At 41.1% G+C, this 72,089-nt stretch overlaps 2 protein-coding genes and 3 long non-coding RNA genes across 6 annotated transcripts; 2 read left to right on the top strand and 3 right to left on the bottom strand.

Moving 5' to 3' along the window:
* Positions 1-3,884: 3,884 nt before the first annotated feature.
* Positions 3,885-5,650, bottom strand: LOC136941553 (uncharacterized). 2 transcript variants are annotated; one of them, XR_010876540.1, is made up of 6 exons: positions 5,601-5,650; positions 5,351-5,413; positions 4,917-4,974; positions 4,669-4,786; positions 4,446-4,547; positions 3,885-4,220 (listed from the first exon to the last, which is right to left on the bottom strand). It is a non-coding gene; the product is annotated as an uncharacterized lncRNA (long non-coding RNA). The 2 variants fall into 2 exon arrangements; XR_010876539.1 differs by having other exon boundaries at positions 4,669-4,974.
* A 10,767-nt stretch (positions 5,651-16,417) lies between these two features.
* Positions 16,418-17,982, bottom strand: LOC136941554 (uncharacterized). Its single transcript, XR_010876541.1, has 3 exons — positions 17,789-17,982; positions 17,378-17,658; positions 16,418-17,241 (listed from the first exon to the last, which is right to left on the bottom strand). It is a non-coding gene; the product is annotated as an uncharacterized lncRNA (long non-coding RNA).
* A 593-nt stretch (positions 17,983-18,575) lies between these two features.
* LOC136941555 (uncharacterized) lies at positions 18,576-20,776 on the bottom strand. The gene is made up of 3 exons (XR_010876542.1): positions 20,711-20,776; positions 20,036-20,090; positions 18,576-19,259 (listed from the first exon to the last, which is right to left on the bottom strand). It is a non-coding gene; the product is annotated as an uncharacterized lncRNA (long non-coding RNA).
* A 1,498-nt stretch (positions 20,777-22,274) lies between these two features.
* Positions 22,275-37,104, top strand: klf13 (Kruppel like factor 13). Its single transcript, XM_067234083.1, has 2 exons — positions 22,275-22,984; positions 35,822-37,104. Exons 1-2 carry the CDS (start codon positions 22,537-22,539, stop codon positions 36,136-36,138), a joined length of 765 nt encoding a protein of 254 aa, XP_067090184.1. The 5' UTR covers positions 22,275-22,536; the 3' UTR covers positions 36,139-37,104.
* A 14,948-nt stretch (positions 37,105-52,052) lies between these two features.
* On the top strand, positions 52,053-55,912 carry LOC136942396 (uncharacterized). The gene is made up of 11 exons (XM_067235285.1): positions 52,053-52,210; positions 52,366-52,459; positions 53,180-53,306; positions 53,407-53,618; positions 53,861-53,978; positions 54,063-54,154; positions 54,335-54,452; positions 54,554-54,658; positions 54,767-54,952; positions 55,046-55,225; positions 55,356-55,912. The coding sequence occupies exons 1-11, from the start codon at positions 52,152-52,154 to the stop codon at positions 55,592-55,594; spliced, it is 1,530 nt and encodes a 509-aa protein (XP_067091386.1). The 5' UTR covers positions 52,053-52,151; the 3' UTR covers positions 55,595-55,912.
* Positions 55,913-72,089: the final 16,177 nt, after the last annotated feature.

Raw genomic sequence — 72,089 nt, 5'->3', positions numbered from 1 at the left:
ACACGTAAGAGGTGCCAGTGATGGACCTACTGTTGGCCCAAACACAGGCTGAACTCCAAGACCTTGAGGAGCGCCTTAAGGTGCTGGAGTTGCGAAAGAGAGTGGTAAGTGTTTGGAGATGCCATGAACTATGGCTTACACTCAGCGTTCAACGTTCACATTGGTGCTGACAATAAGTTCATGACTTCTAATTCCAGACGCTGTGTTGAAGTGGAAGACGGGACTGGGAGAGAAAGCTGTGGAGCTCCTCATAGAATAGACACTCAAACACACCCCGGCAGCCCATTCAAAACAAGCCAGGTGAATGAATCATGATTGCAGTTTCCATATCCAACCTTTCACATGGCTATGTGACAAAAATCTAGAATCACATATTTTTTTCATGATGTATATTATTTTAGATGTGATTTTTTATGACTTGTATAGCCCCTTTTTACACATGCAATTATGTTGATAGAACACTAACTTATTTTGTGCTCCATTGTCAGGGCCAACAGATAGGACCTGTAGCGGGGACTGGCTGAAGATTTTAATTCACTGTTTGGCACTTTGTTTGAAATAAAATGACAATGTTACATGGAAATGCTGCCTTGTTTATGATTAGCTTGAGTCCGGCTACACATCACACAAACATAGTCCTCCTAAAGTTGGCTACCATGTAGCCTATTATACAAGAACAAGTAGCATTTTGGGCAAATGAGGTCTGCATATGAACCGTCCCAATATAAGCAGTAGAATTGAGAAATATAGGTTACTTAGTTAACGTTGCAGTTACGGACTGGCAGTGTGATTTTGTGACGTTGCCGTTACCTCATGGCGTCTTTCACTAGCCACGTACGCAACGTATGTTTGGTCATCGAATGACGTTGGGCAACATAAGGGCAACGTAACTGTGTTAGCTGGGAAACACTTTATTTAAATGCATTTTAAAAGCCTGAAACCTCCTCCCCCTACTCCTATTCCTCCCCCTCATCCTCTCCCTCCTCCTCGTCCTCCTCGTCCTCCACCAGTTTGTCCGGAATCAACACCTGCAACATTAGCTACAGTTAGACAGCCGATCAAATGCAAAGAACATTAAGTGGAAGTGTATTTTATCCATATAATGATCCTGGAGTTATTTTTAGCACCGTAACAAGCGAAACGGAAAGCTTCCCTGACCTTCAGTATCCAGATATTTACAACCATCATCTACTCATCGTGAACATTTGTCCGACGTAGCAACAGTAACTAGAGATCATGCGCGTCTGAGTCCGTAACCAGGACAACAATGACGCTAAGTAGCAATGACAGCCAACTGTCATTATGATACTTTTCTTGCAAAACGTCTTGGTTCATTGTAGCTCTAGTCTAACTGTCCAAAAGTAGCTTGCTACTCTAGAGCAGGGGTAGGGAACGTCCGGCCCGCGTCCGTATGCAGCCTGCGAAATCATTTGGTCCGGCCCGCCATGGCACTGCATGAACCATATTATTAGGTGCATTATTTGTTGGCAGCAGCACTATTTTAATATATGGAAGAGGACCGTGGAGGCGCGCAGCGTTGCGTACCAATGTACCAAAAAATGACGCTCGCGCGCTCTGCGCACTCGCATTAAGTGTGGAATTCCTTTCTAGCAAATCAAACCCAGAATACGTTGTTGGTTTGGGCTAAGCCCCGAATGTTTACAACGAATGGCTCCGCGCCTGATTAACACTCGGATCGATAAGCAGTCTAAAAAATTGTAGCAATATAAAAAATAAACCTCACCAAAGACAAGCAGTTCCAGCCATCACGTTAGGGGTGAGTTAATTAAATGTTTGACCAAATATAGCAGGCACATTTTTAAGTTGATAATTCTGTACGGCCCCCGAATGATTTTATAAATATCCAAATGGCCCTTGGCAGTAAAAAGGTTCCCCACCCCTGCTCTAGAGCTACTTGACTAAAGCTGTAGCCTTCATCTGTCCAAAAGTAGCTTCAGCTGTTTTGTATTTTCTGCTGATCAGAGTTATACGAACTCAAACATGTTCTGAGGGCAGAAAGCAAAATGATTGGTTTACAGATTCAACCAATGAGATTGAAGGTGAAAGCGGGCTCAGAAGACGTTTGTGTTGGGGATCGGAATTGTCAGGACTTTATAGAGGAAATCTCTGGAATTGTGAAAGGTAAGTGAATATTTAGTTAAAATTCAACAAACTTCGACGTTTGCAAAGATAATTGGCAAACATTGATCCACAGAACTAATAATCATCTTAGCTTAGCTGCAACGTTAGATGTGGTAAAACGCGCTTTAAAAAAAATGTTAGCCCGCTTTGTATAAAGCCATTAAGCAACAATATAATTGCTACAGACATTTAAACAATTTATTAATCTCCTGCTCTAGCGCTGCAAAGGGTTAAAAAATCCCTCACCTTTCGGTGAAATTCGCATTTTTGAAACCAAAATAGGTGACCTTTTGACTAAGTTCAGTTAAGTTCTGGATTTTAAGACGTATTTATCAATCTGCAGATTGGGAGAGAAAACCAGTCTTCTGACCATAAATGACAACACAACACCAAGCTTAGGTCTCAACCAGGGCCCCGTTCGTCGTAAGGGTTGAAGCTAAGTTAATCAATTGTCCCTTTAGCCCGCTAACATTAGCGAGATGAGTGAGAACAGCAAATATCGGTTCGTCAACGGCTGATCCGCATCCAAATCATGTGGTTAATTTCAATCAGGCTAAACTTATCAGGGAAATTGCACGTGCACGTCCTACTTCAAAAGGCAGGAAAGGTCGATCACCAAAACCGTGATTTTCTAACGGTATGATGGCGGAAAAGACGAAAGAGAGAGCGGTGATAGGCTATTCTCGCCATCCGAGCAAACTATTATAATGAGTCTCTAAGAAGACAATAAGCATATTATCATGGCTAAGTCAAACACCGCCACCGCTGCCAGAGCAAGACAAGCAGCTTGGCAAAAAATTGCCGATAAGCTAAATGCGAAAGTTTTGGGGAAATGTATAGGCTCATCTTAAGTGCCTCATTACCCCAATCAATCAGATCACATTTCTTTAAATGTGCCTGCTGGTATAGACTTAATGGAAATTAATAATCGAATGAGATCTTGCTAGCGAAAATAATGATCTCAACTCTTTCAGAATAAGTAGGCTAGATAAAAACAAGGCCAACGAGTATCTAAGTGATACGAATTCATAGACAATTATGAGGATATATGTAGGCTACTGCGCTTATATCATGTACTATATATGTGTATATGCATGTAGGCCTATGTGTAAATCACTCTTTGATTTCATTGACTGGGACATGGCCAGGGAATATGATGAATTGATTCATCAGCTGGTTAAGCGCCAAGTACACTTTTCTTACAGCAACGCATGCTGCGGCTTTGCCAATGTTTTCTGCATCGCCTATACTGTATAAAAATGTAGCCTATAGCCTACCTGACGCAAAAAACCTCAAGGCTATGCAGTCTGAAGCACAGTTAAAGTGTCAAGTAGCTTTATTGTCAATTTCTTCACATGTCAAGGCATAAAAAGGAATCGATATGACGTTTCCCACTCTCCCACAGTGAAACATATAAAAAGCACAGGCACAACAGATAAGACAAGACATTTCGTAAAACATAGCGTTACATATTCACATACAGCAGCATAAGCTCATAATAAAGCATAAAGCTTGCTGCGGCGTGTGATATATTTGCAATGTACGGCCCGAGAAGGTCTTGCAAATAAATGAGTCCTTGTCGGCTGAATCGATATCGCTCAAACAAGAACTCATCCGTGTGAAATAAAGGATCTTGGCAATCGCGAAGAACTCTATTGGTATGGAAAGCTAATCGAACTAAAATATAGCTCCTTGGTCAACTGGGTCTCTCAAAAAGGGAGCTGCCATGTTATTTTCCGGGGGTGTGGCAAGCTTATCCAGCTACACTTACGTTAGCCTGCTCTGGAGCAGGTTAGTGCTAATTGATATGTTACTATGGTGATTTATCGAAAGTTGCTTCCACGAACCAAAAAGAGGGGCGTTTTTTATCTTAGCCTGAAAATTAGCTCGCTAAACCGCTTAGCGAGCTACGACGAATACCCCCAGGTCAACTCTGTGAGATTGTGTGCTTGTATTGGGTGGAACCAAACACACTCCATTTTCATGCATCTCCACTTTTGAGTCCAGGCCTTTTGCAACCATAGACTGGGCGGCATTAGTCGTCTCTTCACTGTTTGCTCCCTTGATTCGTCCAGTTTCTTTAAGGTCATCCAGGTAACAGGAAAAGCAACCGTATAGAACAAAGGGGGGGAAAACTCTTTGTATACTGTTTTATATTGGATTAGTTTTACAACAATCAACAACAGAGCTTCCTGTATCCAAACAAGTTGATAATGGCAACAGGTAGTGGCCAGAGGTAATATCTATGCAATATGTAATCAGGGTACCACAAAAAAATTGTAATATAATTAACTTATATTTACCTGTAATATTTTTGGACATCACCACACAGTAGGCGAAGAAGCTGATCAATCCTGCTATTCATCCTCCCCTTAAGAAACTGATACTTCATTGTGAGGAAAAATCTGTACAAAAGTTAATAAACTTGGAACATCCTTAATGAATATTTGTCATGAATATCATGTTATTTACACTATATTTTCAAGTGTAAGTTGAGGGTATTGTGCTATAATTTTAAAAGTTGACCTTTCTGCCTTGTTGTTGGTTTCGCTGTTATGGTGATAGAATGACCTGCCAAAGTTGGACCACAAATCTCCCAAACAAATCCACTGATTCTTGAGGTAGGTCGATACATGTGAAGTACCTTCACATGTATCCTTCCTTGAGGGTTTAGGTTGGTTGAGGGGCAGTTCTATGGGCATATGTGAAGCCCTCTGTGACTTGCTTGCGTGTAAAAAGGGCTATACAAATAAATTTGATTTGATTTGAAGTACCTAGACAGGTATCGAGCTCTTCGCACTTTCTAGCTGACATGCTGTTAAACTCTTCTTCCTGTGAAGAAATAAGACACAACATTGTAAAGTTATGCCACTTTATTTTACACACATCTAAAGGGGTAGTTCACCCAAAACTGAAAATTGTCATTGTGTGTCTTATATTATACTTTACTCAACCTCATGTCACTCCAAACCTATATGAGTTTATTTCTTCAATAGAACACAATAGATATTTTGAAGATATTAATAGATATTTTGAATAATGGTTCAGAGGGTTTTTTTCTTCCATGTAATGAAACATAATGGGGTCCAAAACAACATAAATATAAACTTGACCAATCCCTTTAAAATCCATAGTATACAACTCAAGATTTATTTCCATGTACTGAAATTTCTAAAGAATAAAGTGATTTATTATATAAAAATATTACCGTTAAACAGGATTTCAGTGACACCATCCCTCCATCTCTTCTAACCATCCACCTATGCACAGCCTACAAAAACATTCAAAAGCTAGTCATGATGTTATAATGTTTACATGACCTTTTAAATCAAATTTTATTTTTAAAATGAATATGTCTGTGACTAGTGATAAATTCCTTAATTGTAACTCAATAAGGATAATTAAAGGCCCAATATATATATATATTTTTTCCAGTACAAAAGATATATTAAACCTACCTGGAGTACATGAAATCAGCAAAGAAGAACCTTGGCTGTTGGAAAAACTCTTCTTATGACATTGAGTTCCTTAAGGTCACGGTCAATCATTATTGACCTACACAATGAGGAATTGAGAAAGAATTAAGATATGTCAACATCTGTAGAGTTTGTCAAAATGAACAGCTTGTGTAAAAATAAAGTTTTGCTGCCAAAACTTTATTTTTGCTACCCTAAGTTTTTAGCTTCTGACCTGGGAAGAAATCCTGGGTTGTCGCCTTATCCCTTCAAGCCAAATATTCTCCATTAACCTGGAAAAGTAAAGAATACAATTAAAAACAACGTACAAGCATACATGTACTTATTACTTTGTACAAAACAATAACACTCACGAAAAATGAACCTATGGCGCACTCCTGCCCTGAGCAGCGCACAGTCCTTCCCTGAGAGCAGCGTACAGTCCTGCCCTGAGAGCAGCGCACAGTCCTGCCCTGAGAGCAGCGCACAGTTGACTAAATATTGAAGGATTCTAAATCTTTGTGTCTATTCCAATATGTAATGATGGTATTCTATGACACAAATCTGTGTTCTAGAAAGAGTGGTCTGGAGTCGCAGAGGTCCGATAATATCAGCTTTAATGCAGCAGTTGGAAATCAACAAGTACAGAGCTCTGGGGTTGTCTACGTTTCCCTACCCGCAACAGAGTTTGGGCTGGTTCACGAAGTCCAACTGGCTATCTTTCCCTGCCCCAGCATATAATATACAGTGCAATTAAAACAGAAAGATGAAAAGAGGGTTGAGCTTGTTCTCTCGTGCATCAGGGAGTTGTTCTTGCCTCCGCGTCCCACCTGCTCGGGTGCCATCTCCACCCAGATTCAAGGTTGTTTCTGAAAATGAAAAGATAGAGACACAAAGAACAGCCTGCTTCCCACACTCAGTGTGAGACCCAATGTTTAAGCCTGAGCACACTTCTAAGTTTCATAAGTTTAATAAGCACAATGCATAACTTTAATAAGCACAATACATAACTTTAAGACATGCCTCCTTCATAAATCCTGTTGTTATATTCACTCGTGCACAGTGCCCGTGATGCATTCAGTGATTAAAATGCCACACATATTAATAACTGGGATCATAGTTAGTGCCGTGCCTGATATGCAGCTGGTGATTACAGTTCTAGAATATGTGTTGTAATGTATTATACATTCTTTAATCCCTCTTTTGATCTCTGAAAACACCAGAGATCAATCAACATAGCCCGGACCAACCACTGCCTCCTCGTCCTGGTCAGCCAGCCCCAGCAACGGCATTTGGAACCCCTTCGTCGGGTTATCCTCAGCCGAGACAATGATCCTGTTACACAGGGACCTGATACATGGGATACAGCAACAGTCATGTTGATATTGATATAGCACACTCTTAAGTAAAATAGCGGAAACCTTCTTAGTCCAGTACAATTCTAGTGTGGTCAAGCAGTATCACTCTTGGCCTTGTCGTAACCCTCTTTTCCGGACTCTCACATTCGTAGCAATAGCAAAAGGTTCACTGGCCCTTCTCCACCAACTCCTGCAACGTACAACTGGATTCTGGAGCAGCACAACACATGCTCCAGTGGTACCACGTACTTCCTTTCCCCAGCACCCTTAGGGCGTGCAAGGTTCTCTCGATGACCTTGAATGGTCCTGTCCATAAATGTACAACAGGCTTCTCCGAACATCGGATGATGTATTGGGGCAAGTGGGGCAGGGTCTTCAAGGGGAAGGGGGGGGGCAGACCACTCATAGGTCTGATGAGGCATAGGGGCAGATGGGGCAGGGTCTCCAGGGGAATGGGGCCTTAGAACAGGGGTTAGGTAGTCAGACCCGCCGGTCTGACTCGTCCTGAAGCAGAAAAGAGTTACAGTCCCAGCATCACCTTATCTCCCATGATCCATGATCAAGCAGTAACTGAGTCAAATGAGATGCGAACAGTCGAACACCAATGATTAAACACAGATATTGAAATCAAGAACCCATTTAAGGATTTAAAGTGGATATTTTTAAAGTTCAAATAAATCCCTCCTTTCACACCCTTTTAGGGTGTGACAACAAACACAAATAAAAAAATATCCCATTACTGATTACACAATGTTGGCATACAAATCAACAATAATGATGAGACTATGCAGCGTTATGGCCAAGTGGTGAGGACACACTGGACACAGTGGGAAAACCCTAATGATGTTATAGGGGAAAACCCACCGTCACTCCACAGAGTGGACATTCGACATCCATGTATCCACGGCAGACCTGGACATGCTCACAGGCCCCCTTCACCACATACATACAACTTCAGCCAAGCTTTTAGAATTGTAATAAAATAAAATAAATTCGAAACAAATAGAAAAACCAGGAATTAGACAGGATATTTTAAAGATTTCATAAGATCCCTCCTTTCATTGATAACTTTAATCAATACCCAATCTCCTCGTTTGACTCCTCCACTCTTTGGTTTACTGCTTCACCTGGAACAGAATTTAGCAGAAGACATCTCTTTTCTAGTTAGCATTTTTTATAAAATTGGTTAACCATTTGATTCGCCTCTTCATCATGCTATGTGAAAAGTTTAAGTTGTGGTATTACATATGATCTCCAATAAATCAATTCAAATGGTGTTATGCATCTGGTATAGGACTGGGAAAGACTTCAATTCACATAGTAAACATACTGTATCTATAATTACCAGGCAGTATTGACCCTTCAGTTTTCTTATTGTTGAGCAAACACATGTAACAGCATCTAATAAGACCATACATCATCATTTGATATTCAACTCCTATTAGTCATGCCTAGAAATGACAATCTGTTTCTTTGTTCCCTTCTTTAGAAAATCAACTGTTAGTCTAATTTCTTTCACTCCAAAAAACCTTTTCTGTCTTTTAAAACAGTTAAGTTTAAGACCAATATTGTTTTAGATTCTCTATTTTACCAAATCACAGCTCTTTTTATCAAAGATATGATCAAAGCAATTTTCATTATGCCAAACCAGAATCCGTATGCTTCTTAAATGAAATATAAACCAAATCATGTTCTTAATGTAGCTATTAACCAAACATTTTTCCCAACTATATTTTCTATAAAGGTCAGATAGGTAGAACTTCATAACTCGTTTTGCTGCAGTTCAAAACGAGCCAATTAGCTCAAACCATCATAACCACAATTTATCAGACTTGATGAGTCTTCCCAAATTATTTCAGAACTTAATGTTATAATAACCCTCTTCATAATACAACATTATCACAGCCTAACTGTTTATCCCAAACAGTATGCCAGGCTCTGATAAAACTCTCAAATAAAACTTAAAACCAAATTATAATTAAACTCCAAATGAAAGTACATTTATTTATTTTCTCTTTCTCATTTTTAACCAAATTACATCTAATACCTTTATCAAAACTCTTAAAAACCCTATATTTTACTATTTTGACTTAAAATGTTATCCCATATACCTTCAAAGTATATTCGTAGTTTCCTCTTCAAAACATCAGTTTTTAAACCAATCATCTCTTCACATCCACAAAACGTTCTTGTTTTATTTCATAACCTTCCATGATCCTCTCTAAACCAATCCTTTATGTAACTTTCCAATTGCTTCCTCATAATTTTTCACATACATTTCCTCAAACCATTCTTTGACCAACACAGCTGTTTAGCGTTTACCGTCTATTCACTTAATTTTGCTCTAGTATAACTCTTCCAATTGTATTAGAACCAATTTATAAACCAGGGGTATACCCTCTGGGATCAACTTTGTAAGATCTCGACGTAACTGACTCTTTTAGCCCCCACCTTTCTCCAACTCTCCTCGGGATTTCTTTAACTTCTTGGTCAAAGGAAAAAACACACCACACTCCTCTCTATTTTTATTAAACTCAATCTGACTCCACACAAATAGACAGTGTTCAGGGATTCTAACCCTTGGAGAGGACTCTAACCTCCCTCTGGACAAAGACAACGAGTTTAGGGACTCTAACCCCTGGAGAGGACTCTAACCTCCCCTTGGACAAGGACAACGAGTTTAGGGACTCTAACCCCTGGAGAGGACTCTAACCTCCCCTTGGACAAGACAACGAATTTAGGGACTCTAACCCCTGGAGAGGACTCTAACCTCCCCTTGGACAAGACAACGAATTTAGGGACTCTAACCCCTGGAGAGGACTCTAACCTCCCCTTGGACAAGACAACGAATTTAGGGACTCTAACCCCTGGAGAGGACTCTAACCTCCCCTTGGACAAGACAACGAATTTAGGGACTCTAACCCCTGGAGAGGACTCTAACCTCCCCTTGGACAAGGACAACGAATTTAGGGACTCTAACCCCTGGAGAGGACTCTAACCTCCCCTTGGACAAGGACAACGAGTTTAGGGACTCTAACCCCTGGAGAGGACTCTAACCTCCCCTTGGACAAGGACAACGAATTTAGGGACTCTAACCCCTGGAGAGGACTCTAACCTCCCCTTGGACAAGACAAAACACAAAAACGGTTGATTTCCCACCACTGTTGGTTTGACTAGGTACGATGAAACATAGTAATCGTCTAAATTTGGTTCTCAGTTCCGAATAGCAGTACTTTGAATTAACAGGTGTCTGCTTACCTTTTTTTTATGTTGAGGCCTCTGACGATTACGTCTGTCTCCTCGCACCGGTGTATGGGTCTCTCCCCCGATCCGTCGGTCGGGCCGGAACCCTCTGGACTCCCTCTTTTCAGCGTCGGGGTCACCAGTTGAAGGATTCTAAATCTTTGTGTCTATTCCAATATGTAATGATGGTATTCTATGACACAAATCTGTGTTCTAGAAAGAGTGGTCTGGAGTCGCAGAGGTCCGATAATATCAGCTTTAATGCAGCAGTTGGAAATCAACAAGTACAGAGCTCTGGGGTTGTCTACGTTTCCCTACCCGCAACAGAGTTTGGGCTGGTTCACGAAGTCCAACTGGCTATCTTTCCCTGCCCCAGCATATAATATACAGTGCAATTAAAACAGAAAGATGAAAAGAGGGTTGAGCTTGTTCTCTCGTGCATCAGGGAGTTGTTCTTGCCTCCGCGTCCCACCTGCTCGGGTGCCATCTCCACCCAGATTCAAGGTTGTTTCTGAAAATGAAAAGATAGAGACACAAAGAACAGCCTGCTTCCCACACTCAGTGTGAGACCCAATGTTTAAGCCTGAGCACACTTCTAAGTTTCATAAGTTTAATAAGCACAATGCATAACTTTAATAAGCACAATACATAACTTTAAGACATGCCTCCTTCATAAATCCTGTTGTTATATTCACTCGTGCACAGTGCCCGTGATGCATTCAGTGATTAAAATGCCACACATATTAATAACTGGGATCATAGTTAGTGCCGTGCCTGATATGCAGCTGGTGATTACAGTTCTAGAATATGTGTTGTAATGTATTATACATTCTTTAATATAGAAGCAGGAAACAAACCTATGGCGCACAGTCCTGCCCTGAGAGTAGCACACAGTTGACTAAATATAGAAACAGGAAACGAACCTATGGCGCACTCCTGCCCTGAGATTAGCGCACAGTCCTGCCCTGAGAGCAGCACACAGTTGACTAAATATAGAAACAGGAAACAAACCTATGGCGCACTCCTGCCCTGAGAGCAGCACACAGTTGACTAAATATAGAAACAGGAAACAAACCTATGGCGCACTCCTGCCCTGAGAGCAGCACACAGTTGACTAAATATAGAAACAGGAAACAAACCTATGGCGCACTCCTGCCCTGAGAGCAGCGCACAGTCCTGCCCTGAGAGCAGCGCATAGTCCTGCCCTGAGAGCAGCGCATAGTTAACTATAGCACAACGCTATCTTTGTAGCGCTAGAGCGGGAGATTAATAAATTGTTTAAATGTCTGTAGCAATTATATCGTCACTTAATGGCTTTATAGAAAGCGGGCTAACATTTTTTTTAAAGCGCGTTTTACCACATCTAACGTTGCAGCTAAGCTAAGCTTAGCTAAACTGCTCATGGTGTAGCTAGCTAGCGAGCTAGAGTGGGAGATTACTGTTAAGGAGTCAAATCAATTGTAATGCATACGGTAAGATGATTATTAGTTCTGTGGATCAATGTTTGCCAATTATCTTTGCAAACGTCGAAGTTTGTTGAATTTTAACTAAATATTCACTTACATTTCACAATTCCCGAGATTTCCTCCACAACGTCCTGACAATTCCGATCCCCAACACAAACGTCTTCTGAGCCCGCTTTCAGCTTCAATCTCATTGGTTGAATCTGTAAACCTATCATTTTGGTTTCTGCCCTCAGAACATGTTTGAGTTTGTATAACTCCGATCTGCGTATTTTCTGTATCCTTAAAGAGACGACACCACTAGTGTGTAGGCATCCGATTTAGAGCTAGCTAGTGCTATCGATAACATTGTTAGCTACTGTACAAATTAAGACATTTACATTTAGTCATTTAGCAGACGCTCTTATCCAGAGCGACTTACAGTAAGTACAGGGACATTCTCCCCGAGGCAAGTAGGGTGAAGTCCCTTGCCCAAGGACACAACGTCATTTTTGCACAGCCAGGAATTGAACCAGCAACCTTCGGTTAACTAGCCCAATTCCCTAACCACTCAGCCACCTGACTCCTTGAGACGTTACGACGTCTCAATTTAGCCGACTTAGAAAACCAGTGCCAACACAAATTGGCTAGAAATTAATATACAATCATTTTCGATATGGCTATTTCACATTGGATAAACATACAAATACATAGATAGTAGAGCTAAAGTTTGTATTAAAACATATTTACCTCTAATACTGTCCTTTGGGTGGCCTACCCAATTACTCTAAACTGGCCAACTACACAAAAAACACTATTAAAAACACAATAACAAAGAATTATACTATCAACACTAAAACTTAAGTTGAAGATATATTTAAAGGAATTGATTATCAAACGGTGTTATAGCTATAAATCAAGGATGCGGGATCAAAAAGTTTTGCTGTCTGTCAACGACTTCTTCACTCAACAACAGGGTTCACGTCACGAGCGGTGACGTCCGCGAGAGATGTGCTGTAATAGGCTAGTATGGAACGTTTCTAGAGACGTTCCATACTAGCCTATGGCTGTGGCTTGGATAGGCTGGATCCAGCTTAGATGTTTTGTTTCAGTGATGGTACATCCCCAAATTATTTATTACTATAATGTATTACTTCGCTCAAATGCAAATTATTGGTACCATACATAAATAATTGATTTAATACTGTACAGTTTCCACAGTGACAGTAGGCTATAGCTCGAGCAAGTCACATCACAGAATGACACACAAACGAAAATATCCGTTCGGACTTTAGATGGTTACGTTATGACCAACGAATGACGTTCTGGAACCCCCCAAAAGTTTTAAACATAATGTATGTCATATCATAACCAAGCAGGGACGTTCCTAAAACGTCCCGAATGTCCCCCAATTTTTTTTAACATAATGTCATATCATAACCAACCAGGGACGTTGCTTGAACGTCCCTAATGTCCCCCAATTTTTTTTAACATAATGTCATATCATAACCAATCAGGGACGTTCCTGGAACGTCCCCTGAAAGTTAAAAAATAAATGTCTATAACTGACTAAATTGTGACCTTTTAGGAACTTTAATAACATCCACACAACGTCCTAAGGACGTCCTAAGGATAACGTCACGGTATAACCTATAGGGGACCAAATAGGAACGTCCCCAGGACGTCCCTTGTTAGCTGGATTAAATGTTTGAGCCATCTAATTCAAAATCACCTTAAATTAATTGAGTGAGTTACGAAATGCTTTGCTATCTATATTACTCCTAAGTATTATAGCTAGCACAGAGGTGCAATTAGAATTCCCATTGGAGAAAAACTTTTTGTTAAATTTTTTGAGGAATACTGTTTACACCGATGCAATAACAATTTACTGTAAAAGCGCTTGACTTCTCTTCTCTTGATAACAGGATGTATAATGTCGTGGAGAAGGACTGGTTGGGATTGTAGCCCAATGCTGGACCTTTAAAGAAAATGGGGTAAGTATACTTTAAATCTATAAGAGTATCATGTCACTAATTCTTCCAAGTTGTACATGACATCTGTTTTTGGATTAAGTTTATTCGTTTTAATATCAATATGCTCATACTATGAACATAAACTACATTCCACTTTCATTTCTGTACAGATTATCCTAACACCGTCACACGGCCTAGCACTGTGTCCCTGGGAAATTATGATAAATTGATGAATGACCGTTTATAACAGTTACAATAATTGTATGAGCCAGGGCAACCCTAAAGGCTATGTTTTGAAGCAAAAGCATGACTTTTGCATCACCAAATGCCATACTCCTAGGTGTCAACTCTGGTCTGGTGGAGGAGAACCCATTGGGGTCCCAGGAAAACAGCTGGCAGCCAGGCAAGTGCAAATATAAGACACTCAAAAAAATACTCAAACCATTGCCAACTCATTGTAAGGCATACCTAAGTTGTTCTGATCGTGGGGGAAACATATTTGTCAAAACAACAAATGTTGTCATACTAATGCTTTGTATACCCACAGATGCACAGATGTTTGGTCATAGAGTGACATTGCGGCAACGTAAGGGCAACGTAACTGTGTTAGCTGGGAATACAACTGGATGGAACATTATGACCTGAAGTTGTAGCAGTTTGCTGTGAGTAAGCATCGATCTGCTGACGTTGAGTGCGAAAAGGTTGTTGTAACATTTCACATTGTAACATTTCTGAGGCCTGTTCCATAAAGGCCGCTCAAAAAAGTTAGACTTAAAGTCCCAAACCTGACTTATGATAGTCAAGCGGGGCTAAAGCGGTTCCATAAAGGCCAATTCCAGCTCACGCACTCTTACTAATTCAAGTCAGATTTAAGTAGTCAAGCTATAATTGTGCGTGCACCCTATTCTTAAGCAGCCTGAGAGGTAAAACATGGATCATACAATCCACCACGGCAAAAGCAATGCACACGACCACGTGACTTCTTCCAGAAAGAACGTTCCCTTTAAATCGTGTACAACGACAGCTCCCTCATCCACCGCTTCATCAAAATAAAATGACACGCCATGATTGACGTGAACGATAGGCTACGTAGGTCGAGGACCTTTTTAGACCTTTACTTCGTTGATTAAAAAACAGACACCCTCTAAACACATATAAATTGACTTTTTTGACATTGTTTAAAATAAATAGCGTACTACTAATCAATTCATTATCCAGTAGCCTAACTTTTCAACATGGTTTTTGTGTCGGGGAAATGAAGGGTATGGATTTAGGTTTGTTTTGCAATTGTAGGCTACTGTTAACAATTATATAGCTATGATAATTATACTCAGATAATTTAGATTGAGATATAGACCTATGCCTAATGCCTAAACATTTGAAATCACAAACTAGCCTACCATAGCCATAGTCTACATTAACGGCTATGGTGTGTAGTGTATATCAAAGCATTGTTCATCATTGTTTAATGCATTAGGCTAAATGTTGTTAAAAACAACAAAAAACAAGAACCTGTTCAAATCTATCAAAAGCTTATGAAATAGGGAAAGTTGTAAGCCTGCAGTACTGTTCAAGGGCACTATTATTGCATCTTAAACACTGACAGCTGTCTCGAGGGCGTGAGTTACATTCTAACACAGTAAGCTATGTCTTTTCTAGTCACGCATAGGCCTACTAGTTGGTTTTATTGAAAACTGCTTATAGTTTTTCACAATTGTTAACACACAAAAAGCAAAAATTTGTCAATTTTCACTCCATGTACCAATTGCTCGACCCAATTTGGCACTACTTCACACTCCCTTATCTGCATTAGACTCTGACTTTCCTTGTTTACACACTGATGTCAATTACACATCACCTTGTTGTCAAAACACTACACACAATGTTCAGTTGTTGCACACACTTCTCAAGTAAAATCTCGAAGCATCAACCTACAACACACAACTATTCAAATCTCTAAACACTCAGGTCTGGTGAGCAATTTGCAATCAGGACTGCAGCATAAAAAGGGACTTGGGCCTCTGTTTTGTTTGGTGGACAATGGAGAACTTCTATTCAATGGAGAACTTCGCCAAAATCTATTTGCCTTGTGTCCTGTAATACTGCATATCAATAGAATACAGTGTGCTCACAGTATTTGTATTTTGCAGGACAAAGAGAACCACACCTTGGAGGAAGAACACACACTTTCACAGCCGAACAGGAGACTGAAATTGTAAATATGGTTCGTGAGAACCACGCTATCACACTACGACAAATACAAACTAGGATCCTGGCTGACCAATGCTACATTCAGGAACGTCCAGACCGTCAGCATGTTCTCTGTGTGTACCGAAATAAAACTTTTTTGGCTGCATATTTGTTTGCTATTTTATGTTTGACTATGAAAAAAGTAGGCCTACACTGAGACATTTTACAGAAGGAGAAATGGCTCATTCTCCAGAGCCATTGTCATTACAGTTTTTCTCAAATGCTAAAACACATTTCACAAACGTTTCCTCCATGTTCCCCAATGTCTAAACACAACACCCTTTTCTAAAGCTACATAAACACAACCACACCTTCTCACTTCAAAACTCAAACTTTCACACCAAAAGAGCAGCTCGAAGCTTTCAAAAATGTAAACACTATACACATCATTACACACTACAGCAAAACAATTGAAAACACAATGCTCAATTTGTGAGAAGGTTCTTTGTTTCATAACTGCCAATGCATATTTTTTGAAACTTTACAGTAATGGATCTTCTTAGATCTCTGCAGAGGATTAGGCATTTAGATTTGTGAGTTTCAAATTTATTTGTGAGTTTCATATGAAGAGTATAAATCTATAGTAAATTCTGCATGTACACTACTGTAACACAACTCAATGCAAAAACAGAATCTATTGCACACAACAGTACTCTTGAAAACATGATCAGGGTGTGAAGTTTTTTTATTTACTTTATTCACACCACACAATCACTGTGCGGCATCATGTCGCTGAGCTGCATCGGGCCACATCACCTCATCCACATCGCAGGCTATATTGTCTCTTGCCAGGCACCGCGGGAAAAACGTCCTGGAATGGCGCATCCATCCTTGGAAGGCCTCCACTGGGATGTCAACACAGGCCAGTTCCATTGCCCTTAGGAAGTTATCTCTAGTGTATGGTTGTCTGTCATAAACCTTCCATCTCCACGATGAGAAGAACTCTTCTATAGGGTTCAGGAAAGGGGAGTAGGGTGGCAGACAGACGTTTAAAAAGTGGTTACTGTTGGTGGTGAACCACTCTCTGATTTGGTTTGTTCTGTGGAAGCGTACATTGTCCCAAATTATCACAGAAATGTGATGTGCGGGCCCAGGATGGTGTTGTTGGCGGTCCAGGAGGATGTATTTTAGCTCCTCTAGGAAGGTGAGGAGACGTTGGGTGTTGAAAGACCAAAGGACAGCATGCCGGTGGACAAGCCCCTCCAAACCCATGGCCGCACAAAGAGTAATATCACCCCCCCGTTGGCCAGGAACCTCAGTGATGGCTCTTTGGCCAATGATATTACGGCCTCTTTGCTTTAGTTTCTGCATGTTGAACAGCCTCATCCAGGAAGAGGTACTCATGAGGTCTGGCCATTGCGTCCAACTGTAATATCCTCTGTGAAAATGTGAAAGTGCACAGGTGTTCAGAACAACAGTCAATCAGGTAGCACAGTATTGTCCAGAAGTAATGTAGGCCACTGAGCAACACAGTATGTCCTCTAACTGTACTGTGAACATGGATGTATACTTACTTGCACATACTCTTAACGTAGGTCTTTGTGTCGCGCAGAGTTGCGCTCAAAGGGAACCCTATAGACCTGTTTCATCCGCATCTTTTGGCGCCGGAGAACTTGGTCTATTGTGGCCAAGCTGACATCATCAATGCTCTCAAAGTTGACATTATCGGCCATGACTGTCTCTGATCTCCCGGAGTCTGAGGAGGTTGTTCTCACGAACCATATCCACAATGAGGGTTTCTTGTGCCGCTGTAAATATGGCAACCCTCCCACCTCTATGTGGCATTGTTTCAACTCTAAAGAAAGAAACATGTGTTGTCAATTGACATGTTTTACAATACAGTAACAACTGATTTGAAACCAATAGACTACTTTCACAGGCTTGTAAAATGGTATTGTGACAAAGAAAGCAATAGAATACAATACCTGTTGTGTTGTCTGAATGCCCTGATAATGGTGGCCACGGTGAACCTACTCAGGTTTGGACAGACTCTTAGTCCTGCTTCAGCCATTGTCATGCCATGGACAATGACATGGTCAATGACTGTTGCTCGCATCTCGTCCGTAATGATGGTGCGCGGTTGTCTTGCTCTCCCTCCTGGACCTTCTCCTCTCCCTTGTTGGCCTCCTCCTCTCCCTCCTGGACCTTCTCCTCTCCCTTGTTGGCCTCCTCCTCTCCCTTGTTGGCCTCCTCCTCTCCCTTGTTGGCCGCCTCCTCTCCCTTGTTGGCCTCCTCCTCTTCCTCGTTGGCCTCCTCCTCTTCTTCCATGGCCAGCTCTTCTCCCTCCTCTGACTCGAATTCCTCTTCACCTAACTCTGCCTTCATCCATTGTGTTTGTTTGGAATCTTCAGCAAACTATACACTCTGAACTTGCTTTTATACATGTGGTCACAGCATTAGCAAGAGGTGTCTTCAATTTTGAGTCGTTGTGTGTAATGAATGACGCCAGGTGTGTTCATTGTGTTCAAATATTGCTGACTGTGGCAAGCATTTGGCATCACATGAGCTTTCATTTGAGAATATGCGCATAGTTCTTTTGCAACTTGTGTTTTAACAAGGAAAAATGTGTTAAGTGTGTTAAGATTTATGAGAACGGAGGATTGTGTTTTGTGAATTGTGTCTTCATGTGAAATGTGTTTATGATATTGGAAAATAATGGCTAGATTTAGTAAATGTGTTTAGACAACTGGTCATTTGGTTTAGAGGATTGGCTTTTGTGTTTTAGCATTTGAGAAAAACTGTAATATGCTGTGTTCCATTTCTATAATTGTGTTTTCAATGCTTGTTAGTGTGCAGCAAATGCTTAGTCGTGTGTACTCTTATGAATGGTATGTGTGTGTGAAAATATGGCTGTGTGTACCAAATGAGAACACAAGTTCCATTTTGCGAACCGGTAAGAGATTTGATGGCAAAGAGTCATCTTGCAAAGGGAGGTCAGGAAAGTCAGGTTTAGCATTTTGTGTGTGACGTTTTCAGTTTTGTGTGTGCAGTTTTGAGAAAAGCCGTTATTGTTTTGAGAAACGTGTTTTAACAATTGTGAAAAACTGTAACTATAGTATTACTGCATTCAGAAGCATCTACCTGATTCTGAATTACAATGACAGTCACAGACAACACTTGCCGATATCAGATAGATAAAGATAGCCTTCCCAGATTGCCAGTGTTTATGTAGTGCTCATGCCTAAGTAGTCTAGGTGAGTACCTCAGGGATGTTGTTGAGTGCTTCAGATGTTGAATAGCTTGTGAAAAGAGGTCCTCGTTCTGTAGCATCAGCATGGTAGGTTAATGCAGGGCCTTGGGGCTGAGCGTCCAGTTGAATGGAGCCTGTCAGAGTAATCTCTCCTCACCAGTGCCTGCAAGGCACCTCACACTCCAGCCATCGCATTGATCCATACTCTGTGAATAGGGGAACTGATGGTCACAGGCAAATGGGTGAAACAACAGAACCGTGACCTGTGTCCATTTTGCTCTTTTGAGTGGCATTGTATAGAACAGACAAAGGCTCTAAGCATAGTCATGGCTCAGCTTCCTATGTGACCTGAAGAGGAATGTCAAATGAAGCTGCATCCATCCTTGCCACTTAAGTAGGTTCTAAACCATCTGGTATAAATACCCCCCCGCCTTTATAACTGATTTGGATAAATATGTAGAAAGTAAATACATGCATGGCCTTGGGTTCAGACCAATTCTCTCATATTGCTGAAATACAAATGGTATATTGACATTTCGTTCTGTTCAACATTTTATTTTAAAACACAAAATCCCCAAATGTATTATTGTAAGGTGACATTGGTTTTATATTTTTTAACAAAACAATGGTCTATTTTGAATATTCAAACCTCCAACCCCCCCACATATTTAGTTGAGTCACCTTTCACTACAATAATAGCTTTAACCCTTGTGTTATCTTCGGGTCATTCTGACCCATCAGTCATTGTGACCCACCGTCGTATTGCGACAAATTTACCTCATACAAAAACAAAGTGAAGCATTTTCTTTTAACTGTCGGGCTGTCTCAGACCCCCCACATTGGAATGGTTAAAAGAAAATTATTTTTATTTGTTTTTGTATAGGGTAAAATTGGGTAAACACAACAATGGTTCGTTATGAACCTTTGGGTCATGTGACCCGAAGGCAGCACGAGGGTTAAGTCTGTTGGGGTAAGTATGTACCTTTCTTCTGGGATTTTCTCCAAGTGGTTCAGGTTGGTTGGTCATGGCTTGTGGACTGCAATTTTCAAATTGTGCCACAGAGTTTAAATGGGATTAAGTTCCAGACTTTGACTGAGCCACTGTAAAACGTTCATTTTTTTGCTGTTGAGCCACTCCAATGTTGCTTCTCTTTGTGCTTGGAATCTTTGTTCTGCAAAAGTTCCTTAGATTTCCTAAAATTCTTTCAAACTTCAAAGTTCCTTTTGCAGTTTACTTCAAAGTCTATAGATCTCTGTTGTTAGATTCTGATGGTGTTTTTACACACAGGAGGCTTGGAGGCCAGTAATACTGTAACATGTGTAACCTGTATATCCTTCTGGGTAGAAGCCATGCCACACTCTATTCCAATGAGAGATGACTTGGTTACGTCCTTCTGTTATACCTCACTGACTTGACATTGGATGACCTCACGAGATTACCTGGCTTGAACACAGTGTGACCCACCAACAGCAATTCCTACCATGGCAATACGGGTATGACTCAGTGTGTTATACTGAAAAACCCTAAAAAAGTATTACTGTTCCATGTCTATCTTGGACTGTGGACTGAAACTGTGTTTATTGTTCCATTTGAATAACGCCTAGTTTCTCTCTGACAAATCTGGTATGCAGGTAGAATTCTGTCTGGGCTGCTCACCTCTGTTTATAAGGTTGGTGAATATTAGTCATCATGGGAAGGCCATTCTGAGACTTGTTAACATCCAGGACTCTCAAATGTCATTTCATCATAATGGTTGGTTATGACAGAAACAAAGAGAAAACTCCTAGTCCATTATGTTTTGATGATTCAATTAGCAAAGGCAAATATATTGTTGTATGGTTTACAAAGGGTATGGTTATGCCTGCAGATCCCTAATCTTAATAAATGAGAGGATGTTGTATCTCAGTGTTTCCCAACCGGGGTGCCGCGGCACCATGGGGTGCCGTCTGATGAAAGCAGGGGTGCCGTGTAAAAGTCCTTCAACCAATAGCGGACTGGCCATCGGGAGCACCGGGAGAATTCCCGGTGGGCCGAGACACGTCTGGGCCGGAGGGCCGCTTGCCTTATAATTTTTTCAACTACTAAGAAAATGTAGGCAGAAGACAGAGCGACACAGTTGGCCGTCCTCCATTTCCCCAAGGCCGGTTGGCCAAATGAACGTCTGTGCAGCCATTACCCCGCCCCCTTTGTCTCGCTTACACTCGACAGTGACACTGAGGCTGTGTCTACTACCGCACACTTTACTAAGTACACTGCAAGACAGTGCACTGCAATACAGTGCACTTACATCTCTAGTGCACTCTGTCGCTGAGTAATGCTGTCTCAAATGGAACACTTAAGTTAACCACTTGGCGGGAAGTGACGGACGCAAATCTGATTGTCACACCCGCGAATCTAAGGCGAATCTGCTCGCGAGTCATTTCGTCCGCCATTATTTTACAAATGAAAAGCTGCCGAAAGGGCTCCTCCTCTTCCGCTAGGTAGCCAATATGGCGCCCGTTTAGGGCGAGTAGTGTCCATCGTTGTACACTGCATTTTTTGACCGTTTGCAGTGCGTCATCCGGGTACTCTCCGACTCCATTACGGACAGACGGACGGACGGAGTCGGACGGATTGATTGAATTTATAGTACTCCGAAGGCTGTGGGTGCTGAAAACAATTCACCGCCAGAAGAGTAGGTGGCGCAACGTTTTTTTGTAATGCGTGTGTCTCACGGTCAATGCGTGAGGGGGGGGGGGGGGGGGGGCTTGACGACCCTGTAAATAAATAAATAATAAAATTCATAGTTTACCCACCTCTATTTTTACCACTACACCACTGCTCGCTGTGGATAAGAGCGTCTGCTAATTGACCAAATGTAAAAATGTAAATGTGCTAATGTAAATCATGGCTGTACGGTTTTCTTATCAAAATTCAGTCATAAAGCCTAAATGTTCTCAGTGTAGTTTGGACAAATTTGACATCATGAATAATTGTAACTATGTAAAATACTGACGTTTCACATTTCGAGTAATCTAAACTTTCAAGTTATTGTCTGAAGTTGGGAGAGGGTAGGCAGGTTCATTTAGGGCCAAGCGATATCCAATGAAAAGTCAGCTTCCCTGACGACGCTGCCAAATGCTACCGGTCGACACGCCCCCAGCATGGATACAGTCGGCAAGAACTGGTCCTCAGTAGACAGTCACTATACTGTAGAGAATATAGCAGCCGCAATGGGAGTTACAAGCAAGTTTTCCGGTTTATTATTACCTGCAGAATTTCGTTAAAGAGAGATCCTCTTGTTTTGTCTGTTTAAATTTTTGTTTTTAACGTTTCCCAGTGAGATGTTGATATTGTTAGAAAGCCGGTAAGATCTCATAGTCCTCTTATGAGAGCGACCTAATCAGCATCACACAAAGGGAACCACGGAACAAGTTCTTATAACAGGCCGACAATTTTTTCTTTGAATGTCTTAGAAACATAGGGACTGTTTCTATTACGGAATGGATCACTTTGCAGCAGAATGCCTTGTTTCCATGTCCAGTCGTGCAATTGTCCATGGCCCTAAAGGGAATAGAGAGATAAAACCAGAAACTGCGACTGCTCCCAGGAACGGAGAGGAGATTAAAGAACCTTTGGTAAAAGACAATTCCTCTCTCTTTGTGGTGGCTAGAATTTTGGCGGATTTCAACCAGCAAACCCCCAACAATTTCGCCGATCAGGCAAAAATAAAGGAGGAAAGCCTAGCGCCACCGAATATAACGAAAGATGATGGAAACTCTGCCACACCTACCACCATCTCCGACCCTACGCTCAAACAAAGAGGCAAACGATTGAGAGGTCGAATTGAGCACGAATCACCCCAGAAAAAGCACAAATGCCATTATTCAGGGTGTGAAAAAGTTTATGGGAAATCATCCCACCTCAAAGCTCACCTAAGGACACATACAGGTCAGTGTCACTGGAACGAAATGTACAAAATACTTTAAGGAACCATTTTCTTTTTTTCTCAATTCTACTGCAGAATTTCCTTTATTTTATATATATATATCAAGTTATAGCACATTGATGTCGATGTGTCAGATATATATATATATATATATATATATATATATATATATATAAAATAAAGGAAATTCTGCAGTAGAATTACATGGATTCTTGTGATCATTTTCACACGCATAGATTGGACAATTTGACAAATTAAGATGTTTCTTAAAGTTGAACAAAACTTGTTCTAGCAAAATACTCTTAATTTGATATGGGGGAGGGTGTCACAAATACTACCACGCCCACTCAAAGCACCCAGCCTTTGTCGGAAACTAGTTCTCCCCTTCCCCCTTTGGCTTGATATTCATCTCCTCTTTCAGGGCGTATTACCCCGACTGCAGTGCAGAAACAAACTTGTTTTGTTTGCACACATAAGCTAAATACAAGAAACCTGCGAAGCACTGGCAACCTTTGGTCTGTATGACCATGGACAAACTTAACTGACCCAATGATTGGTCACTTTTTGTTGTTCAAAAGGGCATACCGGACATACATCAGCATGCAGTATTGTTAAATCTGACAAGTTGTTGTACCGTCACGATGCATCAACTGAAAGCAGGGATATCCACATACCAACATGAGGTATTCGCTCTCTCGAAACGTTCCCGATACATTGTTGATGCACAAATTGAAACATTAACACCTAAAAGTACAAGTTTGTTGGTAACAGTTTTCCTGTCTGCTTGAAAGTCTTTGTTGTGAAGTGCCACACCCCCACTAGACAGTCTGCCAACTGATCTGGCCAGTAACAGACTCAGCTAGTTGAGCGCAGACGTGAGGAAGAGAAAGATCCAATGCATAGTTCACCTCAGTACACATTTAAGTATAAACTCAACTGCGTTTTCTCTATTTACCGTAATAGCCTACATTCCAGTGCGGTGACATTGTTCAGGTCCACACATATTCTTATACCCAATCAAATACTTTGTCTTCAAGCTTGTTAAGGGTATTTGTAAATACATTTAAAAATTTGAATATGTTTTGTAACGTTTCATATATTTGCTGTCATACTACACTTTAAAAAGTACATACACTACATAGGATCATTTGTAAAGATGAAAGAAAATAAAAAATAAACAAAAGGTTCCATGAAAAGCAAATAGTTCCAGATTAAACCATAGTACACAGTATGTAAATGTGTGCTATGGCTACTGCAAAGACACACCTACTGAAATTGAGGGAATAATACAGACACACACGTAGAAAGGCACTGTGTGATGCTATATCAGTGTTTGGGAGTATAAGAAGTCTCTTCGTATTATCGGAAGGACAATTGATCTATTACATGAACTATATACATGTTTTTATGTTACAGAAAACTGCAATGACAGTGTCAGTGTAAGACACTCACAGCCTTTGTGTCTGAGGGTCACAATTTTTTTTTATAAATCCCTTTTAAATGACTGCATACTGAATTATCACGCTCAGATTGAAGACATTTAATCAATATCAAAACAAGGTAAAATCTGTCAGGGATCATCACATTTAAAGGTCCCCCATTATTATATGAATGTATTTTCCTTTTGGAATGTGAAGAATGCCTTGATTAATTGCTTGTCTCTGAGTCTTGCCAATATGTCTTTCTATTGGGGCGTTCTACAGTCTCTTGCTCACGATTGGTTTGTTTCATGAGTGTTCCTGCTCTTTTGTTTGGGTAATCAGAGAATGTGGGTCATCTGAGTTCAGCTGCCCTTCTTCAGCCAACCTGCAGTGTCCCAGAGTGCCTTTCCCCCGCACTCAGCACGCTTCCTTTCAGCCCCAACTAGCTGAGCAGAGAGTGAACCGATCATTTTAGCCAACACCACCTTTGTACAGAAATTGATGGGGGAATGCAGTCTTTGAGAACAGAGGGCCAGAAAGCAGGAGTCCTTATTTGACTTTTGAAATCCCCAAACTCCACCCTCTTTAAAGATCTGTGGTATATAATTTGTCAGGGTACATTTCTGCATGTTAGTTTAATAAAGCTGTCAGAGGTTCGAGCTAACCAGTCTATGCTCAAAATCTAATCTGTTAACTGTACAACTTCATAATGGGATCCTTACAGTTACAACAGGCAATGAGATGCCTTCCATGTACCTAACCTATAACTATGTTTGGGGAAAGGGGTCATACAGTTGGTTGTTTAGGATGAAACATGAAACAAAGCATGTCTCCTGTGGTATTATAGAAAGAGAATTATGTATTTTTCTTTTGTTTTAGATAAGTAGGGTAAATGAGGTGGAGCATAGAGGATATGTGAAAACACATGAAGATGTACTGTTGCTCATTCTGTAGTTAAATGGGTGGGGAACTGCAGCAGGTTGAGGTTATGGGTCAGCTGACAGCTTTGTCTGATCTCCTTGAATGGAGAGGTGGGGTTTCCCTACAATGGCATATGCCAGGGAAAATGAAACCACAATAATGTACAGGATTCTTAACTTTCTTAACTAGTGGTTAGTAGTGTTACCTGGAACCAAGAAGTATTCTAAGAAGAAGCAGTGATTCCACAATGTCATGCAAAGGCCTTTAAACAACTTATTCTAATGAGAAGAGAATTTAAGGCATAACATATTTGCTTGGTATTAGTGGATTTGACTTATTTGACCTTGATTCTAATGTAACATACCACATCATCACCACATCACATCACCCTACTGGTGATGTGATGTGGTGATGATGTCCTATTCTAGTGTGAGGTGTCTTACTGCACTTCTCAGTTGATCTTCATTACTCTGCTTGGCTCTCTCTTTTTTTAAGGAACAACATGAACCTTCTGTGCCCCCCATGGCTGGGCCTCACAAAAGGCCTTCTTGTCAGTGCACAAGGCACAAAACACCACAAATCACCGGGAGGAATGGGGACAATATTCCTCTCATATAAAAGCCTGAGTGACATATTTTACAGTTGGCTTCATTTTTTGTCTAGGTCCTATCCTTTGTGCTTCACTGGGGTACCTCTGGTATTGTGTTGTGGTCATAGAGGGCCCCTAAATCCTTAAACCGACTACCACCTGGCAACAGACTGTTATTTCATAGCTTCATTGGCATTTCAAATGTACTCAATTACACACACATACTTGTAATTCTTTGGAAGAATAATAATTCTTTATTGAGACATTTTACCACATGAAAGTATCCCAAATGCAGCACGCATACCTTCCAGTAGTTACGTTTTGGGCTTATTACACAGCAAGTGCAGGATAAGTGGAATGTGCCTGGCCAGGCAGGAATGAGGTGGCGGGAGGGTGAAGGGAGGAGGATCTGTTACATTTACATTTACATTTAGTCATTTAGCAGACGCTCTTATCCAGAGCGACTTACAGTAAGTACAGGGACATTCCCCCGAGGCAAGTAGGGTGAAGTGCCTTGCCCAAGGACACAACGTCAGTTGGCATGTCCGGGAATCGAACTGGCAACCTTCGGATTACTAGCCCGACTCCCTCACCGCTCAGCCACCTGACTCCCTGTTGCTGTCCCTCCTCCACCCTGACCATGGCTCTGAGACTGACTGGTTCCCTGTCTATTTTTGTTTCATATGATCATTATTCTGAACCATCTGTTGTCATAATTTTTTCAGATCTTAATACTGACACATCTAGGGTGTAGACTGTACTAGGTCTTTAGGTTTCATAAGGCTATGAGTGTAATGATCCATTATGTTGTAAACTAAGACAGACATTTGGTCATTTCAAACATTTACATTTAGTCATTTAGCAGACACTCTTATCCAGAGCGACTTACAGTAAGTACAGGGACATTCTCCCAGAGGCAAGTAGGGTGATGTGCCTTGCCCAAGGACACAACGTCATTTGCCACGGCCAGGAATCGAACTGGCAACCTTCTGATTAATAGCCCAACTCCCTAATGTAGCTCAGCCATCTGACAGTTTAGTTGGCTGAGTCTTTGGAGAATTATTTGGAATTGTGTGGTTCATCTCAAGGTAACTTTTGGTAATGTTAAGTCCATAAAGTTCATGTGTCACTCCTGGTTTGCCATAAAGAAATGAGGTATTAGCACAATCTACTTGATCTACTTGGGATGTAAATAAAACCAAACAGGTACTGGTAACTTGACTGCTCTAATCCTATGGGTCAGAACTGCCAGTGTTTTTCCTTTGAGCTCCTGACCCATGGACTGATGAGCCTCCAGCACAGGGTCACCCCCTTCCAGCTCCACTCTTTCTACTATATTTACTACACTATTACTCAGTAGATGTACCTGCACTTCTGCTGTATGTGGCTGTGATTAAGAAACCAATCATAGATAGGCATTTGTGCAGCCTGCACTGAAAGACCTTTGTAAGGCTTTGGGTTTGCTAAGAACATTTCAATGGACCACAGAGCTCATGTATTCTTTAGTTATCTTTGGAGAAGTCTTATAAAAGCCACTCTTGTAAATTTTTCCCTCAGCCCCGCCCTCTGTTCTCAAGCCTGCTAAAATGCAGGGAATAACAACCGGGCTGAGGGTTTGCGTGTTCTGAGGTCTATCCCCAGCCACTGTCAGCAGTCCGGTGTCGATTACCCCACGCAGGAAGAGAAGGATCTAGAACTGCCATGGCTTGGCATACTTCACCTCTCCACCACAAAAGCCACCACCCGCATCTCTCACGCAATGCCGGAGGTCTACTGCTCAGGGAGGATGGGGCCAGGAGTGGTAACGTACTGTACAGCAGCATAGTGGGGGTGGGGGCAGATGTAGGGATATTCTTGCCGCTGTCAATGCCCTGCATGGATGTAGGTCATTCATTTAGCTGCATCTGTAGGCCATCTGATAAGTGTGTTCAGAGTGGTGACAGTCCTACAGAAAGAGAGAAAGCGTCACCCTGATAACGCCTGAACCCGAACTGCATCCAGCCATGGGTTGAAATAGTGAGAACTGGCTAACAGATATGTGTAACTCTAGGCAGATATGGCCTCCTGTCTTTAGCAGGTCTATTCACCGTGGTGTGTTAGGTGTGTTAATCTCTGCCTTGTGATCAATCAGACTGGGGCAGATCTTGGCAGCATGTGTGCTGTAGGGTGTGGTCAAGGGAGAGAGATGAACAGCAGCAGTCAACGCCCTGGGGGAGATTCCAGTCTATGAGGATGACGCAAGATGTTTTTAAGATAGCTTGCCGCCTTCAATGGTTGCTATCTTACCCAAATGTAGCTATGGCCTTGCGATTCCACTGTGTGTCGGGGTGAGGGATTTTGGCTTGATACTGAGCCGAGGGGAGATCTCTTCATGTGTACAGCCTCTGTGTCTTGAGTCATGGATGATAGGGTATCTCTGCCCCCACCTACCAGTGCCAATCCTTCTGTAGACGTAAACATCCTCTATTGGCTGCAGTTGTTTCTTTACCCTTAAGGCCGATATATGCTTCTCCGTTTTCCCAAAAACGGACACATGGGAACGCCCTCCTCTACGGGGAACGCCCTCTCGGAGCTCTCCGCCCGGAAAGCTCGACGTGCACCTCCTGAATTTTCTAACTATCCGTCGTAATTTCGGATACTTACGGATACCCCCTTGGCTGTGATTGGTCAGTATTAAGAACCGCTTGCGTCAAGGCCGGGGTTGCCGTGATAAACAGGACGAACAGAATCCTTTTACCGCCATTGCTGTAAGTTTTTACAATTCATATTTCAGCTAAACAGTACATGTAAATCAGCATCTGAATGTAGTTGCTGAAAATGTGCGTATTTTATTGATGAAACGGCTAATTTGTAAATTTGCTCCGACTTCTCGATAACCTAGGTAAATAAACACTCGACGACGACTTACAAACAACCGTTGCACCACCTACTCTTCTGGCGGTGAATTGTTTTCAGCACCCACAGCCTACGTAGAACCATAAACGCAGTCTATCCGTCCGTATCAGTGGCGAAAATCTGCTATCAATTTTGGGGGGGACAATTATATCACATTTTCTCAAGAGCAATTCCTGAGGGGGACACCAAAATTACTGCTGTAACACATTGTAATATGTTAAATGTATATAATTAATATTATTTACATTTCTTTATGTTTACGGTGATTTATTGGGGGGGACAAATCATATTTTTCCCAGAATGGAGGTGTCGTGTCCCCCTGTCCCCCCAGGGATTTCCGCCTATGGTCTGTATCCGTCCGTATCCGTAAGCCCGCCCATCCGTAAACGGAGTCGGAGAAGCATATTGCAGCCTTTAGTTAACCGAGGTTAAAAAGATTTGTCTGGGCTAACACACGACTGCTGGCCATTTTACCTAACCCCCAAAGTTGTGAAAGGTTGGGCCACTATCTAATTGAGGCAACAGTGGTGAGATGGTCAATGTATTTCAACCCCCCCCCCCCACACACACACACACCCAGAGACAAGGGGATGTAATAATGTATGTCGGAGTATGTGCGGATCCCGTGGTAGCTCTATGTCAATTGCCCTGCAGAGCGGGTGGGGGTGAGCTACGGTTAGCTTGCATGGTTCTTATTTGAAAGGCATTACAATGTGAAGGTTCTCCTGATAACTAGTGTTGCTGCTACCATTGTGCACAGCCTGACGACTATTGGCCCACAAGGTGTAACATGTCATTCAGGGTCTAGAAAGGTTCTCTATGTAAAGACAATAAGTGAGAATGCTTTGTACTGCCCCTTGTTTGAGAACTTTCACTCCACAAGCCCCAACCAGTCTTGATGAAAAACGTCTGACTCACATATGAATCTGAAATTCTGAAACCATTTGTATCTAGCACCAAATGATAATAAGTCAGACTCCGAAAGGGGCTGTGTGATGAAAGCCTTTTCAAACAGAGTGGTTTTCTCAGTGTTGCTGCACTTCCTCCATCTCTTATGCTAAGATGTGCATCTGCACGCACAGTTATTTTCAACTCCATGATATATTTCAAAGCAAACAAGTAATTTTTCTTAGATCACACACACTCTTAATTCTTTGGTGTTATTTCTGCTCAAAAGGGGGTTGTACTATATATTTGTTTGTGATTACAGTTGAGTATTCTGAACACTGCTGAAAAGAATAACTACAATTCTAATTGTATGTTTATTTCTTGCCACACACGTGTTCAAGTTTATATCAGAATCAGAATCAGAATGGGATTTATTCGCCATGAAAGTTTGCACAGACAAGGAATTTGCTTTGGCAGGAAGGTGCATACAATAAACATATAGGGACCTAAAATTTAAATATGTGGACTATCTATACTAAGGGTACATAAACTAGCAGTACTAAGTGGGATTAGAATATAATTAAATATACAATAAAATAAAATATAAGTTGCCGTAAATTACAATATAAAAATACAAAAATACAAATATTACAAAAAATACAAATGTACAAGATACAATTTTGTAATGCAGTGCAAAAAGCAGTGTGTTTTAAGCAGGAAGTCATTAGAGTCAGTGTGGTCCCTTGGCCTTGTTGAAGAGGCCAACAGCGGAAGGGAAGAAACTGTTTTTGTGGCCTGAGGTATTGGTCCTGATGGACCGCAGCCTTCTGCCGGAGGGGAGTGACTGAAACAGGGAGTGTCCAGGGTGGGAGAAGTCGGACACAATCTTCCTCACTCGCCTCAGGGTCCTCGAGGTGTGCAGGTCCTCGAGGGTAGGCAGATTGCAGCCAATCACCTTCTCAGCAGTGCGGATGATAGCTGCAGTCTGCTCTTGTCCGTGGCAGTGGCAGCAGCGTACCAGACGGTGATGGAGGAGGTGAGGATGGACTCAATGATGGCTGAGTAGAAGTGCACCATCATTGTCTTTGGCAGGTTGAACTTCTTCAGCTGCCGAAGGAAGTACATCCCCTGTTGTGCTTTCTTGATGAGGGAGCTGATGTTCAGTTCCCACTTGAGGTCCTGGGAGAGGATAGTGCCCAGGAAGTGGAAGGACTCCACAGTGTTGACTGGGGAGTCACACAGGGTGATGGGGGTGAGTGGGGCTGTGTTCCTCCTGAAGTCCACAACCATCTCCACTGTCTTAAGAGCATTGAGCTCTAAGTTGTTCTGGCTGCACCAGGTTACCAGGTTGGCCGCTTCCCACCTATAATCAGACTCGTCTCCACCAGAGATGGGCCCAATGTCGTCCGCAAACTTCAGGAGTTTGACGGACGGATGACTGGAGGTGCAACTGTTGGTGTACAGGGAGAAGAGCAGAGGTCCTAACGACCGAGGCAGCCATCATCGGCGCCATCTTGGATCCTGATATCCCTTAGAAGGCAATATATTCTAAGCAGGGTGGAGCCTGCACTGTTAGGTGAGAGCTTAACCCTATCCAAACCCATAATGCCAAGCATGAGTAGGCCAGCGGTGATGTCATGGAGGAAACCCTGCTCTAGGGGGCAGGGTGATGAGGGTCTTGACTGCAGTCATTTTATTATAGCCCTGTGTGGAGGCCCGCGGTTGACTGGCTGGCCTCAGGCCACAGTCTGCCGTTAACAGACAGTGAATTTCAGCCCTCTGGTGAGTTATACCATTGCAGTTTGTGGAGCCCCTCTGGTCTAATGTTTCCCAGGTCTGTCCCTGAGTCAGTCCTGAGCCAGAGGTACTCTAGCTCTGATGAGCTCTGATAAATGTCTCAGAACATTCAACCTGACCCACCCTCTTACATCTTATGATGTCTCAAGTTCCTCCATATAGTGAGAAAAGACATACGGCTTTTAACCCTTGTGCTGCCTTCGGGTCACAACGAACGAACCATCGTTGTGCAGCGACAACTTTACCCAATACAAAAACAAATAAAAAGGTTTTTTTTTTAATCTTCGCTGTGGGGGGTGTGAGACAGCCCCACGGTTAAAAGAAAATGCTTCACTTTATTTTTATATGAGGTAAAGTTGTCGCAACACGTCGGGGGGTCACAATGACCCGAGTATAAGACAAGTGTTAAATGTTTGGAGTTTGCAGTTAGTCTCTAACAATGTTACATTAGTCAGTTGCTTCTGATACTTTCAGAGCAAATTTCTGTGAAAGACCTCTGAATAAGGATACAATTCAAGTGACTTGAATGTGAACTTGAGTAGTAGTATCATCAGGACCATCTTTAGCTTGCATTTTCACATGTCAAGAATAAAGAAAGAGAGAGAAAGAACAAATAAGAAAGAAAGGAGATAATAAATAGTTTGCTAGTGGCCTATGGCTGAGAAAACAGAAGGAATGTTATCTGCCTTGCCTTGAGATGCTGGTATCTGTTCATGGAACAGGTGATTGTTGTAGATTCTTGGATCTACTGCTGCTCACGTCAAACAGTAATATCATCTCCCAAATTCACCAGATTCTTTCAGATTCCCAACCCCTTTTCATCTCTGGGCAAACTCAGATTCATAGGACAAACATTCACAAGAAGGATTGAGAGAGGGAGAAAGAGAGAACCAAGGATAAGCATTATATTTACTGACCCACCCAGTGGCCCCAAAGAGAACAGTTGTATAACATGAGCACCTGTGACATAATCTCATCGCCCCAGAGGGGAGACACGAGTGCTAGTGCTTAGGGAAGGTACAGTGAGCAGGCATGATGTAACTCACTCTCCGGCTAACTGGGTCACTGTGTTCGTTAGAGGAAAGTGTCCTAATTACTCCCCACCACACTCCATCCCCGCTCTCACCCGTTCTGAGAAAGGTCAAGCGCCACCCTGCAGCTAGATATACCGACCATCCAATCAGAGTCTCCGGCGTTACAGATGCCACGTTGCTGTGGCGGGATGGCTTTGGAACTGAAATCAGAGGGGTGCAGGGAGTGGCTGACAAGATTCACTCTTTCATGGAGATGTGGAGGGATGACTGAATGATGCTGAATGCTAGAGTGTGTGATACCATCCCACTGTTGAGGGGCAGCCTCTACCTTTGTCTACCCTCGAGAACAAAGTGTTCGTTTTCCAAGCCTCCCTGTTGCTTCCTCTGATTGGATGGATGGCACTAACCAGAGACCCCTTGCCTGGTGTTATTGAAAGCGTTGTCTTCATGCTCTGCAATTGAATGTTAGTGCTTTCATTACATTTCTTAAGAAAACAACACATGCTATTATGTGATGGGGGTGGGGCAGGGTTCTTCTCCTACTTCAGATCAGTGCAATTCTAAGTGTAGTCAGTCCTCAGTGGACTGCTGTTGGTTTCCTGACGCTTCTACTATGTCTGCATAACTGTTGTGGAGTAGCAGAGCCTGAGTTTCTCAGCTCTCTAGTGCACAGTGAAATATTGATGTTGTTGGATCTTTTACACTGCAGCTTGCAGAGCACAGCTCTACATTTCAGTCCATAACTCACTTTGTAGTGTCCTGTCCAGCCACTCCAAGCTGTTTCTCTTCTTAATAAGACACCAAATCAGACACTGCTGAGAGAAGGCCTACATAGTAAAACCAATCTTCCCTCTGTAGCTTTAGGAACTCCAAGCTAATCTTAGATTTAGTCTATTTTTGTATATGCTCAGAAGAGGTTCAATCCAGGATGTTTTAAAAAAGGTTTAAAAAGCATGCCCTTTTTGTTTTTATATGTGCATTGTATCTGTGTATGAGAAAGATGGCTTGAGAATGTTTTTTTCTTTGTGTATTTGTTCTACTGTGAGAAAGGGAACAGGGCATGGGAGGGGGTGTGTTTCATGTGAAACTGCTATATAGGGTGAGAGAGTTTTTTTTTTTTTTATGAGTTTGCAGGCATGTGTGAGATGTGTGTACGTGTGTGTCAATGCCCATGTGTGCACGTAGCGTGTATGCACCCCGTCCTGGGAGGAAGGGAGGAGAGGTGGGCTGGGTGCTGTTGGGCTCAGTGAGCCCAGTGAGTCTGTCTGGAGATGAGGTGAGATGCCTGAGCCTGAGCCCAGGATGCAGACTGGAGCTGTCTAGACTTGCCATGTCTGGAGTCTGTCTGCTTTGGTAACCAGGAGGGGAAAGGGAACCCCCCCCCCCCCCCCTACTGATCGCAGAGTTGCTGTTTTGTTTATATAGTACTGGCATCAAGTACTAAGAGTCTTTTGAAGTTACCCACAGGTAAACCACCAAGAAAAGATAGCAGTTTGGCAGACTTTGCCCACATGTGCAACAGTACTCTGTCATCCCAGTTACTGTATAAGCTTCTAGCTCTCCTTTCCGTTTATTTTAATTTTATTTCTCCGACATTCTCTGTTAGGCAGATCCAGAGATCCTATCCCAAAAGGAACATTATAAAAGCCATACTTCCTGCAGCATCAGTAAACAGTACTGCTGTAGAGTCAAAGTGCAGCAAATACTGCCTTAACGTTGGTAAAATTAGAATGCTGGGTTAGCTATTGTCAGGCAGAAAATCACTGAGACGGAACTAAAGGGAATACTGTATTAGCTGTATTGGCCATTGAATGCAGTATACTGGATTTAGACTCAAACCACATGAAAATCTTAGGAAACCACACCAAGATATATAGGACCATCTGGTTTTGGATGCATTTGTGTCAAAGCCTACTTTTATTTCCCATGGAGGGGGAAGGGTATAATTTCCTAAGCGTACAGTCACAGATCTATGTTGGAACATGGGCAGGGGAACTATTAGCATCTGGAGTGTAGCTAATTAAACTGTGTATGGTTCCTAAAGCGCAAAATCAGTATTCTGGGAAAAAAAAACAAACCCAAGATTCAGTTGAGGCCCTTTGTGTCACTTTCCCAAAACATAATTTGTGTTTGTGTGGTGTTGATGACAGATTCCTCTTACAACATGTCTTCCATTTAATAACATCTGAAAGAAAGGCACATTGTTCAAGCCATCATTTTGATAGCACGGTTGCTTAGTTTGATGATGGTGAGCCAAGATAAGGAAGACAGATGGTTTTGAGCTAAAATGGCAACTTTCTCCCCCAATGTGAATTGAAGTGTTCATGTAACAGATTAAGTGATTGGACTTTATGTGTAAATATGCACCCTTATTATAATTCCCCAAGGTCTGCAGGTAAACTCAGAGAACAGTAGGATTTGTTTATAACTTGGCTATCTGTTGGCAAGAGATAGAGAAGGTCAAAAAACTGCACAGTCTTGTTCAGCTGGCTTGGGCTTGTCTCTGATAATTACTGTTAGCAATGCCTGGCAGTGTTCATGACTTGTCAGCTCTTAAACACCCTCCATGGAAAACTTATTTCTGCTGTAAGCAGTCATTAAAGCTAGACTGTGTAGCATTTTGTCTTCCGGTTTCATGATCCATTGAAGGAAAAACATATCTAACTTTTCTTGTTTGGCATGTAGCAGAGAAGTGAGGTTTCTTTCAGCTCCTTTTAGGCCAATTAGTCTTTCACAGTTATAAGTAAATGGTCGACCCTCTAATCTGTTCACGAGTTCAGTAATCACACCATAGATTGAATAGATAGCTTTTATTGAAGCAGAGCTGGTAGCTGAGCCAAGCCCGATGGTGGAGGAGGCCAGTAGCAGAGCCGGGCCTGGTGTCCGGGCATGGACTCGGGGTGTGGCGGAGAGTCCTAATGGGTCACGGCCGAGCAGCAGCTCAAGCAGATCCCCTGGGAAGCCTGGATAGATGACAGGGAGAAGCAGAGAAGAAAGGGAAGGGTGGGAGGGTGACAACAACATGCTAGCACAGGGACCAGAGGAATGGAAGATACTTTATACAGAACTCTTAATTGACCAAAGGGAGTTTGGTCGCATTCTTCCGTGCTTTACTGGGCTGATGCGTATTAGTTTGATTGGACAAGGAGGAGTCTTGGTGTGCCACCTTCCTCCCGAACTTTAGTTAACCCTTTCATGCCTAACTCCATTTCACGTTTAAACAATATTAATATATTTCTTTATTAGTGATGAGTAAATACTGACAGCTGATTCTCCTTTCCTCCTGTATTGTAGGTGAGCGTCCTTTCCCCTGCACCTGGCCAGACTGCAGCAAGAAGTTTGCCCGTTCGGATGAACTGGCACGCCACTACCGCACGCATACGGGGGAAAAAAAATTTGGATGCCCACTCTGCGACAAGCGCTTCATGCGCAGTGACCATCTGATGAAACATGCTCGCCGTCACTCGAATTTCCAGCCTGGCATGCTGAAAAGGTCTCATGGAGGGGCCGGTAGCAGCGCCACGTGTCCTGGATCGCTTAGCGACTACAGCCGCTCCGATGCCTCCAGCCCCACCCTCAGTCCCACCCTCAGCCCAGCCAACTCGCCTTAAACCCAGACGCACTTTCCGCCTCTTGCTCCCGAGGCCTGTCTTCTCCTCATAGCACCCGTGTTGCACAGTCGTTAGCAACGCCCCTTTGCTAATCCCGCTCTTGCTGTGGTGTACTATAATGTACATAACTGCTTGTTGTAGTGCAATTCCTTGTTTTATCCTAAGGTAATGCCTTTCCCAGATGGCAATATTCACATCCTGTACAATATGTCTGTATTTTTCTAGCTACTGGCCATGGCAAGTTGTCCCTTGTGTTGTATTTCTCTTTTTCATCTAAGGTTTAGAAGAACAAAAATCTAAAAAACCAGACTGACAGGCCGATTGAATCATTTTAGTAGAAACGGGTGATGGGAAGAGGTATACACATACACCTCAGGACTCAAGATAGTTGCTTCTTCTAAGTACTCACCTTGACTGCACAATACAAGCATCACTTTACTCTGAAATTCAACAGAGGTTGAATTTTGCGCCCTGCTCAGGGATGGCCTCGTTAGCTTGCAAGAATGAACACAATGAAGAGAAACGTACATTAAGCAGCCTTACACTCAACAAGATTTGCACTCTTTCCTTTAGTTATTCACCTTTAGGAGAAATAGGTCCAGTCTCAAAGTCATTATAACTCAATGTGTTTCCTGCCTTTCTGTAGAAAGATATAGTTAAAATGGTGAGGATGGAACTCAGATGAAATGGCATTGTGTTGTGACAATGGAAAAGATGTGTGCTTAATATCTCCTGCAAACAAGAATATCCCCAGGTTCTTTAGCTCTGTGTTCTGCCATTTGAACTGATTTGATTTCTAAAGGTTCAAATCAAATCGACAAATGATGTCATGCATAATTGAAGTCAACCAGCAATGAGAAGATAACAGTGAGTGCTGGAACACTCACATAAAAATAAAAAATCCCCCCAACACACACACAAATGGAGAAAATCTAGTTTCAAAGCAACTGTTTCTTTTTCACAATAATACAGAGAAAGGGACTCATACTGCACATGAAAGGAATTGCAACCCTTACACAAGCGCATGGAGAAATCACCAGAGACAGGAGTGAAAGAGGGTTATATTCTCAGCCTGTCTTTACTAGGCCTGAGCCTGGCTGTTGTCAATCTCTCAGGTAGAACCAGACGCCCTGCCCACTTCCCCCCTTACCGCTGCCTGGCGTGGCCCTCCACAGAGGAAACGTCTGCATCCCACAGGCAGCTATTCATAGCCCACAGGAGGAGTGGCAAAATGCCATTCCTTTGGAATATTCCTTGCCTGGCTGGCTCTACTTGCCTATCAGTTGAGGCAGAGAAAGCGAGAACAGCGCAGAGCCCACAGCACTCAAACCCCAATGAGGCCCCTAACCTGACCACCAGTGGATAAATGTAGGCCAGGGTGTTACAGAGCATGCCGGGCCAGGTCAAAGCAGGGATGGGTTTTGGCCAGTGGGGAACACCAGATCAGTATAAACAAAACAGCTGTCTGTAAGAGGCAAAAGGCTGGCCAGGTTCAGAGGTCCCTTGATAAAGAGGTTTGTCACAGGCTTATCAGTCCAAGAGATGAGACCATCAGAATGCCCATCTCCACCCTTCCTCCCCTCCCAACAAACGTAGATGGGTATCTGTAGAAGGAGAAAAAGAGCTGACAAAATAATATGACCTAAACATTATCCAGCTTTATCCTGAGCATAGAGAGTACTTCCCAAAACACTGCGAGGAGACATATTTAAGGTGCACACAGACCAGACTACAACGCTTCTTCAACTGTAGAGCTTTGTAACAGTTGCTTTCAAACTTCACTCTGAACCAATGCAACCAAAATGACAGCATATCAGACAAGATTAAGTGCTCTGATATCCCTTGACAAAGCTGACTTGTGTTCACAGGCACAGACATGCATCCCTAATTCAGGCTAAAGACACTGTTGATCTTCCTGAAAAAGGTCACCACTGTCCAAACTCTGTCAGTCCATGTTATACACGTGTACTTTTGATGCTGAATCACTAGGGTATAGAATGATCTCATCCTACTCCCTTTAACGTGCCTAGAATTCTACCCATCTCTCATGTGACCATTCAAAATGCAGTACCCTTGTCCTATATCCCCCATCCCTCTGTCATATATGCTCCCTAAGCCCTTTTTTCTCTGTAAATTAGACCTAGCAGACTGGTAGCCAGACTGGTAGATGGGTATATGGGTATAGAGTTTTTCAGCCAAAGAAGCAGGTGTAGGACTCTGAATAGCAGGCCTTGTCCCTGGGTCTCCCTACTGGGCTGGTCTCTCCAGTCTCTGAAAAAAGGAACACATAATATCCCGCTCTATCACATCCTTCAGAAAGAAAACATCCCTTATTTAGATCCAATTAATGGGTATGTTCAATGGGCCACTCACTTGAAGATGAATTTAAATAGTTTCCAAGCTGCAAGATGACACTTTGAATGCCATTGTTCAACTGCCAGCTCCCAGTGAAAGACTATGTGAGCAGGAATGTCTCATTCTAGTTAGCTGTCTCTGTTCCAAATCCATTGTGCAAGTTTCTGCATATTTTTCCCATCACACTATTTTGTTATTTTTACCTGCTATTTAGTTACCTTGGTTTGTAGCACAATTATTTCAACATATTGAATTCCTGTGATGCATTTTAAAGTGAACATTTTACTGTTGTCTAGAAGGTCTTAAATTCTATTGTACAGCACATACATATAAAGAAACACATCCTATTGTTGTGAGACTGTCACTTCCTTGTCAAACAGGGTACATTAATAATTGTATTAATCCTAATCTGCACATTTACCTCAGGGTCAAAGTCAGCAGGGCAAATTTGGACTGTTTGCCTATTTTAATCAGTTATTAGTCAGTGCACGGATACAGCATCTACCAGCCTTTCTGGTGCTCTTGAGTGCTTAATCGTCACTGCTGGTCAGTGGTTAACAAACACTGGTGACACAAAGACCTCAGAACAGACCAAGCCCTTTCCTGTTTGCTTGTACCTTCAGTACCTCCAACCCAGTCTGTCTAGAAGACACCGGTGCAATGGAGATGTTCCCTGTGGAACGCCCCTTTGAAATACCTTCCGTCCTGTAGTGTCAATGGATTTATACAGAGCTCCTACTATTATACTGAGATCAAATACAAGATGGTGGTAAATCTAGTCTATCCATCTTTGCGCATTATCATTGACATGCACAGGCAACTGTAGATCTCTGGACGTTGTGTTTTAGACAAGTTTCTTTTGTTTTCACTGTACCAAAACTACTTGAAATGAAATATGAGAGGCCATTGAACACATACATGTCCAGTTTTACTGTACTTGCAGAACAACATTCATATTAATTCTACAGAATGAGGTTTATAGACTCCAAGTTTCGATCATTAAATGTACATATTATTCCTCTATTTTGTTGTATTTTCCTTTTTCTTTGTTCAGGTTTCATTTAAATATTATTTTAACCATTGATTTGAGAGTGTCACGGCATTATGTTATTGTAGCTTTTTTGCTATTCTGTGTCAGTTTTTTTAACAAATTTTTCATACAAGGCACCCTTTTTTTCAAATACACTGAATGCTCCATGATGGTATCTGGACGAAGTGTTGTACTTGTCCTAGTATACATAGAAAAGAGGAGTAAGAGGAGGGTTTGGCAAAGCAGGGCCTGAAGATAAAAAAAGGGAAATCTTCTGACCTCTAAATCATGTTAGAGATGTGTGGAAGTAATGTACTCATATTTACTATAAACACTTAAGTGTTTCATAACCATAGAGACCACAACATTGTGAGTTAGTCATGTAGTTGTTTGTCATTTTAATTTCAATATCTGTGATGCTTGATGTTTTATTTAGTTTCTCCAACATGCATACCTGTCTTTAAAAGATGAGTTACTCTAGCCTAAGAAGTAATTTGACTTCATATCTTTTTCATTCATCCAATGAATTGGCTAATGTTAACTCCATTAACTTAACTGTTGGTTTATTTGTCTTTTTAAACCAATGCTTCATTTTAACTTATCTACAACAGAGGATTTGTGTATTTTGTAGGGTAGCCTATGTACAGAATACAATATTTAAAAAAAATCTTACTCATACTGCACATGAAAGGAATTGCAATCCTTACACAAGCGCAATCACCAGAGACAGGAGTGAAAGAAGGTTATATTCTCAGCCTGTCTTTACTAGGCCTGAGCCTGGCTGTTGTCAATCTCTCAGGTAGAACCAGACGCCCTGCCCACTTCCCCCCTTACCGCTGCCTGGCGTGGCCCTCCACAGAGGAAACGTCTGCATCCCACAGGCAGCTATTCATAGCCCACAGGAGGAGTGGCAAAATGCCATTCCTTTGGAATATTCCTTGCCTGGCTGGCTCTACTTGCCAATCAGTTGAGGCAGAGAAAGCGAGAACAGCGCAGAGCCCACAGCACTCAAACCACAATGAGGCCCCTAACCTGACCACCAGCGGATAAATGTAGGCCAGGGTGTTACAGAGCATGCCGGGCCAGGTCAAAGCAGGGATGGGTTTTGGCCAGTGGGGAACACCAGATCAGTACAAACAAAACAGCTGTCTGTAAGAGGCAAAAGGCTGGCCAGGTTCAGAGGTCCCTTGATAAAGAGGTTTGTCACAGGCTTATCAGTCCAAGAGATGAGACCATCAGAATGCCCATCTCCACCCTTCCTCCCCTCCCAACAAACGTAGATGGGTATCTGTAGAAGGAGAAAAAGATCTGAGAAAATAATATGACCTAAACATTATCCAGCTTTATCCTGAGCATAGAGAGTACTTCCCAAAACACTGTGAGGAGACATATTTAAGGTGCACACAGACCAGAATACAACGCTTCTTCAACTGTAGAGCTTTGTAACAGTTGCTTTCAAACTTCACTCCGAACCAGTGCAACCAAAATGACAGCATATCAGACAAGACAAGTGCTCTGATATCCCTTGACAAAGCTGACTTGTGTTCACAGGCACAGACATGCATCCCTAATTCAGGCTAAAGGCACTGTTGATCTTCCTGAAAAAGGTCACCACTGTCCAAACTCTAGCCAAAGAAGTAATTTGACTTCATATCTTTTTCATTCATCCAATGAATTGTCTAATGTTAACTCCATTAACTTAACTGTTGGTTTATTTGTCTTTTTAAACCAATGCTTCATTTTAACTTATCTACAACAGAGGATTTGTGTATTTTGTGGGGTAGCCTATGTACAGAATACAATATTTAAAAAAATCGTACTTCAGACATGAACTCAATCACCTGTTGGACTGTGTCATGACTCATGATCGGTGCTTGATCACAAATTAAAGCATGATAGATGTTACTGTATGCCAAATGCATAGTGGTAATTCCATGAAAATGCTATACAACTTCAAGGATGCAAAATACAAACTAAAATGACTTAGTGTACAGTTTTGTAAGTGTGATGTTTTATGTTTGTACAGGATTGGATGAAACAACTTGGTGTATTATATATGAAGTGTTTTTAAGTTAAGATATTCCTTGTCTGCTCATTGTCAACATTATTTGCATTATATCTAGACATGCATTCATTTGTTTTTTAATTAGTTTTACTGTATTATACAGGAACAATGTAAAATAGTTTGTTACTGGTATTTCTAACATTACCAATCTTTATTACAAATGAATGCCCGACCATTCCAAAGGATTGCAATTGGATTTGTTATAAATGTGCTGCTTGCGTCAAACCAATGCACCAATGCTTCATGTTTTTGTATGTTTTTGTTATTATACTGTTAGTCTGTTTCACTTTGTGTACACACGGTACATTTCAGACAGTACAACCTTTCCCTATTCTTTCTTTTACATTTTATTTTGTGGACCGCGACTGTCAAACCAGAAAGCTATTCCCGTAAAGACATTCTCCGAGAGGTTTGGCCCCCTGTTTTAAATCCTTAAACAATTTAGCTGTCTTCCCACCAAGTGTTGAAAAAACTGTTGAGTGAAGGGTTCAAATGTTTTTTTCAGGGGGTTTTCAGGGTTGAGATGGAGTATGACAGCCATGATAAAAAAACCTGGTTGAAGAGTAAGGGAGACCAGGCTCTTAGACTGCTCAGACAGACAGACAGACAGACCTAACCTGACGTTGCTCTTCCTCAGTTTAAGTCATTACCAAAGGCTTAAAGAAATGTATGAATGTTAGTTCATTGGTTGGTTAGTCCAACCAGTTTTGGACAGTAATGATTGACTGCATATTTGTTGACACATAGGTGTTTATTAACACATGTCTCATTGACAACAAGTAACTTTCTTCTCTTGCCTCGTCTTTTTCTAATTGAACAAAGGAAGCTACAGTATGGATATGTCAGTGAAACAACTTACTTTAAGATAAAACAACACAAAAATATGGAAATGGATAAATGTATAGGTATAAATCGGATTGTTGCTGACTTTAGGTATGGCTGTTGATCATCCCTATTGTTTCAGTGATTAAGTGTTGTGGCCCCACTGCCTGAACATGCACTGTGCAGCGTACAGACCAGACTACACCAGAGACAACCCTAGAGACAGACTATCCATGAGGTAGATGCCGTATGAGGAACAAAACAATACTTTGGTGATTTCTCCCAAAGATTCACAGTGGAAGACTCTAGGATATTGTGGCATTATGTAATTAGCCAGTCAACGTTTGTTCAGCGCCATTCATTGTTGTTAATAGCCCCTGCTACTCTTAGTGTAATAGTAGTGAAAAAGAGCCTGACAAGGCCTTAGGGCTTGCTCCTCCTTGTGTAAGTCCTCCACACCTCAAGTTACCTCATGTAACTTGCCTTCATGAAACCTCTATGTTTCTCTTCTGCTCATCACCATGAAATGCCTGTTGTAGTGACTTCATGGTGCTGATCTTCTCCCTCAGCACCAGGTTTTCTCTGTAAAATATATCTTGTACTCAACTATGGCCAGTTCATACATCATGACCTCATCTACTTGACTGCTGGGTATCAACCAAATCACTACGCTGAAGTATTACCGTTGTACAGTTCCATGGATTCTACCGACATTGTCGTGCTGGTCAATAGTTGCTCTGCTGTATCTTTTTAAGACCTTATTTTGTATGTTAGAAAATATATTGTGACAATGTCCTATGCAAATATGAAAATTAACAGAATTTGTTGAATAATGTATGTTGTCATAACTTGTATGCATGAAATAGTGAAGTTTAGATTTGGAAATAAATTCATAAATAAGCGCCAATGGACTGTTTGTGCTCCTTATCTGTGTAGCATAAATTCCTCCACAAGTAGACTTGTCTAGCCTGTTATACTGTATTTCCTCAAATTTTCATTTTAAGAGGGACGTGTCAGTTTCCTTTGCAGGAAATGCTCCTCCCATACATCTTGTTGTTGTAGAATTTATCTGTCAGTCAACAGGAGACACAGCACTGTGCACCGCCTTCATGTCAAGACGGTGAAAAACAGTAGGAACACGTCAGACAACATACCCAACAAAATAGATCAACTGTGCACAACGTTGCATACGAAACTGATCTGTGTAGTTCTATGATTTGATAATATTAATAATACAAATAATAATGACATTAGCTTTCTCAGCCTAGGAGCATTGACAAAAACTGTTGGGGAGATCACAGGATGTAAGCAGTAGTTAAGCCCCTCCTTCCTGACGGTCTGACTGACCTGAGTTGTGACCCAGCGCAACACAAGCAACAGGAAGTACACCTTGATCCCTCATCGCACCCATACAAATATTTATGGCAACTGGTGAGGCAATAACAATGGGCAGGGCAAAATACAATGGATTTCTTCCTTATTGCATGGAACACACTGTAGCCATAGTTCACGTGACTGTGAGAATCAGAATTTGGTTTATTGGCCATGTAAGTTTACACAGACACAGAATTTACTGTGGAAGGAAGGTGCATACAATAAACATATACGGATCTTAAATTAAAAAGTAGCAAAAGTACAATAGTTTAACTAATTCTAAGAACTAAACGATTGTAGCCTGTGCACCAGAATGGGACTGGGTTCTTTTAGTCTCCCTCTCCTCTCCGCGCTCTTTTCCAGTGCCAATGACGTCACTGTTACCGTAGAGGTAGGCGTATATAAATAGACACCTGGGGTCCTTACACCAGTATGTGGTCACTCTGCTGCTGGCACTGGTGGTATGAAGCCATGATCTGGGTGCTTCTTGAAGTACGAAGGTATGTCGAAGCGTTTTTCTTCTCGATTATGATTTAACTGCGGGTTACGATACTAAAATGTTTGTTTAATAGTGTGGAGGAGCAGACGCTGACCGAACCGTGGCGTACCAGTGTTTGCGTGACTTTCCGTATACAAGCACCCGCTGGGTATTGTAGCTGCCGTGGGGTACCGGCTACAAGCGTAGTGTTCCTCGCAAACTGACGTGAGCGGCAGGTACGGTTTGAGTTATGCTCTGCCCGCAGTCGTGTAGCTCACTTTCCCGTGTTGCCCTGATGAATGTGCATAGATACGGGTGCATTGGTGCCATGGACTAGGGGAGTCAGATGGCTGAGTGGTTAGGAATAATCAGAAGGTTGCTGGTTCGATTCCCGGCTGTGAAAACCAAATGACGTTGTGTCCTTGGGCAAGGCACTTCACCCTACTTGCTTCGGGGGAATGTCCCTGTACTTACTGTACTGTAAGTCGCTCTGGATAAGAGCGTCTGCTAAATGACTAAATGTAATGTAAATGTAATGGACTATTTATTCTGTAATGTGTGCCGACTGAATCCGGATCCCAAATTGTATTGACTGTGAAATGTGACCGACCCGTATTAATTGTCTGTTTATGTTTTTAGACTTTTTCAACTGCAGCCAGCATTGTCGGTTGCTGTTCTCTACACGTATGATTGTGGCAGGGCCGGAGTGGGGCCACTTTTCAGCCCGGGAGTTTCAGGCCCAAGACCGGCCCTTTTTTTGTATACCAAACAGGGCCGGATGCAGCCTGCTTTGACTGGGGGTGCAGTGAACTATAAAAATTGAAATATAGTGAAATATAAATGAATATAGCTACAAGCAGCGATACGGGTTCCTCTGCAAAATGGCAAAATATTATAAACATGTACACTGTTGAAGATGGAGAGTTGGACAACAAGAGAGCAAAACTACTTCACGTTTGGCCAACAACAATAGGCTGAATGGGGATTTGAACTCATGAGCATAAGGTCACAAGTCAGTCTCTCCATCCTCTCTGCTACACACCAACTGTTGAGATTGTATGAGTAGAAAGGGCAGAGTATGAGCTTTGTTCAGCTTTGGGACAAAGGTATTGAGAGACTTGTTGCTCTTGTAACGGTTTCAAATTCTTGAACTCGCTGTGAAATATTTTACTGTTGATTGTTTTTTCTACAGGTAAACTCTTGCACTCTTGTGGGGAGTTTCATGTTGTTCAATTGTAACTTGTTTAACTGCATGCTCTTATGGTTCTTCCCTTTGGCACTTATTTGGTTTTCCACAATGTATGCTTCATGTTTCATCTCGTTATGATCAGTGACCTATGCTCTTTTGTAAAGCTCTCTCTTGGAAGTCACTTTGGATAAAAGCGTCTGCTAAATGCATAAATGTAAATGTAAAGGTTAAGAAACGGTTGACATTTCAAGGTAAAATTGCATAAAATTGCGCATGGTACATCAGAATGATGTCACCTTGAAGCCAATTAGGTTTAAAAAAATATCAGTCAAAATTGTTTGATTTATTGACACAAAGATATTGAGGCAATGTGGACACTTACATAAATACACCCCTTTCAGACATTTTGTATTGCATTTCTTATTCCATTTCACCCTATATAAAGACACATCTGCCCACACACTATCCCCATCCATGCTGTTTCCCTCTCTCCCAGCGCAGGTCACGCCAAAGCAGAAATGCTGCAGCAGCCGCATGAGGTTTAGATGTAGTCCAAAATTTCCTCCCACAATCAATACATATGAACCGCAACATTGTTTTCAAACTTTCTCAAAGATGGCTTGAAAACCGCGGATATTGACTGTCTTCTTGAGTAGATCTCAAGAATAGCCTCATAGGCAACTGGTTAGGGTACAGCCTACGCAGGGGCGTGGCCACGTGGGGGCCAGGGGTTAGGGAGTATAGACAGAGATGCTGGAGGCTGAGTAATGTTTTACAACTGCAGCAAGAGACTTCAATAAATAATAACCCCACCCTCCAGAGAATGGCCACCCTGCCGGTCCCCCCAACCTCACAGCAAAATTTAAAATTAAAATAAATACAAAAAACCCTCCTGAACAGAAACGGTATAAAACTGAAATAAATGCATTAGTATTTTTTTTATCAAGTCATCTTATATTGTCATTTGTCACGCTACAACATAGACTTATATATTAGTAGACACAGCTACTTTAGTCTTCCAAGATGGCGTCCCCATTAATTGTCTATGAAAAGTGCTGAGTGGCGCTGTCAGGCAAGCGAAAGTTGTAACAATATAACGACCATATTGTGGTTATCAGACATGATAACCACATCTTCCTCATCTACCTCATCTTAGTCTTTTTAATATCGCCACGATATTATAACAAATTATATTAGGCTATAATTACGTTTCTTATATACTAGTGTAATAATTGGACCAATACGCTGTTCCTATTGGTCCAGAAGACGTTCTCAAAAGTTAATAAATCCGTTTATATACCTCCTGAAAGTTCGCAGAGGTAAATAAACGTTTTTACGGACCTACCAACAAGCGGTTGCCTTGGAGATGTAGCCATTTACCTTAACAACGTGGCATCTGCTCGGCAACAAAGTAGCCTAAATTGCCTAAAAAAACATAAAACAATATGGTTTTTGCACAGGTCCGCAAACTCCCCGCAATCGCTTCCCGTTTTAAAGAAGTATCTGAAGCAGACAGAAGACGAATTGATGTTGTTGATATGTTGCCTTGGAGATGTAGTGACGTCACCAGTGCAAGTGCAGCTGATTGCTCTGACTAGTGATGGGCATTCCGGCTCTTTTTCGTGAGCCGGCTCGTATGGCTCAGCTCACTAAAAAGAGCCGGCTCTTTTGGCTCCCTAACGGCTCTTTAAAAAATACATGTTTTAACAATGAATTTGACTATGATAGGTGTGAAAACAATTTGATTAAATTATGAAATGAAATCATACTCGACCGTAACCACATATCTTTAAAAATGCATTGATTTGTCATGGCTCTCCTCCGAGTTTTGACTACTCTGACTGTGTGAGTTGGCTCGGCCCTCCCTCATGCAGGATTGACAGGAACAGACGATGATCGTGTGCGCCTTTAAGCCTACAAGTATTTTTTCGTTGTTCTTTGAATTAGTCAATTATTTTAAATACAATTAAAATTCATTATTTCATAATCATTTAGTTTTTATAGGCTGTATTAATCTATTAAAAATAGAGTCGGCTCTTCAGATATGCGAGCCAGCTCCCGACGTTCACCTTCAAGAGCCGGCTCTTAGAGCCGGATCGTTCGCGAACGACCCATCACTAGCTCTGACAACATGGCGCCTGCTCCAGCTTCGACCTGTTTGATTTGTGATCTTCCCACGTATTGTTGTAGTATATAAGAAACCAAATGTTTACTCCTCAACAGGTCAGCAAACGCTTTGTCGCCTCGATTTGTTAAAACCATTTGTTAACAAACGTTTTAACAAATCTCGGTTTACAAAGGCGTTTGCAGACCTGTCGAGGAGTAAACATTTGCTGTTTGTCATGCCATGAGCATAATAACTATCATTACAAAATGGTTAAATTTGCTTTAAAATAACGGAAATAAACGCTACAAACAACTGTCATGTGTGTGTGCAACCATTGTTAAAACTTGCTACAACTAGAGAGGGTACAATTTCTGGGGAAATTGTAGGGTGTGCTTGCTTGCGTGAGTTGCACAGGGGTCCGTTTTTGAATGACATTTTTACAACTGATATTTCTGTATATTTTACATAAAAATGCATACTTATTATTTATAAAGATTACATAGATTTAAAAGCATTTTTTTTGCTGCTCATTTACAACGAGTGAAGTGTATAATGAAATAGATGTCTTCTCATTTCCCCTGCAAGATGCAGCCTCATCGTTGAATCAAAACGAATAAATTTGTCAGACCGGTGTAAAAATTTACCTAACCTCTATGACTTAAACGTCCTTTTAAGTTTTTCCCTTATCGTGATATTTTCAGGCATTTAGCCTACTCATTGCATTCATTCATTAATAAAGAACCCCCTTTGAAGATTATTCTACGACGTTACCGGCAGTAGAAGATGGAATCGCGCTTCAAACAGTAACATCTGCTAACTGAAAATATGCCCCCCAAAACGTAAATAAGCTTGACATTTATTTAGTGGAAAATCGCTCATTCATAAAAAGCTAGCTGGTAGCGATCAGTGTCAGTAACAACGCAAAATGCGATATAGCCCTGTGTGGAGAAGGTGCCCCGGTAAATTGTACTACTACGGTACAGTACTAGACTACTGCTGTGTTCGTCTTGGTAGCGATTGCGTTGGTTGAATTGGATTCAACGTTCCGTTGTACGGTTTAGGCTGAAATTAATTATTTTCATGAACAGATTGACAAAGTTTAGGCTGTGGCAATGAAGTTCAGGTTAGTAGTTAGATAGACTTTTGATTTAAGTAAGGGGAGTGCCGAACATGTTCTGTCGCCGTTTGACTTCCTAAACAGCTGTGTAGATGTTTTTGTAGTGTCTCGCGTACAACCCAGTCCAACCCAGTCTCATCCCAACTCATCAAATATTGACGCTTGGGCAGAGCCCTTTGGCGTCACTATACCGACGCCGGGGGACGCCTTTTTCGTCGTTTTTTGACGCCTAGGGACGCACATTGACTTCCACGTTAATATGTTCGGCTTTTCCCGTAGAAAATTGTGAAATATGGCGTCGTATTTTGACGCATTAGGTCTCCCATAGATTTTGATGAGTGGCTTTCGGATTTTTACGAAACGTCACCAAAATAAATCGGGTGATTTCGTAAAAATCCGGCCGATGTGCTTTCAACGTGATTTTTTTTGTTATATCCAAGACATAAACGTTATAAATGACATAAAAGTTATTTATAAAATGTACTGATACAAAATAAACCGATCTAAAAACGTAGTCTATATGCATAAAAAAAAAAAATGAAATAAAAATCCGGCGGGGGAGGAATATCATTTTATTTTAATCATAATTTTAAGCGCATGGAAGCAAGCATGTCAAATGCACTGACATCAAAACCTATAAATTATCCAACATTATTGTAATTTTATTATTACACACAAGGTAAGCTATTATCGATGAGGTAAACGTATATTTAAGATACTATCCTATACAGTTTTTTTAAATTGTTTTTTAGGTTGGTTTAATGTTATTATGTTTGACGTACATTGCCCGGTGCTTTGCATCACCAATATAAATTAATTGACTTTGTAAACTGCAAAAATAGGCTAATACACTGTGCTAGCTAGCTAGCTAGTCTAACATTATGTCATGCAAGGTCATGAACCGGTGCACATTCATTGGACTCAGACCAATGTTTATCTTTGCTGGCGTGGTCCTTTTTACATCTCATAGCTTGCTAGGTATGACATTTATTGTATTGTATTTTTTATATTTTCTTACTTGCAGCTCAAGTCACGCATTTTCTGGAATATCCTTATTACCTCACCATATCCTTGCCTTACAGTAGCCTATTTCATAATTTATCAGGACATACCTGTGTCCACCTATCTCTGTCACCTGTATTACGCCATCCACAGGCTCTGCCTGTCTTTCTGTTTCTGTCTTTCTGTTTGTCTGTGTTTGTGTGCATCTCCAGGCTCCAGTGATCCAGTCCATCCTACCTGCACAAGATCCACACCTGCGGTCCAGTTTCCCAATAACTTGCGGTGACATACCCTGGTTTGCCCTCCACTCACCGCCAGATCGTTGTTTTTACAACCTGGTAGCTACGTTCCCGGCCTCCTTGTACTTACATTTACATTTACATTTAGTCATTTAGCAGACGCTCTTATCCAGAGCGACTTACAGTAAGTACAGGGACATTCCCCCGAGGCAAGTAGGGTGAAGTGCCTTGCCCAAGGACACAACGTCAGTTTGCATGACCGGGAATCGAACTGGCAACCTTCGGATTACTAGCCCGATTCCCTCACCGCTCAGCCACCTGACTCCCTACTTCCGAGTCTATTATCTACTATTTGTATTCAAAGTGTTCTAATATTGCACTTTCTTGTGTCCCAAAGGAACATCCCACTCGCCATCTGCCCATTTGTCTGTCTGCTCTTTCAACTCAATGATGAGTGATTTGCAGTTGATGGAATTGGAGGATGAGCTCAGGAGTGCAGATACATTTATTGAACATCTCAAGACAGAAGAGGTAAAGTAGCTTCTGTTTTGTCTATAGTTAACAGTATTCCTTCTTACCAGTCCATATAAGATACACTACTTTAACTGCTTTTTCTGTCAGTAGTCTGAAGGCATTTCCCATATTGGTAAACCTTTCTTAAACCATGTTGTAATTCTAGACAGAGAAGAACAGACAGAAAACTAGGACTGCATCACCAAAACCTGTTCATTAGAAGAAGAGGGACCACAATGGGGACATTGTTCACCAGCGCCCACGAGCCCTTAGAAAGCAGTCAACATCAAGACCAGACGAAGGAGGACATGTTTCTTCTTCACAGCCATTAGACCATGGCCAACACCTAGACCATGGTGATTAATCTTTTGTTCCAAATGCTGTATTTCAACAGTGTGTTGTGGCAATGTTGAAGTTATAATATTATTCTTTTTTCTCCTCCCTTTTGAAGATTTTAATATGCAGCAGCTTGAGGACCTTCTACAGGACTCAAAGAACATTGAATCGCAAGATTTTGTTCAGCAGCCACCATTGTCCACTTGGAGTCAAAGGCAGAAAGAGGTCCAACAATGTTGGCAACAGGCGAGGCCACAGAACCTTGACAATTTACTTTCTGCTGAGAACATCGTCCAGATGACATGCAATCACTGTCACGTGAAAGAAGCTGTCATCCGTTGTGGGGAATGTATGCCCTCAGAGTGGTTTTGTGCTGAGTGTGATGGCTTGGTACATAAACACCACACTCTACACAACAGGCAAACCATCATGGATGGATTTTTCAAATGCTACATACTGCCAACAGAGTCTGTGACACTCCATGATGGAAAATACATCATTTGTGAACAAGGTTGGCGTTTCTTTTTCAATTGATTGACAATTTTCTTAACAGATCATTCTTATCTGAAATTGAAATGTGTTATTTAAGTCATTACTCACAACCCAAACATTCTTAATTGTATACCTTATGGTTCTTTGCCTTGCAGATTGTGTTCTGCCAACAGCTCTACCTCAAAGGATATGCTCCTGTGACACCGCTGATGCAGCAGTCTCTGTTGGTAGATCCATCATACTGGTTTGCATAAATGGTAGGATCTTGTTAAACTGTTGATTTTTTTATATATAACACATTACTTTGGTTTCATGTTATTGATTTGCCTTTCATGTGCTCTCAGGCCGTTATGATCTTCACGTTCCGGTGCTAACATGAAAACATTGCAACCAGAAATGGGCTCCAGAAGTCAGTGACTTTGTAAAGAGTGGTTACTGGCCCGCTACCATGCAGGCACAGACACTGTTCCACCAAGATCTCTTCCATTCCTTTGAGGCTATGAAGACAGCAGCTCCAGGAATGTCCAGACAAGCCTTTACAGCAATGTTGGACCAGAGAACAAAGCAATATGGAAGAGTAAGTAAAAAGCAGTTCAGGGTCCACAAGTGGCTGTAGTAGGTAGAACATATTTCAGATAATAGACTGAAGACCTTACCACACAAAAGTCATTTGCATCCTTATGGATTTGAAAAGTTGCATAAAAAACACAAAACATACAAAGGCAAATATGTAGTTTATCGTTCTTGAAAGCTGTATTATATTCTTTCCTTTAGACTGGCAAAGTGAATGCAGATGCATTTCAGAGAAGTTTTCTGCAATTTGTGTACTGCAACTATGAAGAAAACCAACTTCTTGGAAAGGAGCCATTGGTCTGTCCAGCCTGTAGCCCTGAAATGGTGGCTGTTTCTGTGGATGGCAACAGAATGTTGTACAGGTTCCAGAAAACAAACCAGTGAGTTCTGTGCACACATTATAAACAGCCAATGTAGTTAATATACAGTATGTCCAGCTGTTAATGTCACTGTTAATGTCAATGTTTTTTTTGATAAGTGCTACATATATAAAAGGTCCTATTACAAAGGTAGTCCATAATACATTGTCTTAAAGGAGTGAAGAGCCAGGGTTCTTCGATGGAGTGTTTTTAGCCCGAGACTCTGAGGTGTCCAGTTTTGTTGAGGAGGTCCGGGGAACTGTCAAGAGTGTAAGTTTTACATTATTCTGAACAACATTTATTGGGAATATTTTGTAACTAATTAAAGTTAAAGTAGAAAACACGATTGCCTTTGGAGTAGGGAGTCTATGATCAGGTGGGGATACAGCACTAGATTCTTATCCAGGGGGCACAGTACATTCATACTGCATATTGCTTTATCCTTCAAATGTGAGATAGGTCAGGCCAAGTGTGGAAGAAATTGCGATTTCCTGTGTGCTTACATTATTCACTAATCAATAGAACTAGTCATTGGATACTAGTTAGTATGTTCTCATGTAAGCTTGCTATTAATAAGAGTAGATTGTGTCTATGTGTCAGGGTTAATAGATGTTCGGGATCAGGAGAAAGTACTGGGTAAACGTCCTTTGTCATGACTACAAGGAGAGCGCCAACTATGATCTCTCTAGTCTGAGTGGTCATGTGTTGGGAGCTGTGAATCTCTTTCTCTGAGACTGTTGTAACGTCATTACTGCCTGACTGTCACTATCTATGTTTACATTCCTGTGCCCTATAAAAGATGGTCCTCCGGCCTTCACAGCCGGGAGAGACATGATTGAGACCTAAGCCTGGTGTTGTGTTGTCATTTAGTGTCAAAACACTTTCTTCATCAAAAGACAGAATCTTGACAGTTAAAGTTTGCGTGAACAGTCCTGCAATCTAGTGTACTTGAATTAACTATTGTCATGTTCAAATGATTTACTTTGGTAGACTGCAGGAAAAGCGATGTGTGGTGACTCCCAATGGAATGCAGCAAGAGAGACTTCAAAGCGGGCCAACAAGTTGGATGAAGAAGGTGTGGAAATTGCTGTGTGTAGACATGGATTTCTTCTCAAAGGTTGGTATGGGTCTGATTAAGTAGTAGTAAAAAGATAAATAATATATATTTATATTATGATCTAATGCCTCTTTCATGTGCATTGTGCTTTTTTGTAAAGGTCTGAATATGTATAGAGGAGAAATCTTTGCATATCCAATGTTTCTCCAAAAAGAGTTCCAGAGTGCTACATTTTTGGCCATGGATGTGACCTGCCGATATGTGCCATACTTGACAAAAGTGTCAGAGGCCCTGACTCATCTTCAACCCCTTCAGGAAATGAGGCATTGCTTGTCTGTGATGCATGCCAAAGCCCACAATACAAAATGCGAGGTGATGCTTTTAGCTACTTGACCTTTACATTTTAGAGTATGATGTGGCAAACTGAGTGTAAAATGCCATAATAAATGACAATAGCCATACCACAGTGGTCTGGACTGACCCATACAATAACCTAGGAGTGCGTTTAAAGTTTTTCTGTAGCCCCTAAGTGCTGCCCTCTAAAGTTGGTAATCTCAGGATATGCTTTAATATCGTGTGTCCACACCGCTTTACACATTATCTTCTTCCTGTAGATTCTGTGGACTGCAAGGAACCAGGAGGGTGCCGGCACCACTCTCGGTGAAGAAGTTGAGCAAGTGAATAGTTTTCTCTCCAGATGTGCCCTTACCACCAAGTATATGGCCAAGTCAGGTTTGTAAGCTTATTTCCCCCTGCCAGCCTGCAAATGTACATGTTTTACAAAATTGTATTTTGATTTTGTTTTGTTTTTCACAGTAAGAACTGACATGCTGACTGTCCATGCTATGGGGTGGAATGAATGGAAAGAGAATGGCCTCCATATAGCCTTGTCTTCCAGATTCAAGAAGGTATGTTCACGTACTGAAGATGATTAACTATTTAAAGCAGTTACATTTAAACGTTTAAACTTAGTTAACTTTTACTTATTATACCCAAAATGCATCACGTTGTTATAGTACCCCCTAGTAGACATTGTAGTGGTACAGGACCTCTGGTAGTTTAAAAGACTTCTGTATTGCTGTTTTCAGACAGTAGAGAAGACTGTGGATGTAGCTGAGAGCCTGAAGACAATGCAGGAGCAGTTGCATTGCTGTGATGACATGCTGAAACAATGGGTTGTTGATGTCAAGCAGTGGGCCAGTAGCAGTAAGAAAAATACTTAATATATAAACACTCTCAGTCACTTGGTTGTAATGCATATCTGTAGCTTAAATGTTAAAAGTTTATTTATGTTATCTTTAATCAAGGAAGTGCAGCACCTGGTCCTGTTGATGCTCAAAATTTGCAGATCACAATCGAAGCACTCTTTGTGAGCATTTGTCAGAAAAAGCACTACCTTTACAGACAGAATGGTATGTATAGTGTAAACATAACTAATGCGGATAAATCTTAGGCTATACTGATATCTTCATTACCATGGCAGCTCTTTTTACGTACTATTGTTTTTACTGTATTTGCAGATCGCAACAAAAGGCGACAGAAAATAACTCAAAAGATAGCCCAGGAAAAGAAACGGTTGCTGGAAGACATCCAGAGATACAACCAACAGCCTGATGGTGACCTTGTGGACACAGACTTAGTTGTGCAGAAACTCTCTAACAAAGCTGCAGAGAGCATGATCTGGCCTTGGCAGGAACAGAACACAGGTGTTGCATCAAGATTTAACTTTAAGTATGCATATAAAATGTCAATTAATAGTAATTTGTTTATTAATGTCAAATGTTTTTATTCCTTTACAGACGTTGTGGACATCCTCACAAAGAAGAAACTCTTTGACCACGTAATGCTTGCCTCACGAATAAAAGAGGAAAAGCAGATCCTTGTGAAGGAGATGCTGCAGCACTGCCAGTACCTCAAGGACTCAGTGGCAAAGGTCCAGACACTGATGGGCACTGTTTTAGTGAGCACACAGACAGGAAGTAAGTGTAAATCAAATTATCTGGCTACATGCACTTTCAAATTTATAGGTCAAACTATTTAAGTGGAAACCAATCCTGCTAGTATAGTCTTCGGTAAAATAATTTCAACATCAATTAACAACATTTCCAGGATTGCCAAATGGATTAACCGAGGAGGGGTCCAAGGGCCTCATCAGTGCACTAAAGAGAAGACTGCAAGACCTGAGACTCCAACAGCAGACCATAGCAGGCACCTACAGATGCACTCTCAAACCAAGTAACAGACTGGTGGAAGAGGAGGACAGGGAAATGGAGGAAGACATGGACTGGCAACGTGGCAACAGCTCGGATGACGATGATAGTGATGAGGAGGAGGATGCAGAGAATTGAACTCAAGTCACTTGGATTTGAATCACTCAGTCACAGCTGTAATCACCTGAGACCTAACTTGATATACTGTGATGTATACTATGTGTTCTCTCCCTTTGATCTCTCTCTCCAGAGCATGACTGCAGCAGAGCACAGAGCATTATTTGTAAATGAGTGGTAGAACATAACACTTAACTTATAACATGGGTGAGTTGGTGACCTAGCTAACGTTTTCGGGTTTTTGTTTTAGATTCACTGTTAGGTAAGGGAGCGCGCTGGCTCCGCCTTCCCATTGCGGGGAGGGCCAGCGGCTACCAGGTTTTGGTTTTATTTTCACTAACTCAGTCTTGTTTTTCTGTTCAATAAACTTTGGTATTATTTTTTACATACATTGACATGCGTGGTTGGACTCACCTTATGTTGGCTGGCAGATTGGGCAATTGGGAAATTATGGGGATAAATTATTCATTTATTATTCATCATATATTTATTCATCATATATTTAAATTATCCAGATTGTTTTTGAAAAATTCGGATTTAACTCTGTATAACTCGAGACAATTATCATCTCAATATTTAGGCTACCACACACGTTAATATTGATTAGTGACCATTAGTGAAAATCCGAGTCTGGATGAGGATCAAGTTCTGTGTGTAATATATGCGTTCGACTTCAGGCAGCGCCGGCGTCGCCTGCAGCCCGGCTGACTTGAAGCAGCCAATGGTATTCTCAGATTCAAGGCAGCCGGCTGTCGGCGCTGCATGAAGTCGAATACACCTAAAGTCTCATGGGTAGGCTAATCCCTCGATGCGTCATCTCATTTAGAATACTACTCCATTGCCAACTAGGGAATTTAATGCTAATATTGATTACCTCTTCAACACCTCCATTATGGCATGTATTTTTTTCATACTTTTTATTTTATATTATATTCAAGTTTTGAATGTTTTTGTCACACTCTGCATGGAATGTCTCAATGGAGCAACATGCACATTTTCAGCCCGGTAGCAGCATACATTGGAGTACAAGACACATTTTAGATTTGGAAAATGAACATTTCAATGTGGCGCTGATGAGCCTCTATCTGGCTTAGAGGTAAGGCCATATGAAAAAAAGTTTTTACTAGTCCAAAATATTCGTCAAGGCAAGCCACAAACATGTACCACCAAGGACAACAAACCCCTAACCCTAGCGCGGTCTGTTTAGACCATGTCTTACGCAGAGCAACTAATCATCTTTTAAGTTTGGGGATAAACAAATGCACAAGTGGGTCTGCACCCTGATATTGTTTGTGCTAAACCAGGACTATGTGCCACCGAAACATAATTTGACTTTGACCACTGATGGTAGTCTATTTAGATTATGAATGGTCTTGGAATCTATACTTGGAAAGATACCTCACTGCAATGGCAGATTTGGATTTTAAAAAGACTTTGTCGTATAACAAAATCAAACCCATTTTTGGAAAGGTCTTAGCTTGCAGGTTCATTTATGTAAGTTTGACACCTTCCTGTAAACCCTTATCTGATATATTGACCTTTGAACCCTTGCCAGGGGTCACCTTAAAGCCCTATATTTAGGAACCCTAATTAGGGTAATTAGGGTTAGGGTTCCTTTCATGGCACACAGTTCTGGCTTGGTACAGTGAATAACTGGGGTTAGATAAACTGTGTCTTTCAGTTTCATAACCATAGCCCCTACAGGGGATCAACAGCGCCACCTAGAAAAGGTAATTTCCTAAAATTCAATTCAATTTCTTTTTTCAGATGAGGCTAGGATCAGCCTGGGATTTTGTATTTAGACCAATATTGACCCTCTTCAAATCATACTGGAACCATGTTTGAAGATTATGATGTAAAATAATGTTAAGTAAAGGTTACATATAAAAGACATTTAAATGTAGACTTTTCGAGTACTGATACATTTTGTCTTTCATAAAAGACCAATGAATGTATATTTGTCATATTAGGTGATTTAAATGTAACTGAGGACAAATATCTTCTCATGAAATTAGTTTTTAAATTTAAAGTAAAAATAGAACTGCATTTCCCAGGACCCCGCCAATATGTTTTAACGCTAATATTCGCCATATTTGTAGTCCATGTAAGTTCACTATGGTTATCATTTTAGTTAAGTGTAGCGCACATTATATAAAGACCCATTCAATTACTTTAAAACTTGTATAAGTCTTACCAAGTGTTGAACACTCTAAAAATGAGAATATATAATTTATAATTCATATAGCCTACCTTCATGCCATCACCTTTATAAAGGCATGGATTATTCTGAATGCGACATCATCGCGCCGCACTCCCAGTACAGATTATTCATATTCAGCCACAAGGAATCCATCATTTAACATTGTAACAAATTGATAACAAATTTACATCTGCTTGTAATGGCCTAACTTTTAATCTAAGTCTTCTCTTCATATGTAGTCTACTCTTACCTCCACCAAGAAAAGGATCAGACGGTTGCTTGTAGGCTTACATAAGTGAGTCCAACCATGCAAGTCAATGTTTATAAAAATAATACCAAAGTTTATTGAACAGAAAAACAAGACTGAGTTAGTGAAATAAAACCAAAACCTGGTAGCCGCTGGCCCTCCCCGCAATGGGAAGGCGGAGCCAGCACGCTCCCTTACCTAACAGTGAATCTAAAACAAAAACCCGAAAACGTTAGCTAGGTCACCAACTCACCCATGTTATAAGTTAAGTGTTATGGAGGCAGCCAAGTTGAACCACAATCGATGCCCAGAACCCAGGAAGTTGATAACAAACAAAACATGAACAGAGAAAAAGACAGTGGCCGTAACAGTATCACAACAAGCTCATAAAACGTTACAGTGTATATCAATAACAAATACAGAACTGGGAACTCTTAAAACAATAACCAGGCAGCTAGGCACAGACATATTAACAGCAGGCTTCCAGGTATCCTCCCATTCTTTTACACTGTGAAAAGAAATACACATCAGAATATGGTTTATTCACCATGTATGTGAAAAAACACAGAATTTACTGTGGCAGGGAGGGGCAAACAATAAACATACAGATCTTAAATTAAGTAAAAGTGCAAAAGTTATTACTGTTAAAACTATTTCTAAGAACTAAAATCTAAGAATAAAACAATTTAAATATAAAATATATATAAAAATAAGAATAAGACTAAGTAAGTACAATTTTGATAACATAGTTGTTACTTTATCAAAAGTTAAATAGAGTGATCAATGTAAACTTGTTTTACAATTTCACCATGAGATTATGTGACTTAAGTTAAAGGTCATGGGGACCTTTAACTTAAGTCACATAATCTCATGGTGAAATTGTAAAACAAGTTGATGCATGCTGTTTTTGGATGCTTTTATATAGGCCTTAGTGGTCCCCTAATACTGTATCTGAAGTCTCCTCCCGAAATTCAGCCTTCGTGCAGAATTACAGCCACTACGAGCAGTCCCACAATGAGCTTTCCTCAGGATGTTCCATTTCTGTGTCTGTAGTTTTAAATGCTATGAGGAGGAGAGCGGTGGGGCTAACTGCCATGCTTCGGTCTTTTGCAAGCCTTGATGTCTCTCGAGGAAAAACCAATATCGTGCTTGCACGGTCGTAGCTCATTTTATCATTGGCGGGCCAAATTCTTTGGATGGGCAAAGCAGAGAAAGGGGAGGTAACCTTTCCCCTTATGATGACATAAGAGGAACATTCCAGATTGGCCCATCTGAGCTTTAATTTTCTCAAAGGCGGAGCAGGATATCCATGGGCTTGGTTTACACCTATTGCAATTTCTAGCCACTAGGGGACCATAGGTAGGATAGGGGAACTCATATTAACGTTAAATAACCTCCTAAAGTGAAGTTTTCATGTCATGGGACCTTTAACACTAGTATAACTAAAGGTTTGGAGAAGCACATTTCGTCATATTGTCCTAAGTAAAATTCAAATCCTAATAGTAATCAAATCAAATGCTTGGACAGTAATATGAATCTGGTATCTGTGGCCGTTACAGGACTATAATTAACACAAAGAATAACGAATCCTTATAGGATACTGCAGTTCTTTAGTAGAGTAGAATTTCATCTCTCTGATTAAAGTTGGTGATAGTTTATCCACAGAGGCAGTGTATGTTTAATGATAGATGTTCAACTTTTACAACAAGAACTATAGGCTTTTCACAAGTTGCTTGTGTTGAAAAATTGCTGTTGGCTACATTTCATATGGAGGAAGGAACTTGAGATATAGCCAGTTTGAGAGTACAGTCTCTTAGAGTTCGATGGGCCTAAATGTTAACCTGACACGTCAGATAGTTTGTTGCACAGAACCATCTGGGGAAGTCATCCTTGGAAACTGTTAGGAAAAGGGCAGGCACTTTTAACCCAAAAATTGCAAGTGATTGTATCTGTCTATTAGGGCCGGGCGGTATGACGGTATATACCGTGCGACAGAAGAAATGTGTCTATCGGGAGAGATTTGGCTATACCGTTTCAACCGCGGTATACTTTTTGACTACTTTTTTATTTTTTAGGTTGGGCAAAAAGGGCTCGCATCCAAAGTCTTTACAAATTTGTGATATTTTTGTATTTCACATGAGGTCATGCCGGGAAATATCAAACTGAGGCTTTAACGTATCGACCGAGCTTTAACGAGGTTGATACGCCAACACCGAAGTTAGATATGGATAGTAAAACTCAGACTGATTGTTTTTGCTCATTTTGAAATTTTCGTCGGAGGGCATTACGGATCCTTATTGAGCTGTGAGTACGTCACCATGCGGATGGCATGACTGCGCATTAGCCAATCGGAACGCTCGTACTGTCGTTGCCTTTAAATAATAGCCAGTAACGTCTTGTAGCACATGCAATACAGTTTTTTCCACCACACGAGTGGTACCATTTCTTAATTGAATTTACAGAACAATTACTATACCGTGATATATACCGTAACCGTGATATAAAATTACTCATACCGTGATAGAAGATTTTGGCCATATCGCCCACCCCTACTGTCTATCACTCTCTATCTAAGGCCTGTAGCTGCCAGGAGTTCCTCTGTAGGATGATAATTCGTTTGGCAGCAAGTGCATAACTTCAGACGGCCTAAGGTCAGATGGCTGAGCGGTTAGGGAATCGGGCTATTAATCAGAAGGTTGTCGGTTCGACTCCTGGCTGTGCGAAAGTATGTTGTGTCCTTGGGCAAGACACCTCACCCTACTTGCCTCGGAGGGAATGTCCCTGTACATGCTGTAAGTCGCTCTGGATAAGAGCGTCTGCTAAATGACTAAATGTAATGTAAATGTAACTTGAAGCCTGGCAAGATGGATTCATGCACAAGCTAACTCAAATCAAGCCCCCACTAAAAATAATTTAAATAAAACACAATTGCATGCATCTGAGCTTACCTGCTTTGAACGTCCCTCTTTTTAAACAGGAAATTGCAGCCTGAAAATATATAAACAGAGGAATAACAAATAAGATGATTTGCCTAATTTTTGGGGGTCATTACAACAAAAGATTGTTCATGATACATAAGCCTATGACCCTTACATAAGACAACCTTTACGTTAAATTATTTTTCCTTTTCCTTGGGAAGACCTTTTTGAGGAGAAGAGATGAGGGAAGGAGTAGAAAGTGGGTAACATAGAGAGAGGGTTGGTGAAGGAGGTAAAGAGAGCGAGGGACTGGGGAAAGGAGGTGCGGAGAAAGAATGGGAGGGAAGAGCAGGAGAAGAGAAAGAATGGGAGGGAAGAGGAGGTGAAGAGAGAGAGGGAGTCATAGGATGTGAAGAGAGAGAGGGAGTAGGAAGAGTAGATGAAGAGAGAGTTTGAGAGAAGAGGAGGTGAAGAGAGAGAGGGAGTCATAGGAGGTGAGGAGAGAGTTGGGGAGAAGAGGAGGTGAAGAGAGAGAGTTCGAGGGAAGAGGAGGTGAAGAGAGAGAGGGAGTAGGAAGAGTAGATGAAGAGAGGGAGTAGGAAGAGTAGATGAAGAGAGAGAGGGAGTCATAGGAGGTGTGTGGGGGACCGGCACAAGGTTAAGGGTGAAGGTTTGATCCTGAGTGGAGGCAGGGGATGTTGCTTCTGGTGTTTCTTCTGGTGTTTCTTCACCAGCTGTGGCAAGAAGGCTATTGTGGTCTGAGAGATAAAGACAAATAAGTAAATGTAGACGTAACATTATTTGAATCTAAGTATAACAGCCCCACAAATGAGGTTAATTTAAACAGAAATAGGGTCTAATATGGGAATATTTACTCATCAACAATATTCTATTAGTATATTCTATGTTACAAAAAGTATTTAGAAACTAAATGTAAATGCAAAGTTATAAAAAAGCATGTCCCAATGTAAAATATGTGTTCTTACATTTAAGATAGTATTCATAAGGGGTGGTCATTTTTTTAATGATCTCCCTCACAGGCCCCTCTGGTATGAAGCCTATGTCTGCAATGACCTCTGCTGTAAACCCCCCCCCCCCCCCTCTCTCTTCTCTTTCCCCATGAAGAGCAGGGGCTTTAAGTCCAGTTCATGCAGCTTATTGACCTAAAAAACAGACATTAACAAGTTATCAGGCTTTGTCCTCTGTATCAGCTCTCTTGCCATCTGATCAACTACTTTTGAAATGGTATCATACTTCTTCCTTCTTTTCTTCGTATCTACTATACTTCTTTTCAAATTAACAAAGCTAGGGGTCCTGACAGGAAGACTATAAGATGTGATGCTATTTATTGATTAAATGATATGGCCTGATGCCAATGAAAACTGGCATTTATATCAAGTTCTGACCAGTATAGTATTTATCTGAATGGAACAGTAACCTAAGACCTCTACATTCTCACTAACAGATATGCGGGCTGAATCTATCACTCTGCCTGCGTTGCGGTGCTTCTTTACTCCAGTCCCCAACATGCAAACTCTCCTCCTTGGACTTAATCCTCTCTTTTGTTGAGAGGCTTGCAAAACATGAAAGGCATGTTTTGCGGTTGGCAGTATTCATGACCTGGCAGTAAGGGCAAGGCCTGCTTTTGGGTTTGGTCATTTTCTGCAAACATAAACACATTGACATATTATAAGCATTACAAGTAGGAATATGAGTAACACACATTAAATAATCTTACATTTAATTCCTATGGCTTATGGGTATTGTAGTAAAGCATAAACTTCGGCACAATGGAAAGAAGTAATATATATATTTGTCTCACAAACACCGAGAGGCAGGTAACAAGCAGAGCGGGTAGGCAGGCAGATGGAGAGTTGGGGTGAGTGGGATGTTTCTTTGGGACACAAGAAAGTGCAATATTAGAACACTTTGAATACAAATAGTAGATAATAGACTTGGAAGTACAAGGAGGCCGGGAACGTAGCTACCAGGTTGTAAAAACAACGATCTGGCGGTGAGTGGAGGGCAAACCAGGGTATGTCACCGCAAGTTATTGGGAAACTGGACCGCAGGTGTGGATCTTGTGCAGGTAGGATGGACTGGATCACTGGAGCCTGGAGATGCACACAAACACAGACAAACAGAAAGACAGAAACAGAAAGACAGGCAGAGCCTGTGGAGGGCGTAATACAGGTGACATATCTCTGTCACCTGTATTACGCCCTCCACAGTGGACACAGGTATACACAGGTACGTCCTGATAAATTATGAAATAGGCTACTGTAAGGCAAGGATATGGTGAGGTAATAAGGATATTCCAGAAAATGCGTGACTTGAGCTGCAAGTAAGAAAATATAAAAAATACAATACAATAAATGTCATACCTAGCAAGCTATGAGATGTAAAAAGGACCACGCCAGCAAAGATAAACATTGGTCTGAGTCCAATGAATGTGCACCGGTTCATGACCTTGCATGACATAACGTTAGACTAGCTAGCACAGTGTATTAGCCTATTTTTGCAGTTTACAAAGTCAATTAATTTATATTGGTGATGCAAAGCACCGGGCAATGTACGTCAAACATAATAACATTAAACCAACCTAAAAAACAATTTAAAAAAACTGTATAGGATAGTATCTTAAATATACGTTTACCTCATCGATAATAGCTTACCTTTTCAGAACGGAGCGGAGGTTTGGTTGACAAGAAGTAGTTCCAGCTATATCTTGAGCGTCAAACTTTTCAGCGACTTGTGTGTAATAATAAAATTACAATAATGTTGGATAATTTATAGGTTTTGCTGTCAGTGCATTTGACATGCTTGCTTCCATGCGCTTAAAATTATGATTAAAATAAAATGATATTCCTCCCCCGCCGGATTTTTTTAATTTATTTTTTTATGCATATAGCCTACGTTTTTAGATCGGTTTATTTTGTATCAGTACATTTTATAAATAACCTTTATGTCCTTAAATAAGGTTTATGTCATTTATAACGTTTATGTCTTGGATATAACAAAATAAATCATGTTGAAAGCACATCGGCCGGATTTTTACAAAATCACCCGATTTATTTTGGTGACGTTTCGTAAAAATCCCAAAGCCACTCATCAAAATCTATGGGAGACCTAATGCGTCAAAATACGACGCCATATTTCACAATTTTCTACGAGAAAAGCCGAACATATTAACGTGCAAGTCAATGTGCGTCCCTAGGCGTCAAAAAACGACGAAAAAGGCGTCCCCCGGCGTCGGTATAGTGACGCCAAAGGGCTCTGCCCAAGCGTCAATATTTGACGAGTTGGGATGAGACTGGGTTACAGGTAATGATAATTTCACCCACAAATCGTTTACTTGTAATCTAATGTCATAATAAATCCTACAACGAAAATTTATTTGTGAGGAATGTTTATTTTAACGATTGAAAACAGATGCATCATAGACCACTGTAGTATGTGTTGCCCGGGCAACAGAGGCTAATCATGATGCTAATACTTGAGTGAAATGGTAGACTAGCTACTGTTTCCGAAAGTAAATGTACTTCCTTAATAAAATCAGCTTATATTGTACATTACACGTCACAATTGTGTATCATATCACAAAGTAAAATTAGTAAATAGTTATCACCCTGGCCTCTTTGCTTGTGGCGTTTCTGCAGCTGCCTTGCAGTAAAGCAGTTAGCTTAACTATCTCCCAGAAGTTAACGAGCTGCTAAACTAATGTTCTGCTAGAGGTAGTCACGCGAGTTTTCGTGAAGTTAGTGACGTAAGTAGCGTCATTGACTGTGGCTAGCAAGTTAGCCACCGTTAGCTTCACTTTTCACCACAAAAACTTAATTTCTACTTAAACCATGCAACGGAACGTAAATCCCAATAGAAGCAACTCAATCGCTACCAAGACGAAACTTTTGACACATAGGTTGTCTATGTAGGCCAAATATTGACTGAGTTTTAGGGGCGCGTAAATAAACAATAATAACTAGAGAGGGTACAATTTATGGGGAAATTGTAGGGTGTGCTTGCTTGAGCCGTTTGCAGGTGGGTCCGTCCTCTAAGTTTTTCCATTATAGTGATATTTTCAAGCATTTAGCCTACTCGTATTGCATATTTCATTAAGAACACCCTTTGAAACAGCTGCGAACCCCCTTTGAAACAAGCTACTGTAACAACGTTGTCACTGGCAGTATGGAATCGCGATTCAAACAGTACCGTCTGCTAACTGAAAATATGCCCCCCAAAACTTAAATAAGTTTGACATTAATGTAGGGGGAAATGGCTAATTCAAAATAAGATTGCTAGAGGCAAGCTAGCTGCTGTTGCTCCACATTTCACTGATTGTTTGAAAGCGCCGGAAATGAGAATGTTTCTTTTGACATAAAGTTTAGCTGTGGCATTGAAGGCAGTACTACACATTGCCAGTGGGCGAGCCGAGTCTGACTGAGGTTAACGTCAAAACAAGCCGCGGTGTCACTCAAATTCCAAGTTTTACACAAATCACAAAAATATTCTGACCCGCTGGTTATCTTCGCAATCGCTATATCTTTAAAACACTGCCCTCCTTCTGATTTTTGATGTAGAATAGGGGTTATGCGGAGCGCCCAGCGTTCGAACCGGAAAACAGATGTAATCGTTTCCGCTTCTCACTTCCGTACACATCTGCAGCGCTAGGTGATGCAAAGAACTTATATTGACAGAGAAGTTCAAGCATTTTATAAATTATATTACTCTCTACATTAGGCTAAGTGTGACAGGTAAGAATAAAGTGATGAGTTTATATAACGTTATAATAGCCTAACGTTAGACCAACGCTAGCTCCACACATTACGTTAGCCTACAGTACATACACAAAAAAGTTATCAATGAAATATATGAATTCAGCAAATTAATTTAAAAAGCTCATTTTAATTTACATATCCATATAAATCATTATTCTGGTTTATATGGCTAGGACCTGCAGTTCCTAGAAGGAATTAAGTTGACTAGCCTACTACTAGACAAAAAAACTTTAAAGTTAGCAGGTGCATAAGATTACGCTACCAACAAAATGTACCTGTCAGGGTCTTTGGGAAAGCGATGAAGGGCATAAATACTGTCACATTGGTAGTTGTTGCAGTTGATTGCCGAACACTGCGTTCTTTGAGTCCACTTGGACTTCGTTGTCATATTGTGTCTCTTTCTGTGTAACTGTTATAACTAGCTAGTATGTAACTTTGTTACTATTAGTCCAGGCAAAGTAGCGTTTTACGACAGACTAAATGTAATTTTTTTTTTTTTCAGCTTAGATCATTTCTATGAGGTGTCCAGAACAACATACTAAAAGTCCTAAGAAATCCTAGTTGTTAAATTCTCATCAATCCGAGATGTGTGCCAATAAGGCCAGGCAACATTACACCCCAATGGGGCTATTTATTTCCTTTACTCCTATCAAAATGAAACTTTACACACTGAAACTACCCATGATATGTAAAAAAATTTTGTATTACAAGTTCTTTAAAAATGAATGTTAATATGCAAACGAGCTATACACGAATCGAATATGCCCAAAATACACCCAAATAGGCTTAATTTTTTCCTTTACTCCTACCACAATAAAACAAAACATAGTAAAAGTATACATGAAAAGTAACTTTTTTTGTATTACAAGTTTCTTTTGAAATTAATTTGAATATGCACGAGCTCCACACTTATTGAATATGCTCTAATTTGAATAGGCAGAAACACCATTCATATGACAAATACATCGGCCCAATCTTCATCCAATCATCCTTCTGCCAATGACCTGATGGTCATTATTGGGATAAATCTCCCATCCAAAACATGCCACCCCCAGTCTTTTGGTCCATACGTTCACTTCCCCCTTTCCACTCCATCATTTGGTAAAAGACCCGAAGACTATGGAACTTTGCAGCTGTTGACGTTGGAGGGATAGTTACATTTATGCATTTAGCAGACACTTTTATCCAAAGCGACTTCCAAGAGAGAGCTTTACAAAAGTGCATAGGTCACTGATCATAACAACAAGATACAAACATTGCGGATAGCCAAAACATGAAGCATACATTGTAAAAGCCAAATAAGTCCCAAAGGGAAGAACCATAAGAGCATGTTTAGACAAGTTACAATTAAACAACATGAACTTCAGAAGTGCAAGAGTGTACCTGTATAAAAAAAAAGCAACAATAATATAATTCACAGCGAGTACAATAACTTTAAGTCAGTTACAACTAACCAACAAGAGCAACAAGTCTCTCAATAAGAGTCATTGTGATCCTGGAGGAAACCAACATCAGGTCCAGCCAATCATTCCTAAGTACCGGAACAAGTGCGTCTTGAGCCTTTTCTTGAACGTGGGGAGACAGTCAGTGTCTCTGATGGAGGTGGGGAATTGATTTCACCATTGGGGGGCCAGACAGGAGAAGAGCTTGTGTTGGGACCGGGCACTCTTGAGCGGTGGGACCACCAGACGGTTGTCAGAAGAAGACCGTAGTTGGTGGGTGGGGGTGTAAGGCTGGAGGAGAGACTTGATGTAGTCGGGTGCAGTCCCATTTACCGCTCGGAAAATAAACTGAGTCTCCACTATATTACGCTGCACCTCAAAATGCTTCTGACCTTAGATCACAATACTTTTTTTTTAGCAATTTACAATTGTTATTGCTGCATACATAGCCAACTCTTACATACATATACAGTACATTTGCCTCAACCCTTACTGTAGTTCTGGGCTTGTGCTATTGTTGTTCAGTTTCTGTGCAGGCATGAACAGGGGGGACAACCTGGATATTGAGCTCTGAGTAATGAGCTGTCTGAAAGAGCAGTGCAGCAGTGTCATTACACACTGCTGTGCCAGCTTTGCACGAACACTGACTGGAAGTCATGACGACAGGTTCTGAATCACGTAGCACTATCTGTGTAAAATACACAAAGAGACAATTAGACAAACATTGATACTGATGTATCCTCTGAAGTGTTTTTGAAGTGAATTTTGCTACTATTCAGATACCGCTGAATTAAGAATTGGCCTAGTAAAGTTGCTGGGGTAAGTTTGTTGACAAGGAGTTTCCTACAAGTCTATTACAATACGAGGTGAGGTATACCATACCAAATATGTTGCAATAGAAAGATTTACTGTCAATCAACTTTGCCCCAATTACCTTACTTCTCCACTAACAGGTAGACTATAGCCATTTATCAAGTGTCTCAGAAGAATGTTTACATAGTCGAGAACATGCTCATGGTCAAATGAAAGCAGTTGTAATGTATGCATGATGAACGCATGCTATGCTGCAGTCATTGAACTGGAACAGACTGCAAAATTGAACAGAATACCCAAACCCATCCCTAAACATTAGCCAACTCTCAAGCTGTGTGTTTTTTTTATTCTTCTGCATGGACCTGTGACAAGCTGCTCTGACACTGATAGTACCGGTCAACCTGTCTTTGTTTGAAACTGGTGGACAAGAAGATACAGCATTCATCCATTCAGTACTTTTATCATTATTCTAACAATATTTTAGAAATCTGAAACACCTGCCAGAACAGCAGTCTACATTAGACCTACAGTCGACACATTAGACCTACAGTCAGATGGATTACATAACGGTTGACCAGCATAAACACACAGGACATCGTAGTAATTATACTGTTGGTACTATAACTCCATCGCTAAAAGTCTTCGTTTGAATGTTTTAATCGTCTGCGAGCAAAAATAAAAGACTAAACTACTGATAACATACAAGTCTAAACTATAGGCTAACACTATCGCTGTATCCGATGCCATTAGCAAAAGCTACATATATTACATACCTTTATAATTATGAATAAATGAGGAGGCGTAAAACTTAAATACCTTGTCTAACAGAGTACTCGGGGCTCTGGACGTCCGTTTGGCAATACGGTGTACATCGGAAATTGTAATTAAGGGTAGCTCCTGTAAACACCGAAGGTGGCCATTACTACGCTGTGTTTACCTCAGTAGCGGACGGCCGGAAGTCTGTGATCCACCTGCAGGTGGATCACAGACCAGTGTAGCTCACTGCAACGCTGTAGCTTACGCGAGACACACTACAAAAACATCTACACTACACAGCTGTTTAGGAAGTCAAACAGCGACAGAACATGTTCGGCACTCTCCTTACTTAAATCAAAAGTCTATCTAACTACTAACCTGAACTTCATTGCCACAGCCTAAACATTGTCAATCTGTTCATGAAAATAATTAATTTCAGCCTAAACCGTACAACGGAACGTTAAATCCAATTCAACCAACGCAATCGCTACCAAGACGAACACAGCAGTAGTCTAGTACTGTACCGTAGTAGTACAATTTACCGGGGCAGCTTCTCCACACAGGGCTATATCGCATTTTGCGTTGTTACTGACAATGGTCGCTACCAGTGAGCTTTTTATGAATGAGCGATTTTCCACTAAATAAATGTCAAGCTTATTTACGTTTTGGGGGACATATTTTCAGTTAGCAGATGGTACTGTTTGAATCGCGATTCAATCTTCTACTGCCGGTAACGTCGTAGAATAATCTTCAAAGGGGGTTCTTTATTCATGAATGAATGCAATATGAGTAGGCTAAATGCTTGAAAATATCACGAGAAGGGAAAAACTTAAAAGGACGTTTAAGTCATAGAGATTAGGTCATTTTTTACACCGGTCTGCCAAATTTATTCGTTTTGATTCAACGATGAGGCTGCCTCTTGCAGGGGAAATGAGAAGACATCTATTTCATTCTACACTTCACTCGTATTTTCAGTTGTAAATGAGCAGCAAAAAAAATATGCTTTTAAATCTATGTAATCTTTATAAATAATAAGTATGCATTTTTATATAACATATACAGAAATATCAGTTGTAAAAATGTCATTCAAAAACGGACCCCTGTGCAACCGACGCAAGCAAGCACACCCTACAATTTCCCCAGAAATTGTACCCTCTCTAGTTTTCTTTTAACCATTCCAATGTGGGGGGTCTGAGACAGCCCGACAGTTAAAAGAAAATGCTTCACTTTGTTTTTGTATGAGGTAAATTGGTCGCAATACGACGGTGGGTCACAATGACTGATGGGTCAGAATGACCCGAAGATAACACAAGGGTTAAGTAAGGGGAGTGCCGAACATGTTCTGTCGCCGTTGGACTTCCTAAACAGCTGTGTAAGTTAGATGTTTTTGTCGTGTGTCTCGCGTAGGCTACAGCGTTGCAATGAGCAACACTGGTTTGAAACCACAGGTAATGATAATTTCACCAACAAATTGTTTACTTGTAATGTAATGTCATAATAAATCCTACAAAGAAAATGTATTTGTGAGGAATGTTTATTTTAACGATTGAAAACAGATGCATCATTGACCACTGTGGTATGTGTTGCCCGGGCAACAGAGGCTAATGTCATGCTAATGCTTCAGTGAAATAGTAGACTACCGTTTCCGAAAGTAGATGTGGGCCTACTTCCTTAATAATATCAGCTAATATTGTACATTACATTTCATAATTGTGTTTCACATCACAAAGTAAAATGAGTAAATAGTTATCACCCTGGCCTCTTTGCTTGAGGCGTTTCTGCAGCTGCCTTGCAGTAAAGCTATAGTTAGCCTAGCTATCCCCCAAGTTAACAGATGCGAAACGAATGTTCTGCTACAGGTAGTCACACGTGTTTTCGTGACGTTAGTAACGTCAGTGACTGTGGCTAGCAAATTAGCCACCGTTAGCTTCACTTTTCACCACAAAAACGCAATATCTACTTAAACCATGCAACGGAACGTAAATAAAAATACAACCAACGCAATCGCTACCAAGACGAACCTTTTGACACCGCCGTTGTGTATGTAGTCCAAATATTGACTGATCCTTAGGGGGGCGAAAATAAATAATAATAAATAAATATATATGTGAGAGAACAAAGGTTGTGCCCTTGCCGAAGGCAAAGCACACCCAATAAGTATGCAGAATAACAATAGTGTTTTTGCTTGCAGCAAACACTAATAATAAGTATGCAGAATAACAATAGTGTTTCTGCTTGCAGCAAACACACTAATAAGTAAGCAGAATAACAATAGTGTTTTTGCTTGCAGCAAACACACTAATAATATATATGTGAGAGAACAAAGGTTGTGCCCTTGCCGAAGGCAAAGCACACCCAATAAAGGCAGGCAACTGTAGATTATCAAGCCCTTTCTCCTTGTTCTCATTCAGCTCAGGTAGGCTAAATCAGCGATTTGCTTATGTTCCCTTTTGTGCTAGTTCCCTGTTCGTATCCGCGAGCACGTTTCCAGGCAACTTTTCTTGACAAGCAAATAATTGGGTTGCTAATTTACCCATTTGGGATTGGTTTCAAATTTAGCAAAAATCATTTTAGAAAAATTATTCAATGAAAAAGCGAGTAGTATGAGACAGATTTGAGAATGCAATACCACCTACATCCACCGGGGCCGTTGCCTTGCGGCAGCCCCCATCAACAACACAAGACACAAACCAACGTGCCTGCATTCTGACAGCGCAGTAGCAGCTAACCACTGGAGACCACTGTAACTAACAGGTGAATAAGTTGGTGATACTTGAAAGGATCATTGAAATTATAAGATCATAAAGTTATCTTCACACTCAATTTAATGTGTAAGAATGTGTCGACATTGAGGAATTGTGTCAGAGTGAGTTGAGTTAGGCTGCTGCTGTTATTTTTGCAAACTTGTAAGCTTATCTCTGGCTAGCGAGCCAGCGCTAGCTACCAAGTTAAGAGTCTTATTGTAAGGTAAAACAAGGGATGCAGAGACCACCTGCAATTGTGGACCTGGTAGCTTTTATTGAACCATACCAGAAGGTATTTGATGTTTTCTCCAGGCTTTGCAATATTTCACTGGCTATACCTGTCAGCACAGCTGCTTGTGAACGCAGTTTTTCCTGCTTAAAGCTTGTCAAAACACACCTGAGAAGTACAATGGGAGAGCATAGGCTGAGTGATCTTGGGGTGTTGAGCATAGAACACATGAGGGGCGAGTAGGCAGGGCAGGCCAATTGAATGAAGCTGTCCAGCTAGAGAGGGATAGTCCAGCAAGGGGTCTGTGATGCTCTCAGCATTCTCTGTTGTTGCTCTCAGCATCCTCTATTGAACTCTGTTGAGCAGGCCTCTGCATGACCCTCCAGACCTGT

Source organism: Osmerus mordax, chromosome 4, assembly GCF_038355195.1.
Source record: "Osmerus mordax isolate fOsmMor3 chromosome 4, fOsmMor3.pri, whole genome shotgun sequence".
In the NCBI taxonomy this organism is placed as follows: Eukaryota; Metazoa; Chordata; class Actinopteri; order Osmeriformes; family Osmeridae; genus Osmerus; species Osmerus mordax.
This window is presented reverse-complemented; position numbering and strand designations above follow the sequence as displayed.

What these genes read in the sequence shown, in the direction of transcription:
- klf13 (XM_067234083.1), top strand. Translation starts at nt 22,537, where the DNA reads ATGGATCACTTTGCAGCAGAATGCCTTGTTTCCATGTCCAGTCGTGCA. An exon ending in TCACCTAAGGACACATACAG is followed by an intron (nt 22,985 to 35,821) that starts GTCAGTGTCACT and finishes CCTGTATTGTAG; the next exon opens with GTGAGCGTCCTTTCCCCTGC.
- LOC136942396 (XM_067235285.1), top strand. Translation starts at nt 52,152, where the DNA reads ATGGTGGCTGTTTCTGTGGATGGCAACAGAATGTTGTACAGGTTCCAG. An exon ending in TTGGCAGGAACAGAACACAG is followed by an intron (nt 54,953 to 55,045) that starts GTGTTGCATCAA and finishes ATTCCTTTACAG; the next exon opens with ACGTTGTGGACATCCTCACA. An exon ending in AGTGAGCACACAGACAGGAA is followed by an intron (nt 55,226 to 55,355) that starts GTAAGTGTAAAT and finishes CAACATTTCCAG; the next exon opens with GATTGCCAAATGGATTAACC.